This window comes from Oncorhynchus mykiss, chromosome 2 (genome assembly GCF_013265735.2).
Source record: "Oncorhynchus mykiss isolate Arlee chromosome 2, USDA_OmykA_1.1, whole genome shotgun sequence".
Classification (NCBI taxonomy): domain Eukaryota; kingdom Metazoa; phylum Chordata; class Actinopteri; order Salmoniformes; family Salmonidae; genus Oncorhynchus; species Oncorhynchus mykiss.
In genome coordinates, this window is record NC_048566.1 from 53,345,884 (window position 1) to 53,399,101 (window position 53,218).

Genomic DNA, 53,218 nt, shown 5'->3' on the forward strand with positions numbered 1-53,218 from the left:
TTTTAAAAACGTCTTTCTCAAATCAATGCAAACCCATTAACATCAGCTGCATTAAAAAATAACCTCTGACGTGAGTAATTCCCTTTTAACATGTTGCAGTTAATGCAAGACATCAACTCATTATTAACAATAATTTCCCAAGTCGACTATAATGAGTCATGTGGATGTGCCTCCCAGTGAGACAAACCGCAGCACTGAGATCAGTAATGAGGTGAAACAAGCTCTGGAAGCGAAGACCTGTGGCAGAAATGGAGAGAATGAATGCACTTCATTGCTTTTGACGAGCAAAATGTTCCCTGTATAAAAACATAAATAAGTCTGAAGTGTACTTGATTGAAAGAAACGCTGGTCTGGAAGTAAACACTTATTAGGAGCACAGAGCAACAATGACGCACTTCCTTCCATTAACAAGTGCATTCGATTCAGCTCAAGAGCCTTCTGAACATGGAGTACATTCACAAGCACACACACACACACACACACACACACACACACACACACACACACACACACACACACACACACACACACACACACACACACACACACACACACACACAAACAAATGTATTTATGAAGTAAAAGACATTGTGGAGATGGTATGATGTGCCCATGTGCACTGTTGAGAGCATGTGTTGCAGAAACAATTAACCAACCCCCCTTAACAGGGATACATAGAGACATCCATGGTTATAACCAAAGTGGCATTAAGAGGGCCAGTGTTGGACTTACCATTAGGCAGGAGAGGCAATTGTCTCAGGCCTCACATCATCATGGGGCATCATGAGCTGGGCATAATAATAAAAAATAAAAAATAGTAATCAATAAAAAAAAAAATTCCGCTTGAGGCCCCCCTATGCTCTGTCGTGCATTTCTTTAGTAAAAAGACAGGAACTGCTAATATTACTCATCGAAGTAGAGGCACAGGACATGTACACTATATATACAAAAGTATGTGGACACCCCTTCAGTTTATTGAGTACGGCTATTTCAGCCACACCCGTTGCTGACAGGTGTATAAAATCAAGCACACAGCCATGTAATCTCCATAGTCAAACATTGGTAGTACATAGACTTACTGAAGAACACAGTGACTTTCCCCATGACACTGTCATAGGATGCCACCTTTACAACAAGTCAGTTCGTCCAATGTTTGCCCCGGTCAACTGTAAGTGCTGTTATTATGAAATGGAAATGTCTTGGAGCAACAACGGCTTAGCGTCGAAGTGGTAGGCCATCCAAGCTCACAGAACTGGACCGCCGAGTGCTGAAGTGCATAAAAATCGCCTGTCTTAGGTTGCAACACTCACTACCGAGTACCAAACTGCCTCTGGAAGCAACATCAGCACAATAACTGTTTGTAGGGAGCTTCATGAAATGGTTTTTCATGACTGGGCAACTGCACACAAGCCTAAGATCACCATGCGCAATGCCAAGCATTGGCTGGAGTGGTGTAAAGCTTACCGCCATTGGACTCTGGAGCAGTGGAAACGAGTTCTCTCGAATGATGAATCAAGCTTCACCATCTGGCTGTCCTACGGACAAATCTGGGCGAATCTGAGCTAGGAAAACCTACAGATCTCGGATCTTAATATGACCCATTTTGTCGCAGGAGGAAAACAATCCTGCAGCAGGAGGAAAATAATCCTGCAGCAGGAGGATTTGAATAAATAGTTTAAACCCATAATCACCGCCAGGGGGCAGTTGGAAGCTGTTTATAGGCTATACAATGCAATATCATACCTAGGGGGCTATGGTTTGGGGAAGGCTTTGCAAACCAACCGACCTCATACTGTCAAGAATTCTCAGTTTGCACATGCATTGTGAACTGCTGTAACGCAGTGGTCTGGGCAGCACACTTTGGCTCTGGGCATCACGAGTTCCCGCAAAATGCTGGCAATTGTTTTGACACTTTGTATGAATGGAAACTAATATGTTGGTGTAGCATACTGTTATTATTTAGCCAATCCAAAGGCGGCTGCCTACCTGCCTCCAAAGGCACCTAATTGAGTAGGTAGCACTTTTCAAGTAGGTTGCTACCATTTGAGACGGTATTCGAAGGCAGCATCACGTGATAGTGCATTCACATTCTACTGAGCATGAGACGTTTGTAGCCACTGTAGTGCTAGTAATTCAGTGAACAACTATCCCAAAATGTAAATTTGTAACACGAATAACATGTAACAGAATCGATCTTTGTAACGTCACCTCTTAATAAATGAAGTTGACACAGCAGAATAATTAATCAAATCAAATCAAATCAAATTTTATTTGTCACATACACATGGTTAGCAGATGTTAGTGCGAGTGTAGCGAAATGCTTGTGCTTCTAGTTCCGACAATGCAGTAATAACAAGTAATCTAACTAACAATTCCAAAACTACTGTCTTGTACACAGTGTAAGGGGATAAAGAATATGTACATAAGGATATATGAATGAGTGATGGTACAGAGCAGCATAGGCAAGATACAGTAGATGGTATCGAGTACAGTATGTACAAATGAGATGAGTATGTAAACAAAGTGGCATAGTATAGTATAAAGTGGCTAGTGATACATGTATTACATAAGGATACCGTCGATGATATAGAGTACAGTATATACGTATGCATATGAGATGAATAATGTAGGGTAAGTAACATTTATATAAGGTAGCATTGTTTAAAGTGGCTAGTGATATATTTACGTCATTTCCCATCAATTCCCATTATTAAAGTGGCTGGAGTTGAGTCAGTGTCAGTGTTAGTGGTGGCTGTTTAACAGTCTGATGGCCTTGAGATAGAAGCTGTTTTTCAGTCTCTCGGTCCCAGCTTTGATGCACCTGTACTGACCTCGCCTTCTGGATGATAGCGGGGTGAACAGGCAGTGGCTCGGGTGGTTGATGTCCTTGATGATCTTTATGGCCTTCCTGTGACATCGGGTGGTGTAGGTGTCCTGGAGGGCAGGTAGTTTGCCCCCGGTGATGCGTTGTGCAGACCTCACTACCCTCTGGAGAGCCTTACGGTTGAGGGCGGTGCAGTTGCCATACCAGGCGGTGATACAGCCCGCCAGGATGCTCTCCTAATTATCCTACGCTATAGGGTCCTCCTCTCACATATTACTTGGTCTGCTGCTCCATCATTGTGGATAAGACAGGTAAACTTGCATACATGAGATCTTAAAGGCTACGATTTGAGATAGCTAAATAAGCTATTTTACTGACTGTTTAAGAATGATTAATAGCCAGAATAGCGGTATTTCACTGTGAAGTTAATATTGAATTAGAGCTGCTGTTTTTTTCTAATGAGTAGGCTTGCATTGTGATAAATTCACACATCTAGCACACCCGTGCATATTATTAAGTTACACCATTCAAGATAACATGGTTTTATATTCGTTGATAATTAATATTGAAAATCTAACTAGATTAGAAAGCCTAGGCTACTTCACCCTAATGTAAGATAAATACTGGCAGTCAAAAGTTTGGACACACCTACTCATTCAAGTGTTTTTCTTTATTTTTACTATTTTCTACATTGAAGAATAATAGTGAAGACATTCAAACTATGAAATAACACATGGAATCATGTAGTAACCAAAAAAAGTGTTAAACAAAGATTTTAATATTAGAGATTCTTCAAAGCAGCCACCCTTTGCCTTGATGACAGCTTTGCACACTCTTGGCATTCTCTCAACTAGCTTCATGAGGTCGTCACCTAGAGGTCGTCACCTGGAATGCCTTGTTCAAAGTTAAATAGTCTAATTTATTTCCTTCTTAATGCAACCCAATTACCAGCCAAAGAAATTGCAGCCCAAATAAATGCTTCACAGAGTTCAAATAACAGACACATCTCAACATCAACTGTTAAGAGGAGACTGAGTGAATTAGGCCTTCATGGTCGAATTGCTGCAAAGAAACCACTACTAAAGGACACCAATAAGAAGAAGACACATGCTTGGGCCAAGAAACACGAGCAAGAAAAAGCCAAATTTCTGTCCAGTGTCTGTGCTCTTTTGCCAATCTTAATATTTTATTGGCCAGTCTGATATATGTATTTTTCTTTGCAACTCTTCCTAGAAGGCCAGCATCCCGGAGTCACCTCTTCACTGTTGACGTTGAAACTCGTGTTTTGCAGGTATTATTTTATGAAGGTGCCAGTTGAGGACTTGTGAGGCGTCTGTTTCTTAAACTAGACACTAATGTACTTGTCCTCTTGCTCAGTTGTGCACCGGGGCCTCCCACCCCTCTTTTTATTCTGGTTAGAGACAGTTTGCACTGTTCTGTGAAGGGAGTAGTACACAGCGTTGCACCAGACCTTCAGTTTCTTGGCAATTTTTCCCATTGAATAGCCTTAATTTCTCAGAACAATAATAGACTGACGAGTTTCAGAAGAAAGTGATTTGTTTCTGGCCATTTTGAGCCTGTAATCAAACCCACAAATGCTGATGCTCCAGATTCTCAACTAGTCTAAAGAAGGCTTGTTTTATTGCTTCTTTAATCAGGACAACAGTTTTCAGCTGTGCTAACATAATGGCAAAAGGGCTTTCTAATGATCATTTAGCCTTTTAAAATGATAAACTTGGATTAGCTAACACAACGTGCCATTGGAACACAGGAGTGATGGTTGCTGATAATGGGCCTCTGTACACCTATGTAGATATTCCGTTTTAAAAAATCTGCCGTTCCCATCTACAATAGTCAATTAAAACATTAACAATGTCTACACTGTATTTCTGATCAATTTGATGTTATTTTAAATGGACAAAAAAATAGCTTTTCTTTCAAAAACAAGGACATTTCTAAGTGACCCCAAACTTTTGAACAGTAGTGTGTGTGTGTATATATATATATATATATATATATATATATATATATATATAACGATTTAAGATGTCTTTGGTACATAATTGGTTCAAATCATACTGTATGTGCTTCTATACTTGTCACTAATTTACCTCCAAAGATATTTCACTACCCCCTAAAGAAGGTGGCAGCAATAGACCTTAAGTGTGAGTCTGCCAATAAATGTAACCTTTATTTAACTAGGCAAGTCAGAAGAAGGAGAAGTAGTGGTAGTGGGATATCGCATTTTGCAACGTGGTTTAAAAAAAGGGGGCACAGGAAATTAGTTTAAAGAGTATATTGAGTAGAACGTCATTAGATATAGTCTCAAATATTTGTTTTGTTTTTTAAGAGCATCGGGGCTGGCAGGTAAGATTTAGTTTCTCCCTGACTCTGGCCCACACTCCAGTACAGTACGTGGCGGTAATGCACCATAACGTTGGATACCAACCGCCGATAAACCCGACCGAAGAAGAAGAACAGCGCTTCGAAGTTGGCTGCTTCGCGATTTCGACGCTTGCCTTGGTGCTCCAGTATCAAACGTAACATCACTAATTAATATGCATCTTTCAGCAATATCCAGGTGTTCTAGTTCATTATTTTTTTTCTGCATTTCTGGAGTAGCTATAACGTTAGCTAGCTTTACCAGGTAGAGAAATAGCTATTTAGCTAGCTAACTTTACTTAGCTAACGTTATGTGAATTATTTGACTTTCAGGACGTAAAACTACTTGCAAGATTTAACGAACAACCATGAGCACTCAAGTAAGTGAAATAATTAGCTAACGTTAGCCAAAGCCAAGGTTAGTAGCATGCTAAGTTAGCTAACGTTACTTCCTAGGTCTGTAATGTTCTGTTGTGTTAGGTAGCTAGCTAACAGTTAGCTGATTGGCTAATCTTGCGAGTAAGAAACATACAGGCGTGCTGAAATCAACGTGTGTCTGTTTCAGACATTCAGTCAGGTTCATTCATTCTCTCAGTAAGTCTCTGTTTGGGGGTGAACCAAAATCTCGATTACAGAAGACGTTGAATATGGCGGTTCTCATTTTAAGCCATGAAGCAGCCATTCACCAGCATTTCAAGTTTAATAGTGTCAACATATGCTAGTGAGATACCCCTCCCTACCCGAGGTAGAACAAAACACATCCAGTTTTTTCACATCCCTAATGTCTCCCATTTATGAAATGGATGGTTGTGTAAAAATATTGTACTGCAAAGGTCATTGAATATTTATGAAAAAAGTAAGCTTTACTTTTTGGTAGATAATATAATAGACAACTTTCCAAGTCAAATTTGCTCTCATTCAGTGCTGTATCATCCTATCTGACAAAGATGCATACAGTTACATGTATTTATTGTTGTGGCTAGTATAATCTAGCCACAGTGGGCTCTGACATCAGAATTTGTGTCCAAGGTAACTTGCCATAGATTCTCTTTAGGACCATCATTGATTTAGCCTTAAATCCAATATGGCTGCCATAATACCATTTAATGGAAGTTAGCTGTCCAGGTAGCTGCACAATTTTGGGATAGACTCACAATTCTAGGATAGATGCAGCGACAAGGCCAGTATCCTTCCTGTATGACTGTCGGGGTATTGGGGCTGTGTGGTGATAAGTTTCAAATTCTACATCATCGGGCACTCAGGATATGCAGCTTGCATTCCAACGATACCCATTGACTAATTGGAATGTTATCTCCGTCTGAATGATGCTGAGGTTTTGGATCCGTTCTGAAATGAACCCGGGGCATTCCCACTCGGACCTGATATGCCTAAATATTTGTTTTTAAATATAGAGACCCATTCCGAGTGGACCCGAATACAACTAGTCTCGTTACATATTGACCTGGTCAGATCTAGACTTGGTCTGATCCGATCCAAGTAAGGGAAGCTGCAGAAAAGGAAATTTAAGCTACTTTTTATTAACCAGAGCTGTTAAAGCGTGAGAGGAGGGAGAGAGGTGCAGCTCTAGCAGACGTGGATTGGCCCTACTGTGAGCGCGTGACATGGGGAGCAGGGAGGGCGAAATGGTAACCAAACAAGCCGACTTACGCTATAGTTAGACTAATAGCTGACATAGCTATGTTATTCACCATAAAATATGATTACGTAGTGCCTGTCTTGGACTGCATCAAACCGGAAGAAGCTACACTGAACAAAAATATGAACACAACATGTGAAATGTTGGTTTCATGAGCAGAAATAAAAGATCCCCGCCTCCCGGGTGGCGCAGTGGTTAAGGGCGCTGTACTGCAGCGCCCAGGCTCTGTCGTAACCGGCCGCGACCGGAAGGTCCGTGGGGCGACGCACAATTGGCCTAGCGTCGTCCGGGTTAGGGAGGGATTGGTCGGTAGGGATGTCCTTGTCTCATCGCGCACCAGCGACTCCTGTGGCGGGCCGGGCGCAGTGCGCGCTAACCAAGGTTGCCGGTTGCACGGTGTAGCCTCCGACACATTGGTGCGGCTGGCTTCCGGGTTGGATGCGCGCTGTGTTAAGAAGCAGTACGGCTGGTTGGGTTGTGTATCGGAGGACGCATGACATTCAGCCTTCGTCTCTCCCGAGTCTGTACGGGAGTTGTAGCAATGAGACAAGATAGCAGCTACTACAACAATTGGATACCATGAAATTGGGGAGAAAAAGGGGTAAAAAATTCAACAAAAATAAAAAATAAAAGATCCCAGAAATGTTGCCTACTCAAAAAGTTTTGAGGTTCTTAATTTTCCAGATTGTCTTAAAGTAGTGATGGACTGTTGTTTCTCTTTGCCTATTTGAGCTATTCTTGCCATAATATGGATTTGGTATTTTACCAAATCTTCTGTATACTACCATGTCACAACACAACTGATTGGCTCAAACGCATTAAGAAGGAAAGAAATTCCACAAAATAACTTTTAACAGGTGTCATGACACTCCTGTGAAGATCTGAAGATTCGGGTTACAGTGGTTCCGCTCTCTCCCGCATAGGGGGAGAGGGGTGAAGTTGGCCGTTTCATGACTGTTGTAAATACTGAAAACACTCTCTCCCACTCTGCAAAAAATTGAAGTAAAAAATCCCTTTGTTACAACAGAGTGAGAGTTGCAGTACGGTAACATCAAAATATATTTCTGTAATCCGAACAGTTGGAAGGGTCCGTGGGTACTTAAAGAACCCAATTGTCGGTTGTTGTTTTGGGATCTCATTAAGGACGGTATAACAACATAAATTTATATCTGAATGTGTATATTTCCCAGTTATCAGGTTTACATCCAACTGTTGTGGAACTTGTAGGATTAAACTATTTGTGAGGTGAAATGTGATCTTAGCCTTCTAAATGAGAAAATGTTTTTTCATGTAAAGTTTATCCAGTCAGTAACCACGCCCATGCGAGCACAAACATTCTGCCAAACATAATGGAACGGCCATTTCCCCCAAGTGTTTCAAAGGACCTGCTGAAGAACTCTATAGACCAGTTACGTGCAGCGCAAGCTGAATACGTTACAAACGGTTAAGAAAACGACAAGACTAGAGACCAAGCAGGCGGACGGTGTGGAACCGGACGTCATGAATGGTCAGACTTTATGAGACCAGAAAAATGTGGAGAGTGGCTGCACGTTGAAATGGTTAGAAACTCAGAAGATGAAGACTACACAGGAACATTCAGTCTGCAGCTGTTTAGTAGTCTGGTAAACTCGATCGAGAACCACGTTGAAAAATCCATTCTAACGAACACTTCCTCTGGAAGATCCATTCTCGACTTTCTGTTGAATTACTCCCCGTAGATCAGGGGTGTCAAAGTCAAATGGACGGAGGGCCAAATAAAAAAATCAGCTACAAGACGAGGGCCGGACTGTTCGAATGTTCATTGAAAAATTTTTAAATGACGCATATAGTCTAGTGAACCTAATTGAACCTACTGAAAACCTAACAAATATATTACAATATGATCAGATAAATAAAGCAATATTTTCTTATGGCTCTGTCAGTAATCTTTAATTTTCAACAGACACAAAAGACAAATTTCCTTTATATAAATATCCCCATAACATGAACATTAAATGAAAGAAACCGGTATTCAAGGCACCATCAGTAGACTATATTTTCTATTTTAGCAAAAGTGGGCTAAATTTACTTCAAAGAAAAAACAATAATAGCAATTTTCTATCATCCACTCAACTGAAATATTTTTAAAATATAATTGGATTGAAATACAAAAAAATAAAGTGCAAAAATCTATTAATCAAAAACAACACTTTGTTTAAGGAGAAGTAACATGCAGTGAAAACAAATATTAAATTTTAACTTTTAAACTTGAACTGAGTAAAAACTCTAAATATGTGATTGCACAGTAATGTTCACTTGTTTGAGGTTGAGGGTGATACTTGGTGGTGTCCCATCTTTTCCACAAGTTCATCAATGTTCGGGGTAAGGCTCTGAGCTGAAGAAATCCTCAGAATTGAGTGGAGGTGTTCAGCAGTAAGTCGACTTCTGTGTGATGTTTTGTTCAGGTTCATCAAAGAAAACAGTTGTTCACACAGGTATGTGCTGCCAAACATAGACAACGTTTGAGCAGCCTGGATGCGCAGCTGGGGCATTGTGCCGGGGAGGAAACGGGCGAACTCCGCAGCACCCACTGCCGCATATTTTGCCCTCAGTGCATCATTGCATTGGAGGTCAATCAACTCCATTTGGAGGTTTGGTGGTGAGCTTTCCACGTCAACAGCAAATGGGTTACCGAGCAGTTCCAACCTGCTTTTTTGTGCTTCAAAGTCAGCAAATCGGCGTCGAAAGTCAGCGGCAAGCATACCTATTTTATCAGCCAACTGTGTGCTCGGGAACGCACTGGTAGAGAGCTTCTCTTTCATGGTCTGGCAGCTGGGAAAGTGGCTCAAATTTTCTTTCCGCATCTGCGTCTCCCACAGAGTCAGTTTGGTTTTAAATGCCTTCACTGTACTGTACATATCAGAGATGACACGATCCCGACCCTGCAGCTGCAAGTTTATTGCATTCAGATGACTCGTAATGTCACACAGAAAAGCCATTTCACACAGAAACATTTCGTCTCGGAGTTGTGTTGTGTCTTTCCCTTTGCTGTCCAAGAACAGACAAATCTCCTCACGAAGCTCGAAACATCTTTGAAGCACCTTTCCCTGGCTTAGCCATCGCACCTCTGTGTGATAAGGCAAATCACCATGCTCCGTTTCTAACTCCGTCAGAAATGCCTTGAACTGGCGGTGATTCAAACCTTTGGCTCTGATAAAGTTAACTGTGCGCGTGATGATGCTCATTACATGCTCCATTTTCAAGGCTTTACCGCACAACGCTTCCTGGTGTATGATACAATGATAAGCTGTCAGCTCACCTGTCGCGTTTTCCTCTTGCATCTTTTCCCGTATCTTCGCCACCAGTCCGCTCCTGTGTCCACACATCGCAGGTGCTCCGTCGGTTGTCAAACCCACGAGTTTTTCCCAAGGCAGCTCCATCTCATTTACACATCTTGACACCTCTTCATACAAATCATGCCCCGTAGTTGTGCCATGCATAGGACGTAAAGCCAAAAACTCCTCTGTCACGCTTAGGTTGGAGTCCACTCCGCGGATGAAAATTGACAACTGGGCAATGTCAGAAATGTCGGTGCTCTCATCCACAGCCAAGGAATATGCAATAAAATCTTTTCCCTTTTTCACAAGCTGCTCTTTTAGATTGATGGACAACTGGTCTACTCTCTCGGCAATGGTGTTTCTGCTCAGACTCACATTTAAAAAGAGTTGCCTTTTTTCTGGGCAAACTTCGTCACAAACTTTAATCATGCAGTTTTTGATGAAATCCCCCTCCGTAAATGGGCTGATTTAGCGATCTCTTCTGCCAAAATAAAACTGGCCTTTTGTAGCCTTTGTTCCATGTCCATATTCTTGTTTTTGTCCGCGTGTTTCGTTTCATAATGTCGTCTCAGATTATACTCTTTCAGTACCGCCACACTTTCTCCACACAGAAGACACACAGGTTTTCCAGCTACCTTCGTGAACATATACTCCGACTCCCACCTTGTTTGAAACCCCCGGTTCTCAGTATCCACCTTCCGTTTTGCCATTTTTGATGGGTATCTGAAAGTTAATTTTACTGTGATGCTGACGACTGCTGTGCCAATAAATATTGAAATGAAGCAGCCTACTGCTCGGTGCGTCACCTTTGCATTGTGGGAAATGTAGTATTGGTGCGTGTAAAAGATCTGCGGGCTGCCGGCTTGCTGCGGGCCGGTTCTAATAATAAATCAAGATCATCCCAGGGGCCGTAAAAAACCTTCTTGCGGGCCGGATGTGGCCCGCGGGCCTTGACTCTGACATATGTGCCGTAGATGGATCAAGCCTTTTAAACGGAGAGACAGCAAAGACATACACCCATAAATATGTACATTGCAATAATTTCCAAAGAGCGGCCGTTCATTAGCAAAGTATTCGCATTTCCATATATGTACATTAGTGGAATTCCTGTCTCTCCCTTTCCCTCTTTTTTTGAATCCGGCATTTTGTGTAACAAGCCGTCATATCAGTGTTGTCCACTAGGGACGTTTCATTGCATTGTGGAGTAATCAATGTGCAAGCTATCCTGTTTGTTTATGTAATTGGTTAGTTAGTAAATAAATAATTAAGCCAATTAGTATATCGCAGATTCATCATTTATGCTAGGGTTCATGCAGATATCCAAGAGTTTTGCGACATTCCGAATGAGACTGAAGGTAATTAAGAATTAAATAACTGACGGACTGACTGACGTAAGAGAGAAATATCTTGTTTAGTCAGGAGATAGTAACTTGTTAAATAACTTTTCCCGTAGTGCCCCAGATTACTACTTAATTAATTGTTATATGATACATTTAATTGTGTAAATAATTGAATGTGGTATGTAATTTTTTTCTAAAATAACAGTAAAACACAGTGGTTAGAGCATTGGGCCAGTAACCGAAAGGTTGCTGGATCGAATCCCAGAGATGACAAGGTAAAAATCTGTCGTTCTGCCCCTGAACAAGGCAGTTAACCCACTGTTCCCCGGTACGCCGTCATTGTAAATAAGAATTTGTTCTTAACTGACTTGCCTAGTTAAAGGTTACATTTAAAAAAGACACGGTACAAGGCACACCTGTTAATTGAAATGCATTCCAGGGTACGACCTCATGAAGCTGGTTGAGAGAATGCCAAGAGTGTGCAAAGCTGTCAAGGGTGGCTACTTTGAAGAATCTCAAATATAAAATGTATTTTGATTCAACACTTTTTCTTGATTTACTATGTGATTCCCAATGTGTTGTTTCATAGTTTTGATGTCTTCACTATTATTTTACGATGAAGAAAATAGTAAAAATAAAGAAAAACCCTGGAATGAGTAGGTGTCTAAACTTTTGACTTGTACTGCAAATGTCTGCATGTATATATGTGTTGATGCTCATGTCTCCGCCCTAACAATGAGTTGTTGTCCCAAAAGCGTGAAGGCTATAGAAACGCATTGGGCTTATTTTGGCTTTGCCTCTTCCTCTCTGGATAAAATCAGACCTTTCCTGCTGTTGGATCAGTAATGGCAGTAATGAGTGATTTTATTGGCGGTGGATTTAGACCTTGTTTTTGAAGAACTTACCGGCAGTAAGGACAATAGTTGCTTAGCGAAACTCCATTATTTTGTAAGTACTGAGTGAATTTTTAAGCTGGTGAATGGCAGCTGCCTGGGCTTAAAATAATTGCCATATTCAATGTCTCCTGTAAACCCAGATTCTGTTTCAGGTAGGGGGAAGCCATGTAAGGTGATCACATAATGAGTTGTGAAAGCTACCTGTGCGTGATTCAATAACAATTTATTTTCTTTCCAGTACAGTATTCTGTTCAAGCAAGAACATGGTGAGTTTTGTCTGAATTCATCCTCAATATTGTTAGACTCATTACATATTGATATTCATATTTTCCTTCAAATGGAATGTCATTTGACACCTTGTAATTCCATTTTTGGTGTGTCTAATATGTGTGTTTGCCCACAGCCCACGACGATGCCATCTGGACTGCTGCGTGGGGTAGAAGTGAGCGGGATGGATTGGAGACAATAGTCACTGGCTCTCTGGACGACATGGTGAAAGTCTGGAAATGGTAATACACTGCATATTTTGAATCCAATTGAATTGAGCCAGTATGGTCGGTCTACACTAAGTTGACTGCTCTGTTCTCTTTCTTGCCACTCAGGTCAGACGAAAAGCTGGAGCTGCAGTGGACCCTGGAGGGCCACCAGCTGGGTATAGTCTCAGTGGACGTCAGTCCCAACGGAGCCATAGCAGCCTCCAGCTCGCTGGATGCCCACATACGCCTCTGGGACCTTGAGTTCGGCAAGCAGATCAAATCCATGGATGCAGGCCCAGGTAGGACATTGTCTGGTGGCTTTTCAGCCACATTATGTCCGGCGAGGGCATGTGTAGCAGCAAAGGCTGGGGACAATGCGATTTTCATGATGCGAAACTCCATGAATTGAAAAAGCCCATTCAGTTATTTTTTTCATGATTTGGGATTGACCCCAACCCTGATCTTTAACATTGAAGATGAAGTACTATGCTCAAATGTGGTTCATAGGGTCAGGTTTTGTCAAGCTGCCACCCTGTACAAGGCTCACATGGCTCAACTGAGTGACCACGACCGACAAACTTGCAGCCAAAGCTATTGACACAAGACATATTCCCCTCTGCAGTTGTATGATTTGTTTAGTTGTTGACTAATTGTAGTTCAGGCCAGAGCCATAGGAGTTATAGCTCAATAAATTGGTTATAAAGCCTGCTGAGCTGACTAACATTGTGACTGTTCACCAGTGGTGGCAGCCCTCCGCTCCTCTCTCTGATTGAGAGGTTGGGTTAAATGCGGTAGACACATTTCAGTTGAACGCATTCAGTTATACAACTGGTATCCCCTTTCCAAAACAAAACTTCTGTTTAGTGAGTCCGCCAGATCAGGCAGTCGGGATGGTCTCTTTTAAGTGCGTGAATTGGACCATGTTTCTGTCCTGCTAAGCATTTAAAATGTAACGGGTACTTTTGGGTGTCAGAGAGAATGTATGGAGTAAAAATGTTTTTTTTTTCTTTCTTTAGGAATGTAGTGAAGTAAAAGTTTTCCAAAATACCCCCAAAAACTACTTAAGTAGTAAAGTAAAAAATACTTTAAGGAAGTGCTGTTCACACTGTACAGTACCCTCAAAGGTCACCCAGGATTACACCTTTATTCTGTTTCTCTTGTCGTTCCAATAGAACAGTTTAAGGAGATACTAAGTAGCGCAGAAGTGTCCTGGCTTTTACTTCTGTGGGCTTCGATGTCACCCTTATGTTTTCTCTCTCTGGTTTTCTGTATTCAGTAATGTAATGAAGGGTATTTCGTCTAATTTCAGTTGATGCATGGACAGTAGCCTTCTCCCCAGACTCCAAATACATTGCCACAGGAAGCCATCTTGGAAAGGTCAACATCTTTGGGGTTGAAAGCGGCAAGAAGGAGTACTCTTTGGACACCAGAGGGAAATTCATTCTGAGTATAGCCTACGTAAGAAACAATCAAGATTGAATGTTTATTGTGGGACATTTTACTGATTATTACAGTGGAACAAGTGTTCACTCAAAATACATTTTATAGGTCCCCACACACATTTTTCACACTTTTACAGTGTTTGCTAGTTTCAACAACATAAAACAGGAACATCTATTTTGACAGCACTGGGCCTTTTAAAAATAATAACACCATACACACGTACAATTAGCATAAGGGCTCTCCATTTGCACTCTGGGAGAGCAATTTGTGAAAATGACTGGTCGTTATGAGTTATGTTGACTTGAGTATAGAACATCTCTGGGAATGCAGTTATATTTCTAATACTTGTTTCGGTGTGTCACTTATGGGGATACGCCTTAGGGCGGGTCACAAGCTTGAAGTATCCAATCACACAGCATCTGTTGAACAGGTAATGTGGCGAATGAGGTGGGCCCCTCTCTTACATGAAGAGAGCCACTCTCCCGCCAACTGGTCATTCTCACTACTTCTTTGAGGAAGTGACTGTGTTCACTAAAAGCTCTCCTCAGAACGACTAGATTCCTGTCTTCCTACTGAACAGTTCTCAGGCAAACCGTGAGGGTAATGCTGATGTATGTAGGACATTTGCTCCTGTTGATTGTAGTGATGCACCAATATGAAATGTTTGGCCAATACCGACATCTAATATTTTCTTGCCAAAAAAGCTAAACCAAAATATTTCAAATTTGAGCTGCCTTTTAAGCATTCTCGTACAGTTAAATAGTACACACACACACACACACACACACACACACACACACACACACACACACACACACACACACACACACACACACACACACTATACTGACCAAAAAGTTATTTTGTTGGCATTTACTTAAGTTGCCATTACCAGTAAAACATAATCAAAAGCCATTTATTTCACTTGCTGTTTTGTTGTTTATTTGTTCAGTCGTTTCGTTCTCAACCAGGATTTCATCATACATGTCAAGCAGGGAAGTTTCAGCTCTGTCTGTGGCCTCTCTTCCTCGGTGCCCACTGTCAGTGTGTCCGTTTTCCATTTTGTCCAGCTGTGTATGTAACATTTCACATAAACCCTGTTTCTTGTCTGCATCGAAGTAGCGGTCCTTTTACATAGCATCGAGCATGGTGGCGACACATTAAAGAGAGAATGTCACCGAATCGCTTGTTCACAGCCTGTATTAGCAGTTTTGTTAAGCAGGCGTTTCAATGCCATGACCGAGGGTATCACGTCTGCTGCAGGCGCAGTTGATGAGTTTATTTCTCGATTCAGTTGTTCGAATGGAGCTAGCTAGTGTGTTCATGTTTCAAACATGTTCTCAAATGCCATTGAAATGGCAGCAGCGGTATGACAACCAGCACAATCATGAGCATGCAATCCTCGACGACCCACTGTGCTGTCAAGACTCAGCATGCTCATGGGGCTGATATCGCTGGTCCAAATGTCAGCCGTGAAGCTAATAGCAGTGACGCTATTACTGTGTAACTCTGGTAGAGCAACATCTGAAAAATAGCGCACTTGGTATTGTGTACCGGTGCTCGACCAGTCGGCGAAGGCCAACATCACTCACGACAGAGAACGGTTGCTTGCCAAGGGCAATGAATCCCATTATCTTGGCGTTAATGGATTTCGCCTTTGAGTTGTCTCGCTGAAATGTTCTTACTCTTTCAAATCACTGCTGGACTTGGTTGACTGCTCAATCCACACAGCAGGTATTGTGGGTTAGGAATGCTGTGTTGCAAGTGTAGCGCAAAATTTTACGTGGTGTCATTGCGTCATGTACCTACGTTATATAGGTCAGCTTTGACATCGGTTTTCACATCGGCGTTAAACTAGACCTTGTGTTGACGTTGGCATTTTTAGCTAATATTGGCCGATTCGGATATGTTCACCGATATATCGTGCATCCCTAGTTGATAGTGTTGAGTGCTGACCAAAAGGTACATTTTGCTTCGAGTAGAATACATTTTCTACTCGTCAGTCTCCATTTAGCAAGTGCCTGTCAACGGAATTTCATAATTCCTATATGTGTTCATTAATTAAAATCACTCTGTTTCTAAGAACGCTGCCATAAAACCACGAACAACAGTTTATATACAAAATATGACGTCATTAGTTATAGAATGAATCTCCTCTCGACCAAGACAAAGCAGGTTCAAAAGTTAATTTCAACCCACTAGCGCACAATCCTCACACACACACACTATATCAAGATTAACTTCTGAAGTCTCACCATTATCCATCACTATTCAGCAGACAGTTCCAGATAACGGAAAACCTAGGGAGGCTCTCGTTGTCTTATCTAAACGCTCCAGAGTTAAAGTTGAGTCGGTTCAAACAGGTTAATGATCCTTTTTGCTTACTTAAAACCCTCAACCCATTTCTCCCCAACCTAGTTGGAATGGTGTTTATTATGTTTAATTACTCCTTGTTCATGCTACATAATCCCTTCCATATGAACTAACTTTATTAATCAGATATAATAAAACAGGGTAGAGTTGAATTAGTTATAGTTATATTTAAATGTAGATATTGTTTAGTCATTATTCATAAAATTCCTATCAGTGCCACATGGCTAGCTGTAGAGACTTTGTTAGCTCTTGCCGCAAGGCGCTAACCCGTCTAACTCACCGCAAGGCTAGCTGCACCAAACTAGCTTTTGCAATTGCTAGCTCTCCTCTGTCTACCACAACACACTCACAGGCCGTGTTGATTAAACTGGCCGCCCTAGCTTTACAGCCTGATGCTCGAGAGACACACAGTTCGTGGAGAGACAAAAAAAGCATGGACTTCCTCAAGTAAAGTGTGCCAACTAGCTAGGCTATTAGCCACAAGGCAAACACTACCTAGCACACACTTTGCTTGAGGAATGATATTCCTCGGAGCCATTGAGCCTGCTACCCTTGCACAGGGAGAACCTAGCCGGCATCCTGCCCCCCATCCAAGAACTTTCACACCCGTACCAATGTCGGGCGACAATAGCGGGCAATGATGCACACCCCTGTGTGTTGCCTGCTTTGGTTTTGAGCACGCTGCGGCATCACCCGCTAATCCCGGGTTCTACTAAAATCCACTGCTCAAGGCCCTCTTCCGACCTCGTGAACTTTGGGCTGATCGATGTCTTTAAATGGGCAGCGACCAGGTTCTGTATCGACTGGCCCGCACCCGTGGGTGGTGGCAGCGTTGAAGGAAACTCCCCTCACAAACCATCGTGGGGAAACGACTCCTCTCAGCTGTTCATGCATGTGTGGCTGAAGCCAAACATAATTTGGACAAGCCCCTCTCCAGCAATATCCAAACCAGACTCTTTGTTGCCATGGACACCCAAGGCATGGAGGAGGTGGGCCATGGCCGTCACTGGCTAGCCACCTGAACCCCAGTGCCTCGTCTATGACCGGCACTGCTCTCTCTGGGAAGACTGAGTGCTTCACCACCTTCATATTCTGAAAGGTCTATGTGGCTGCAGCACATTCAATATGGGCATTGAACACAACGTTCTTACTGCTGGCCATCTGCGGTGCTGTTGTGGACACAGGTGAAGGTCAGCAACCCAACGCTGAAAGTATTTCAGCCAAGACCAATGCGACAAGATCTGTATCGCTGTAGTTCTCAACCTCTGACCATGCAGAGGCGCAATCCAAGTCTGTGGGTGAACCTTGTGATGGTGGGAGGGGGAGCCTTGTCCAGCCTATTGGACAAGGAAAAAGCAATTTTCCTTGATGCTCCTATCGCGCCAAAGGAACTGTTTGGGCCTTCTGTCACCACCATGAAACACAAGTGCAAACTTCGTAAGAAGGAAGGTGGGTCTTGCACACCTCATTCCCCAGGGGGAGAAGTAGCGGAGTCCATCCAAAGGGGAAAGTCCCTGACTACATTTTCTTAATGGAAAACCTTCCCTAGGTATAGTGTCAACGAGGAAGGTGGTGACGACAGATGCGTCACTCACCGGGAGAGTCATGAAGGAAGAGTAATAAACGGATTGTGGTCCCACAGCTCCGCCATGCTCGTATAAATTACATCGAACTGCTGACAGTGTTTCTCGCATTGATACACTTTCTGCCTTTCCTTCAAAATTCTCACATCCTTGTCAGGGCAGACTATGACTGTGGTGGCACACAACCGTCAGGGTGGCACGCTCTCTCCGTCTACACAGACCAACTGTCAAGATTATTCTGTGGAGCAGGGTGCACCTGCTTTCACTACTCACATCCCAGGTGTATTGAATGTGGGAGCGGACTTGTTATCCAGAGGGAATCTCCTATACAGGGATTGGAGACAACTAGATCTGGGAGACACACGGTCTAGCCACTGTAGATCTCTGCATCGCACAAAGAAACGTGGCTCAGTTGGTAGAGCATGGCACTTGCAATACCAGGGTTGTGAGTTTGATTCCCACGGGGGACCAGTATGAAAAATTTAGTCGATGCAAATAGTTCATGTAGCCATTTGATTAGCTGTTCAGCAGTCTTATGGCTTGGGGTAGAAACTGTTAAGGAGCCTTTTGGACCTAGACTTGGTGCCCCGATACTGCTTGCTGTGCGGTAGCAGAGAACAGTCTGACAATTTTTAGGGCCTCTGACACTGTCTGGTATAGAAGTGCTGGATTGCAGGAAGCTTGGCCCCAGTGATGTGCTGGGCCGTACTAACATCTGTAGCACCTTGCGGTCGGATGCCGAGGAGTTGCCATACCAGGCCATGTTTTTTGATCCATGTTTTTGGATCATGATAGTTTTTTGGTCATGTGGACATCAAGGAACTTGACACTCTCTACCTGCTGTACTACAGCCCCGTCGATGAGAATACACCAGTAGGCTAGCTACAGTTTAACACCATATGCTCTGAATTTCGCTCACTTTACATCATTCAACTACTTAGAAACGATACTATAACTCAATCTAAATCCATATTCCAATGAGACTGAGATCAAATGGTTGGTATAGAGATCCTTCGTAGTTATTTCAAACTATCTGTCACAATTGACAGTGCGAAATGTGAAGGGAAGGACACAACAAATGTGTGTAAAGTAGAGGTAAAGAAACATGCGTAGAACATCTTACGCACATGCGCAGAAGCTTCGGAACCTTTAGTGCTCGGGAAGAAAGGTTGAGAAAAGTCGGGAGCCACAGCCTTTAAAGAATTGTCAGTGCTGCAACTATCAAATGTTCCTGATAATGAATCAGTTCTTCAGCTGGCAGTGGTTCATAGTTTTTATCCCACATTTTCCACATGATTACATCAATAACATCTAGTTAAACGTTCAAATACAACTGCTCAAAACAAACTTTATAACTATCAGAAATACTTGAATTTGAATTTAATTTTTTCCCTATCTTTTTTTCCAGAGTCCAGATGGAAAGTACTTGGCCAGTGGAGCTATAGATGGAATCATTAACATCTTTGACATTGCCACTGGGAAACTACTCCATACGCTGGAAGGTACATTCTCTGGCCTCTGTCCCTCAACCACTTTCTCCCACAGCCAAGCACCAATCGTCATGTCACCAGAATAAGACCCTTGTGCTTGATGCTGCCTTCCAATAAATAACATCACTGTGCACTTTCAACACCCAGTGAAGTTCATTATAACTTATTTAATCTGTAGCCTATTAAACTTCATGCTTTCCTGGGTTGTAGTGGGATACTATACCATTGCGTGATTACAAGTTTACGCCTATGGTTATTATATCAATATTTGCACATAAAGGTGTTTTTGTCATTTCTCGCATACATTTATTTTACCGGCACAAAACGATCCCACCTTTGCATATTTTGTTTTGTCAACATTTGTTAAGTACTTTACTCTCATAAAAAGGTTGGATGGAAACCTGGTTTGTAAAACATTTCACTGGCTGCTATGTGACTCAATCTACAATGGACAATGTCAAGCGTCTTCATATTGAAGGTGTATAGCTCTCACGAATTGTCAGCACTGAAGACAAGCTGTGTTTGTTTTAATCAAGCATGCTGTCTCCCCCTCTCTCCACTCCCTCTCTGTAGGTCACGCCATGCCTATCAGATCGCTGACGTTCTCTCCAGACTCACAGCTCTTAGTCACAGCCTCAGATGATGGCTACATCAAGATTTATGACGTGTAAGTTCGCTGGGGAGTTAAAGGCCATCTGTCTCGCCTGCTTTCATTTTAGGGTATTGGGGTGTAGAATAAGAATCCTACAGACTGTTCCAAACAAATAAAAAATGCATGGCTGTATTGCTTTGTGTTCAAGGCAATGTATCCATGAATTGAGTATTGGGGATATATTTGAAACAACTTAAGAATTTTGGTGGTTCTCTTTGAGATCCAAATGAAATGTCAAATTACATTATGTCACACAGGTCCACGCTGACTTCCAGTGATGGCTCACCCTAAAATCACCCCAAAGTCTGTCAGATCTTTTCAGACATCAACAGTGGTCTGATGCCAAGCAGTCCCTATTCTCATATTTTGGGTGTTGCTGTTGCTATCATGCTCCTTTTTTGGAAAACATTTAAGTATTTGAAAAAAAGTATTAACTGACACATATGGTTGCAAAGCTACCGGTAATATGGCAATCTTTGGTAACCTTTTTGTTAATTTATACTTTATATATTTTTTATATTGTCCATAAGTTTCTAGTGGCTAGACCATATGGTTCAAGATAAAATAGCCTAATGAATGAAAAAAGCATCTAATCAACAATAGCATTATTTTCAATTAACTTTTCCACAACTGCCACCAGTTTGTAGCAAAAACACGGACAACAAAAACATAGTAAAATAAATGTGTAAATATGCGGACACCCTCATTAAACACCAATGGTATACGCTAAGTTGATGATAATTTATAACTTTGTTATTTTATTAAAAAATATTTTATTATTTTACATGTGATAAGGCCACACAGAGGGCCATAGATAATGAGACACCTGTGGAAATCTGAAGGGCCCAACAGGGCCACTAGATGTCACCTGATAAATTCCCACAGCGTTGAAAGTGACAAATTCTGGTAGTTTAATGGTAAAATTCTAAAGTTTTGTAATATACCCTCCCCTTTTAACCCTAGACCCAGATAATCACCAAAATTAATCCAAAAGCTACATGTGGTGCCAGTGTATACACTATACAGTGCATCGGGAAGTATTCAGACCCCTTCACTTTTTCCACATTTTATATTACAGCCTTATTCTAAAATAGATCAAATGCATTTTTTCCCTCATCAATCTACACAAAATACCTCATAATAAAGAAGCAAAAATTGTTTTTTATACATGTTTGCACATTTTTTTCAAATAATGAAACAACTTATTTACATAAGTATTCAGTTTCCATTGATCATCCTTGAGATGTTTCTTCAACTTGATTCGAGTCCACCTGTGGTAAATTCAATTGATGGAAAGGTACACACCTGTCTATATATGGTCCCACAGTTGATAGTGCATGTCAGAGCAAAAACGAGACAGGATTGTGTTGAAGCACAGGTCTGGGGAAGAGTACCAAAACATTTCTGCAGCATTGACGGTCCCCAAGAACACAGTGGTGTTCTTAAATGGAAGAAGTTTGGAACCACCAAGACACTTCCTAGAGCTGGTCCCATCATGCAATACAAAAAAAATACTTGTCTGTTCATTTCTCATGTAACTTTGTTTTCTTCTTGAATCGACCATATCCTTCTCTTAGCCACTGGCGCCACGTGAGCTAGCTGAATTTCCCCGCCGCCATCTTCCTGATTTTCTAGGTTCTCCCCGGTGGTTGTTTGTTCATAGCTGTCATGTTCTCCAGCTCTTCCCCCTAATTTTTATTGTCAATAGATTTACGTTTCTTTTTTACAATAAATCGATCCATGTCAACCAGACTGCAAAATTAACTAGTAGCAAACTAATGTGTGTCGGTTGCTGTAGTTGAGCAGTTGCGTTCTATTTCAGCCTTTCTGTTCAACAGCTGCGCTATACTGCCATCTATCTGCTGTCCAATGAATACCACTGATTTAGAGTAAATTCTTCCCAGAAGGGTAGATAGAGGCTGTTATAGCAGCAAAGGGTGGACCAACTCCATATTAATGCCCATGATTTGGAATGAGATGTTTGATGAGCAGGTGTCCACATACTTTTGCTCATATAGTGTATGTATTTTATTAAAACTTGGAAAATGTTGTTTTACAGGCAGCATGCCAAGTTGGCAGGCACTCTGAGTGGCCACGCGTCCTGGGTCCTCAACGTAGCTTTCTCCCCTGACGACACGCATTTTGTATCCAGGTAAAGTGTGTGTGCTTGTCTTAAGTCAGTAACTGTTTTGGCTTTAAATAGTAAGTTCCCAGATCATATTTGATGTGATTTAATAATGGCAGGTGCCAAAGTCTAATTCAAAAACAATAAAACGATTGTCACTTGCATATCTTTCACCAATCCAGTTATGTAAAATCAGTTATAACGTCAATGATGGGAGAAGGAAGAGGTCCTATATCCAAAATGTTCCAACAAGTTTTTTTTTTTTGTTTCACATACATTCAGATTTTGAGGACTAGAGTCTACAGACTACAAATGACAGGTGTGATGCCAAGAAGTGTTGTGAATTTTTGGGATGACAAAATTACTTTTTTGTCTTTGCTCCTCTCAGTTCCTCAGACAAGAGTGTGAAGGTTTGGGACGCCAGCTCTAGGGCATGTGTCAACACATTTTTCGACCATCAGGACCAGGTGAGAACATTCAGTCAACTCCCAACGGCTAATGGAACATTTTATTGGTTCTGAGGACCGTACATTTTTATTTAGAAAGCACTTCTCCTTTTACAATCCATAAAGTGCATGCTCGATAGTATATTCTGGATTGGGTGAACAGGATTTATATCCTTAATCCGCCATATTATTTTCACCTACAGTCTGATCACAAAAGAAAGAAAATGAGGGAAGGGATTAAAAATGTTATTGGGTCTAACAGCCATATACAATACAGTACACTCATCTCTTGCCGACTTCGGTGTTATAGTGGCTGGCCACTCAAAAGAATATGGGAATTGAAGTGGCTGTTGTCCTACTATGCTCCCTCCTGTGTTTCTGTTATGTCTCAGCGTTGGCAGACTGAATAATCCGAGCTGTCATTAGATCTCCACTGCAGACGCCTGTAGGGAGGCTTAATCTTCTCTGGAAGAAATCTCCAAATTTACAGACTTTGCTCTGAGGAGAGATCAGAGGCAGTTGAGTGTCTGGTCTGCTTTCCATTTATAGCCTCTTGTCTGAATGAAAGCTGCTAGGAAGTCAAGAGAATAATATGGACAAATGCAGCTGATTTTTAAAATCATCTCTCTTTTGTAGCAGTATCTCTCGTCCGACTGGTCACAATAGACAGAGGAGCTCTTCTTGCTTTTCAGAGGTCGAATGGATTATTGATGAAAGAACATCACATGGTTGTCCCACCATCATTTAATCATTTCAAAGGGTGCATTCTTTTTTTTTTTTTTTTTTTTACAGAATAGTAATATTTGAAATCTTTTCTGACTACATTTGATGGTACAGTCGTACACCTGCATTCTGAATTGGTTTCGAAATGCCTACAGAGTATTTTAAGTGACATGTGTTTTTCCAACTCTGCCACTGTTTTTACACTTAACTGCTATCTTGCATGTTGTTCAAGTCTTGTCGTCTGCTTCCCCCCCCCCCCCCCAGGTGTGGAGTGTGAAATACAACGGCACAGGTTCTAAGATCGTATCTGTTGGAGATGACAGGGCCATCCATATCTATGATTGTCCCATGTGATGCACCAGCTCTTATTCCTACCACCTCTCCCAGCTGCAGACCAGGCAGCCTAAATACTGGCGCTCTAGTAAGAGTACCACAGCTTATCTTGCCTGGCTCATCCTACTTATGGTGCAGCTCAATATTCTGACTTGCCCTCCTTCCTCTCAGCTGCACTGATTTGAAAATTCACATTCACAAGCCCTGCTTCTTCTCATTGAGATGGAAGGTGAGGAGAGGAAGTCCATTTAGACTGTTGAGATGCACCTATGGCCTAGCTCAGTCAGAACAGCCCATGGTTGCCCCACTGAGCCAGAGCTAAACTGCAATCAAACAATGATTGTGGGGGTTCAATGTCATTGATTATTTTGCACTTCACTGTACCTTACCCTCCCTCAAAATAAATGATTTTTTTGTAATTTCATTTCCCCAACTAATTTGAGTTAATGTTCCTTCCTACCCGTGCCTGATTTATTCAAATAACTTTTCAACATTTTCAGAATGGTAACCTAGTCATTTGTGGATTTAAGTGAATGTCCCCGCAAATTAAAATACAGCAGATGTTTCGCAGGCAGTTATGTTTAGAAAAACAATTACTGTACACAGGATTTCTGTGAAAAGTGAGGAAGCACACATTTCAATCAGCATGAAATGAACTTCCATCTCAGGCTGGCACCAAGGCTACAGTTAGTTATCCTATTACATTACACACCATGCTCAAGAAGGTCTTGCAAACCAGTGCTCCATCCTGTGACCAAAAATCAGTACTGCATATAGAATTAATTCCTATTCCAAAGTGTTTTAAGAAAACTGCAACGTAATGGACACATTTGCACTTTGCCATGCCTGTCGTAGAGAAGGAAAATGGGTTCACATTAAGGGGACTTTTGCCCAACTGCCCATGTCAAGGTGGCACAGAAGTTTCCCCTAGGATTTTTTTTCCTTTACCTGGGGGCATGCAGCCCCATGAGATTATATTTTTGTAGAATTAATTTAAAAAAAAGATGATTAAATGTATCCCCAACTGATGCTGAAGCATGGGGTTTCCCATCCGCATTTACCTCATTGAAAACCCCCAAAGTATGAAATGCTAATATACGTTGGCACTACAAGGTTTTTACTAGAAGAAGAAAATTGGTATTAGATGGCAATTTGGCAGGCTGAAAGTTTAGGGTGCAGACAAAACGTAAGTTAATTTCCTGCAATTCTACATATTGTCATCACTTATGCAGTGTTATGTTTCTTGATTGATTTTGTTATGTTTGAGTCAATGGGGGCTCCATACCATGACATTTGTACTTTTATTCTCCCTTACACCTCTTTATTTTGGTGATTAGTTCTCAAAGATCTTATTTTAAAATATGTCCATTATCTTTTGTACATACTGATTTTAGTCAATTTTACACAAACGTTACCATCCCAAATGTTTCTTTTAAGGAGTGGCGGCGACGATAAATCTAGGGGATAACGGCAATTGGTGTAACATTGAGGATCAAATCAGCTTCAGGCACACTAGGGTTGTTACATAAGTAGGCCTGTTCCTGAAAGTGTGAAGTCCAATTTATTGTACAAACTGTCAATGACCTTGCAATTCAAATTCATGAGTTATGATTTTTTGCTAAGCATTAGGAGAAACTTAGATTTGTATTTGACATTTTCCATCAAGTTAAAATAACTTGTGCAAATCTATTTACTTTATTTATCCAAAACACAGTTGTGATCTGAAATTGTTGCTAATTGAAACTCATTGAAGAAATCAGAACACCCTATCCAGTTAACATGGGTATACTTCACAACTGAGCATAGTGCCAAATATCACCACTCATATGTGGAAGGTATGAGCAGATGGGCAAATTCATAATGCGTGAATGCTTACAAACAAGGTTAATTTCATGAACTAAAATCAATGAAGTGCAACAGTTCAGTCTACAACTTACAGAAAAAGGAAATATTCAAAACACAACCTCCATGAAATGTATGTAGTACATTTAGAAACCATTAATCAAATTGCTAAATTTAATTTTGGCCAAGAAACACTTCATATAGCATTTTATTGTGGCATGTTTCAGGACAATGGACTCCTAAAATGGCTGCCTCGCCATGATCAAAAGTATGTGGACACCTGCTTGTTGAACATCTCATTTCAAAATCATGGACATTCATATGGAGTTTGTACCCCCCTTTCCGGCTGTAACGGCCTCCACTCTGGGAAGACTTTGCACTAGATGTTGGAACATTTCTGTGGGGATTCCACCAAACTTTACAGTTGCCACTATGCATTCGGGCAAGTAGCGTTTTCCTGGCATCCTCCAAACCCAGACTCATCCATCGGACTGCCAGATGGTGAAGCATTTCCACTGCTCCAGAGTCCAATGGCGGCAAGCTTTACATCGCTCCTGCTTGGCATTGCGCATGGTGATCTTAGTCTGGAGCTTCATGAAATGTTCTGTTCCTAGGCCGTCATTGAAAATAAGAATCTTAACTGACTTGCCTAGTTAAATAAAGGTAAAAAAAATAAAAATGGGCACCCGCACAGAAGCCTAAGTTATTTTGTTGCTTCCAGAGGCAGCATGGAACTTGATAGTGTGTTGCAGCCGAGGACAGATTATTTTTTACACGCTATGCACTTCAGCGGTCCCATTCTGTAAGCTTGTATGGCTTACCACTTTGCGGCTGAGCTGTTGTTGCTCCTAGATGTTTCCACCTCACACTCACAGCACTTACAGTTAAGCAGGGTAGACATTTAAGGGGGCATCTTATGACAGTACCACGTTGAAGGTCATTGAGCTCTTCAGGCAATTCTACTGCCAATGTTTGTCTATGGAGATTGCATGGCTGTGTGCTCAATTTGATACACCTGTCAGCAACTGGTATAGCTGAACTAGCCCAATCCACTAATTTGAAAGGGTGTCCACATACTTTTGTATATAGTGTACTATTCCCAACAGTCCACAAGCATTGAGGGCAGGAATAGGTCGTACTGTTTTTAAATTGAGATGTAAAATTACTGGTGCTTCCTCAACACCATGCCATAGTGTTTCCCAAGCCTACTTTGAATAACTTGCTTTACACAAATCATATTCAGAGAAAAAGGGTACTAGAGAGCAGTTCTGCTCTTATTCAACATAGCCCTGGTCCTTTCTCACCAAAGGAAGAGAACTTGTTTGTTGAATGTAATAACCTGCCCTGTTGACAGGCTTTCAGCAGGGTTGTCTACATTACCTTTGCCAGTGAAACGCAACCATTGGGTGAATACATGAACAATACAAAGCTGACAAACATGTACCATTTAAAGTTAACAAACACAATTTTTTAAGGGCAACAGAGGGTTTGTGAGAGTCCATTTTGAAAACCAGTTTAACCCAGTGTCAAATTTACCAAGCCTTATAATTGGTAAATTAAACGACTCTCCTTATTACACTTTAATTTGCTTACTCTGCTGCAACAACGCACACATTTTTCTCCATACCTCTAATTGACAAGTTCCAATATCTACAGTTGTATTCCCTGAAAACAAAACGGTATGAATCATAATTCCTCTGCCCAAACAGCATGATAAAATCCACCAACCTCACATTAAAACATAAAAAAGGCAACCGTTTTTTCAAAGGCAAACCGAATCGGCAATATGGGAGACCAGGTAGCCAGGTATGTTTTGTCTGTGTTTGACAGTGTCCCTGGCTACCTGGCCCAGTCTAGCCCGGGTCTGTCCCTGGTTGTCCCTCTGGTATTTACCAGTGTCTAGAGTTGACCAGCTCAGGCCGCAGGCTCAGTCTCTTGAGGGTCTCGTAGCCCACCACGATGACCACGGCCGTGGGGGTGGAGGAGATAATGCGGGCAGACAACCCTTTAGTCATCCCCCAGGGTCCTTCCTCTGCCAGCAGCTGCTTGAAGGTTGCAATGACCGATGACCTGCCCTCCACCTTAGGAGCCACAGTGAGAAAGGTTGATATCACTCAAAAAAAATACCTTTAGAGTTCATAGAGAAATAGATGGATCGAGGTAGAAAGACAAATGAGGAGTCCCTTTAGAGTCTTGACAAATGCCGACTCCGTTGTTTCTTGGTCAACATGGGAATTTTTCTGGCTATGTATTTAAGCTAGGCAAATCATTCTTATGAACGTTCAAATATCCCCTGAAAAATCCATGTGTGTAAAAGTTGGCCTGAAAACCCCTTGAACCTGCTTTGTAAAATATAGTGAATTAAACTCAAGTGCCTTGAACAGTATATACCCCTAAAATACAGTGCATTTGGAAAGTATTCACACCTCTGGACTTTTTCCACATTTTGTTACATTACAGCCTTATTGTAAAATGTATTACATTGTTTTTTTTATCAATCTACGCACAATACCCCATTATGACAAAGCAGAAACTGGCTTTCGGAAATGTTTGCAAATGTATTACAAATAAAAAACGTCACATTTACTTAAGTATTCAGACCATTTACTCAGTTGAAACACCTTTGGCAGTGATTACAGCCTCGAGTCTTCTTGGGTATGACGCTACAAGCTCGGCACATATTTTGGGAGTTTCTCCCATTCCTCTCTGCAGATCCTTTCAAGCTCTGTCAGGTTGGATGGGGAGCGTCACTGCACAGCTATTTTCAGGTCTCTCCAGAGATGTTCGATCAGGTTCAAGTCCGGGCCACTCAAGGACATACAGAGGCTTGTCCCGAAGCCACTCCTGCGTTGTCTTGGCTGTGTGCTTAGGGTCATTGTCCTGTTGGAAGGTGAACCTTCACCCCAGTCTGAGGTTCTGAGCGCTCTGGAGCAGGTTTTCATCAAGGATCTAGACAGGTGTGTGCCTTTCCAATCAATGCACCAATTTCAACTATCATAGAAAAGGGTCTGAATACTTAAGTAAATAAGGCATCTGTTTTTTATTTTTTATAAATGTGCCAAATAGTCTATAAACCTGTTTTCGCTTTGTCATTATGGGATATTGTGTAGTTTTTTATTTAATCCATTTTAGAATAAGGCTGTAAAGTGACAAAATGTGGAGAAAGGGTCTGAATACTTTCCAAATGCATTGTATATCCAAAACGAGGGTCTGGTATGGTAAACTTGAAATGGTTTGTAAACCATGTCACCAGTGATTACAAAAAGGATTAACTAAGACAATAACACTGAATATGAATGTGTCACTCTTCATTCAGTTAAACCATAACCAGGATTGTGTACAGACAAAGCAATATACTTGTGGTTTTACCTGCACTCTGGCCCGCACAACATCCATGGGATTGGTGATGGTGGAGGCTGTGGCTGCTGCCATTGGCCCAGCGATAGCCTGCAGAAGCAGGTGAGGACAATCACTGGGGGCTAGTTTGGAAAGGTTCTCTGTAAACATGAACATAGTGAAAATGTAAGGCGCAAAAACATATCAGATGCATTTCAAGCAGCTTTAGAATTGCCCATGTCATGTAGTATCATACAAAACCTAGCTAAAATCTAGTACTGCTTGCTTAGTATCTGCCTGCCGTGGCAGGTAGAGTCGCCTACCTGCATAAAAATGATAAAAAGGCCACCACACTGCGCTATTGGGGATGTAGGTGAGGAGGGATGCCACGTATCCCCGGTAAAATCCCCGGAAACCATCAGCGGCGCATATCTGCACCACAATGTCCCTGGTTTGTCCGAAAGTCACTTTGCTCTTGGATGTCGCCATCATTATTTTGGGTTTGACCTTGAAGCGGCTCAGGTGTCCCACCTGGCCTTGCATCATGAGCTGCTGAGAGACCATATCTATGGGCACAGTGATGGTCTGGGCCACCAGGGACGCCGCTCCCCCTGCCCACAGAGACTTCACTGTGTTATTGCTGGAATATTGGGACACGTACTTCCTTACCAGTTCATAGGTGGTGATGTAGGCCTGGCCTGAGATCAAGGTGAAGGTGTTAACCATAAAGCCTCGGTAGAGGCCTCGCGGGCCCTCCGCCTTCAGGATCTTGTAGAAGGCGTCAAAGGTGCCTGTGTAGAGGGACTTGCCCTTCTGCACCTGCAGCCGGGTGCGGATGAGGGTGAACGGGTAGACTGTGGCCCTGGTGGTCATGGTCATGAACACACCCAGGGAGTAGAACTTTTTCTTGTCCAGGTCCTCCCATTCAATGATCCGGATGTTGCGTTTCTTCTCCTCCATCCTGCCTGCTGGTGTCCACAGCTCCTTGTTGAATGGACCGCGCCCTCCACAACACCTGATGGACCAAGAGAAGGACATTGAGGCAGGTCTCAAAAAGCACAAAAATAAGATTTCATCACTCACCATCTCAGATTGTTTTTTTTAAACATTATTTAAAGACAATTTGAACTCTGAGAAATTAAGCTAATTGATTGCACCAAAATTGGCCATTTCAATTGATAGAATATTCAATAAATATAGTAACCAACATCTGATTTGAACCAGACCTCTTAACAGCAATTATTACGTGAGGAACCCAAATAAAGTGTCAAAAGCCAACCACTGACCCCAAACTAAACCAAGCCCACCCCAACGGCAAGTATACAGCATCAGTTCTCTGTCTGACGAGTACTATGACGCTGCGACTAGGAGTATTGTTTCTTTCTTCATACCCATGTAATGTATTCTCAGTGAACTTGGTGATGGCCATGTTCCCCCGTTCAGAGAAATGAGTCATTGAATTTTTTAAGTACCATCATACAACAGCATATTACCAGGTTCTGATCACAAGATGGTGCTAATGAATGTCCCCCACACCCTCAATGTTAATTTAAGACTGAACCTTCAAATGATGATTTAAGTTAGAACATACATCAAATAAAAAGCATATAAAACCAAAAAATTGCCTTGAGGACTACTCATTCCTCATTTCATTCTTTCTTTGCTCAGTGCATCTATTGCAGTGATGTCGCTACATCCAAATTGATATTGGCAACCAGTTGCAGTGGTTTGTTCCTTAACGGTGCAGATGTTCTGCACCAAAAACAAGCATATGTCCTCTCTGTTTGGCCAAGAAAATTGTCTCGCTGGATAACTTGGATGCATGAATTTCACATTTACGTCCATGTTTTCATCATCCACAAAATTGGCTATTCCAATTTTTATTTTTATATTTATCTGTTATTTTACCAGGTAAGTTGACTGAGAACACATTCTCATTTGCAGCAACGACCTGGGGAATAGTTACAGGGGAGAGGAGGGGGATGAATGAGCCAATTGTAAACTGGGGATTATTAGGTGACCGTGATGGTTTGAGGGCCAGATTAGGAATTTAGCCAGGACAGTGTCCCCAATTACTGCCCTGGGGCATTGGGATATTTTTTAGACCAGAGGAAAGAGTGCCTCCTACTGGCCCTCCAACACCACTTCCAGGAGCATCTGGTCTCCCATCCAAGGACTGACCAGGACCAACCCTGCTTAACTTCAGAAGCAAGCCAGCAGTGGTATGCAAGGTGGTATGCTGCTGGCAATCCAGTTATCATCATCATAGCAGCAACACTAGAATATCAGATACACGCATATTCACCCTTGTCTGCTCATCAATAGGTTTCCCATGGTCAAAGTCAAATTTCATAGCATTATCTGTGTATTTGAAAACTCTTTGTATCCACAAGGCTTTTGGAGAGTCGTACAAAGTGATGGAAGCTGTGGGTTTCTGGCAGAGTTCTTGAATTGTAGTTTGCTACTATAAGTACTGGATTGGAATTGCTGATGCTGTGGAGCAAGGTAATTTTCTTGGCCAAACAAGCACCATCTGCTCCATTAAAATGAGAATTTTACTATTCAGGACTCTAACCTGTATTTGTTCATGAAAATGGCATGTTATCCTGTTTGGGGTAGGGGGCAGCATTTTCACTTTTGGATAAATAGAGTGCCCAAACTGAACTGCCTCATACTCTGTCCCAGATCCTAATATATGCAGTATTGGATAGTATTGGATAGAAAACACTCTGAAGTTTCTAAAACTGTTTGAATCATGTCTGTGAGTATAACAGAACTTATTTGGCAGGCGAAACCCCGAGGACAAACCATTCAGATTAATTTTTTTGAAGTCACTGTCTTTTCAATATGTTTTCATGGGGAATCCAGAATTCTAATTGACTTTCCTGCAGTTCCTACCGCTTCCACTGGATGTCACCAGTTTATAGAAATTGGTTGAGGTTTTTCCTTTGAGTAATGAAGAAGTACCTTAGCTCAGAACGAACATCACTTCATGTGTACATTTTGATAGAGGTGCAATGCTACGCTCTCATTGTTAACTGTTGTGCTATCATCAGATAATAGCATCTTATGCTTTCGCCGAAAAGCCTTTTTGAAATCTGACATGTTGGCTGGATTCACAACGAGTGTAGCTTTAATTTGCTATCTTGGGAAAGTGTAATTTAATGAAAGTTAGATTTTTATAGCAATGTATTTGAATTTGGCGCTCTGCATTTTCCCTGGCTATTGGCCATGTGGGACGCAAGCGTCCCACCTACCCCAGAGAGGTTAAAGAAGGTTCCAGACAGTTGTTGTTGCAATTTCACTTGTTTTTGATAAACTTACTCAAACTTCCTGAGCCTCATTCTGGAGTTCCAGGCCATCCAAAAAACATGAACAAAGGCGCCAACACCCAAATACGTCCTTTTACAAAAGGCAAAGCTCTCAGTATCGTGAAGCAGATCTTTAGATGTTGTACACATGAAATTGTGCCATACAAAACTTTATCCGCAACATTATAATCCATTTTGTTGAACACAAGCGATACTTTCTGAGAGAGATGGTATGCTACAAAGCTAGCTAGCTAATACAGTAGCATCACTGATGAAAGGGGGAACACTGTCTGTTGTTATTTTGCTTATGTTAGCTAAAAGTTTTCTTGGTACCTAGCCAGCTTCGCACGTGTGTGTTTTGGTATAGGGTTAACAACTAGCTACTTTCAGGTTGTTTTGAGCTTCGCTATTGTTATCATTCTGCAAAACATGTCGTTTGCCAACGTAAAATGGCTTAGAGCGCATTCACATATCTGATCCTGTATCTTATGTTTGGGTACCCTGATACGGTAGGTCTAGTTAGGTCTATAAAGCATGAGTGAAACACAATATTGTACCCAAGCGAGATGCGTTGAACTTTTTGTCCATTGTAGCCTACCTAGCTGGCTCACATCATGTAGAATGTGTGGCTCGCAAATCACATCGTGAAATGGAACAACTGCAACTCCGGAGTCTGTAGATATCACAGAACTGAGAATGCTGCTATCCAGTTAACAGCAGACTGGATAGCACCCTCACCCTCCAATCCAACAAGGGCTATCCAACAGACTGGGCTATCCAACAGACTGGATAGCCCTCACCCTCCGATCCAACAAGTCCCGGACGTGCTCAATGGGATTGAGATCCTGGCTCTTTGCTGGCCATGGCAGAACACTGACATTCCGGTCTTGCAGGAATCATGCACAGAACGAGCAGCATGGCTGGTGGCATTGTCATGCTGGAGGGTCATGTCAGGATGAGCCTACAGGAAGGGTACCACATGAGGGAGGAGGATGTCAAAATTACATCACTGCTGACTGTCTTTCAATATGCCCATTTACATGAATGAACCATTCGGGACAGGCACTACAAAGTCAGCCCAATTCCCTTAGCTCGGGTCCTTATCCAGCATACCCGGAAGCTAGAGATAGAGAGGAATAGAACAAACAAACAACGCGCTCTTCCACAACATATATAAGTATAATAAATATTGCTTATATTAAATATGAACACTGACAAGTGTGAAATGTATGTACTAAGACAGAAGTTAATTTGTGTGTCGACCCACATTGTTAACTTATCTTATAACGGAGCAGGGAGTGATGAATGTGTGCGTGTGTTAAAGTACCAAATCCTGCCCGCGGCCAGTGACGTCACATAGACCTTACAGTGAAATGCTTACTTACAAGCCATTAACCAACAGTGCAGTTAAGTAAAAAAAGTATTAGGTAAACAATAGATAAGTAAAGAAATACAAATAAAATAAAAACATTTTTAAAAATGGTGGCGGGACACAATGCATAGTCCGGGTATCCATTTGATTAGCTGTTCAGAAGTCTTATGGCTTAGAGGTATGTGCTGTTGAGAAGCCTTTTGGTCCTAGACTTGGCGCTCCGGTTCCGCTTGCCGTGCTGTAGCAGAGAGAACAGTCTATGACTGGGGTGGCTGGAGTCATTTCTTTGTGCCTTCCTCTGACACCGCCTGGTATAGAGGTTCTAGATGGCAGGCAGCTTAGCCCCAGTGATGTACTGGGCCGTACGCATGACCCTCTGTAGTGCCTTGCGGTCAGAGGCTGAGCAGTTGCCGTACCAGGCAGTGATATAACCTTTTGAGGATCTGAGGACCCATGCCAAATCATTTTAGTTTCCTGAGGGGGAATGGGCTTTGTCATGCCCCCTTCACGACTTGTGTGTTTGGACCATGTTAGTTTGTTGGTGATGTGGACACCAAGGAACGTAAAGCTCTCAACCTGCTCCACTACAGCCCTGTTGATGAGAATGGGGGCGTGCTCGGTCCTTTTCCTGTAGTCCACAATCATCTCCTTTTCCTTGATTACGTTGAAGGATAGGTTGTTATTCTGGCACCACCCGGCCAGGTCTCTGACCTCCCTGTAGGCTGTCTCGTCTGTCAGGCCTACCACTGTTGTGTCGTCTGCAAATGTAATGATAGTGTTGGAGTCGCGCCTGGCCATGCAGTCGTGGGTGAACAGGGAGTACAGGAGGGGACTGAGCACACACCCGAGGGACTCGTGTTGAGGATCAGCGTGGCAGATGTGTTGTTACCAACCCTTACCACCTGTGGGCGGCCCGTCAGGTAGTCTAGGATCCAGTTGTAGAGGGAGATGTTTAGTCCCAGGATCCTCAACTTAGTGATGAGCTTTGAGGGCACTATGGCGTTGAACGCTGAGCTGTGGTCAATGAGTAGCATTCTCACGTAGGAGTTCCTTTTGTCCATGTGGGAAAGGGCAGTGTGGACTGCAATAGAGATTGCATCACCTGTGGATCTGTTTGAGCAGTATGAAAATTGGAGTAGGTTTAGGGTTTCTGGGATTATGGTGTTAATGTGAGCCATGACTAGCCTTTCAAAGCACTTCATGGCTATGGACTTGAGTGCTACGAGTCTGTAGTCATTTAGGCAGGTTACCTTTGTGTTCTTGGGTACAGGGACTATGGTGGTCCGCTTGAAACATGTTGGTATAACAAACTCAATCAGGAACAATCAGACACCTGACTGATCACACAGTCGTCCAGAACAGCTAATGCTCTCATGCATGTGTCAGTGTTACTTGCCTTGAAGCGAGCATAGAAGCGATTTAGCTCGTCTGGTAGGCTCGTGTCACTGGGCAGCTCGCGGCTGTGCTTCCCTTTGTAGTGTGTAATAGTTTGCAGGCCCTGCCACATCGGAAGAGCGTCGAAGCCGGTGTAGTACAATTCAATCTTAGTCCTGTATTGGCGCTTTGCCTGTTTGATTGTTCGTCTGAAGGTGTAGCAGGATTTCTTATAAGCGCCCAGGTTAGAGTCCCGCTCCTTGAAGGTGGCAGCTCAAGCCTTTAGCTCAGTGCGGATGTTGCCTGTAATCCATGGTTTCTTATTGATGAAGCCAGTGACTGATGTGGTGTACTCCTCAATGGTAGAGGAATTGCGGAACATATTCCAGTCTATGCTAGCAAAACAGTCCTGTAGCTTAGCATCTGCAGGATCTGACCACTTTATTGACCTGGTGCGCCCCGCTTTAGTTTTTGCTTGCAAGCAGGAGGATGGAATTATGGTCAGACTTAACAAATGGGGGGCGAGGGAGAGCTTTGTATGCGTCTCTGTGTGTGGTGTAAAAGGTGGTCTAGAGTTTTTTTTTCCTCTGGTTGCACATTTAACATGCTAATAAAAATTAAGGAAGACGGATTTAAGTTTCCCTGCATTAAAGTCCCCGGCCATTAGGAGCGCTGCGTCAGGATGAGCATTTTCCTGTTTCCTTATGGCCGTATACAGCTCATTGAATGCGGTCTTAGTGCCAGCATCCGTCTGTGGTGGTAAATAAACAGCCACAAAAAAATATAGATAAACTCTCCTGGCAAATAGTGTGGTTTACAGCTTATCATTAGATACTCTACTTCAGGTGAGCAAAATCTAGAGACTTCCTTAGATTTCGTGCACCAGCTTTTGTTTACAAATATACATAGACCAACCCGTCTTACCGGAGTGTGCTGTTCTGTCTAGCTGATGCAGCGTATATCCCGCCAGCTGAATGTTATCAATGTCGTCATTCAGCCACGATATAGTAATATTACAGTTTATGTCCCGTTGGTAGGATATTTGTGATCATACCTTGACAACTTGTCAGACATAGAGAACTGATTATGTACACTGGCCGTTGGGGTGGGCTTGGTGTGGTGTCGGGGGTCAGTGGATGGCTTTTGACCATTTATTTGGATTCCTCATGTCATTGGTAGGATGATGTTTGGTCCAAATCGGATGTTAGCTACTATATTTATGGAATATTATGTGAATCCTAATTTTTAAAAAAGGGACAACTTGGGTGCAATCAATTAGCTTCAAATCTCAAATTATATTTCAACAACAATGTTGCAGGAATGCTTCTCTCATGTTTCTAACTTCAGAAATCATTTCAGAACAATCTGAGATGATGGGTGTCATGGCTTGCTGAAATGACAAAGAATCATAGTCTGTGACAAAAATGGTCTGTTGAACCTCACATTCAATTTTAGTACTATAACACAGTTGTACTTGAGGAATACCTATGCAAATCTAGCTTATAACATACTCAGGGTTCCTACACCTAATTCAAGGACTTTCCAGTCCCAATTCCCTCAAATTCAAGGACCCAACATGGCATAGTTTGAGATGTGGATCAAGGTTAGTTACAACACTGATCATTTTTATAATGAGAACTAGCAGGCTTTATAGAAGCTCACAGACAACAATTAAAAAGAGAGGCTTGAATGTGTGAAAACTTCTCAATTGTGCTGCGTTACAGTGATGGCAGACTAAGTGGTCTCTTGCCTTCTCTAACAGCACAGCAAAACAATATATTGTGTAAGTTGAGCGATAAAGACTGACTTATTTACGAGTTGAAGAGCTAAGTAACTCCTCGTTTATTTCATTAGCACCAGCTTCACCACATAAAACATGTCGCAGAGCAAAAACAACCTTTTTTTCCATGACCATGACCAAATGAATAGATAAACAAAAACACATGACCATAAATAAAATATTTTGCAACAAAAGATTAGATATATTAATTGGATAAAAATAAATAAAACATTTGCCCAACCATTGTGTTCTGGGGTTGTTGGCCTTTTTGGTTCATTTGCTTTTTTATTTTATTTTTTAGCACTTGCTCATTGAGTATTTTCTCAAACTGTTAAACCAGTGCCCAACCCTTGCTTTTTGCTGCTATGCCCCTTCATTTGCTTTTCAGGTCATTCACTTTTTCGTTGAGTAGTGTTTCTATTTCAGCTATTTGTGCACTTATCTTTAACACCCTTTCTCAGGCTATTGGACTTGGCAATAAGAGTGAGGTTGCCTGTGCTCTCCGCTTTGAGTGCAAATTTGTCTGCTGGGGTCTTGGGAGCATTTATGCCATGTCAGTCTTCTTTTCTTCCCTTTTAAGTTCACCTATAAAGGTATTTTCTTTGTTTTTTTGCTCCTCCATTCTTCTCTGTCTCTGTTCTTCTTGATGTGTCACATACCTCTGCCTTGCAGATGCCACTGACATCTGCAGCGGTCTGTCAATGCACACATTTTTACATCGCTGTGCTACGTATGAATCTTCCTTCAAGTTCTACACTTCAATCTGCCAATTGCTGGAGAATCCACACTCTACTGAGGCTTGCCCGTGTGACAGTAAGAGGAGTTGGTGGCAAAATCTCCACAGATTTCTGAGCTCTTTGACATTACTCATGTAAAAATGTGTCCATGCTGTCTTGGACAGGATCAAAGTTTACAAACAGTGTTGGGCCTGGACAATGTCATCAATAAAACATGAGTATTGTCGAATGTCATCATCACAATCTCCTTCCTTCACCCAATGACTATTTACAAGGTAGATCAGGGCCTTCTTCAACTTTGCTGTACACAGCATTTTTCCATTTGTGCCCTGCCATTTCCCTTGGATCCAAGAAAGAAAGATGCGAGACCAGAGATCACTTCAATGGAGATTTCTCAAAGAGTTTGTTAACAGTTGTGAGCATACATTAGGGTGGCAGGGTAGCCTAGTGGTTAGAGCATTGGACTAGTAACCGAAAGGTTGCAAGTTCAAATCCCTGAGCTGACAAGGTACAAATGTCATTCTGCAGTTAACCCAGGCTGTCATTGAAAATAAGAATTTGTTCTTAACTGATTTGCCTAGTTAAATAAAGGTTAAAAAAAAAATAACTACACTTCTTGCAAGAGATTTTGAAGTCCAATATTTTCTTCCCTGCGGACAAGTCTCTCACAATTCTTCGAGTAACAAAGCCCAAGTCGACCTGTGAGGAGTCGATGTGATTGGATGACTGGGTCACCTCGACATCAAAAGGTTTTTGAGGGGTTTTCGCTTCTTTCATGAGGTCTGGCTTAATGAATCTGCTCATCAAGCTCTTAAGCAGGTTGATCAAGTCTGTAGAGAGAAATGGCACCATGGGCTTATCGGGCTGGTAGCATGTGAGGAATGGTGTCACTTCTTTGCTCACTGACAAGATGAAATTCAGTTTTGCTGTCATGAGAGGGTCCTTAAGCCTCCTCAATCACCTCAAAGGACTTTGTGCCTGGATTTGGACATCTCTTCTCTACATCCTTCACATATGTTGCCATATGGGCTAAATACTCTAAAGCGCTTTCAAGCACAGGCGCATTTTCAACCCACCGTATCATGCAAAACTTAAGTGGCATTTAGGGAACTAATGATCCAATGATGTTAAAGTAGTCCTCCCTACGGGCTGGAGTACCCTTCAAAAGGTGGTACATAGCATGCAGTACACTGTCGACTTTCCACTCCGTTTCTTCCACTCCCTTCTGAAATGCTCCATGTACAATATGGAGACCGCAACCATGTTTATAAGGTGTAGGACTATTTTATTCTCACGGGGCTTCTCAACCTTTGAGTAAAATGACCAATTTACATTTGGTTCATCCATGGAGATCTGAACCATGTTTTTCTTTGGTATATCTTCGGTGCTCTTCTCATAGACCGCTTTAAGGTCCAACGCAGTCGCATGTCCCATAAATTTAGAATCGTAAAACCTCGTCACAACTTTCCTCATCCCATAAACGGACGTGAAGGTCACACTGCTTTGACTGTTTTTTTCTGTTAAGGCTCTCATCAAAGTGAAGTACATAGTCCTCCTCCCCAGCAGACAGTTTTTTAGACAAGTGCTTGAAATGAGGAGCCAAGCCATGTGTGCACACATAGCTGGACTTTGTTGGCCCGCATGCGAAGGTCTTGGCTATTGCACAGTCTGGGAACGTCTCTGAGAACGGCACACCTAAGAGTAGAAACATAAATAAGTGTTTAAAATCAATATATTTTTTTAGCCTGTGTGTTAACGTGTGTGTGTCACAGAGAGAGAATATGAAATATGAAAACAAACATAACATTCTTAAAAATAAGTTCATGTTACAGGTGACAGTTTATACTTAGCTAACGTTTGCTTGCTAGCACTATATTGACAGGTGTGATTCTGTGAGAGAACTGACAGACATCTAGATAACGTTAGCTAACAACATAGCAAAAGTTAATTTTATCGAATAATTATGTAGCGTTAAAGTTTATATACCTAACCACAAAGAGACCGAATAATCTAGCTAACTAATTAACGTTAGTAACTAACTAAGTAAGTTGTTGTATTCCTTTCTACATGTTACCAGGGGTAGGACCTACCTGCTTTTAACTTGCAGAGTGCCGTCCTGTGTGATTCTCCAGCAGCATGGCTCATCACATCTGCGTCGCCCATGGCGTGAACTTTTATTGACTTGCTGCAGGCTCTGTATTGGGCCACATGGATGCCCCGCGGATCTTTAACAAGCCAGTCTTTGTAAATGTCTTTGGTGAGCCACGAGTCCTGGAATTTACATTTTCCAGGCATAGCTGAAGGTTCGCTTATCGTTAGCTTTCTCGCTTGCTTGCCACTGTTTAACCTGCACCATTCGACTTCAATCACTCATGCACGCACGTGACCGTCGCATTCTTGAGGCAGGTGGCGCGTGAAACAAGGATACACAGACAGCGGGAGACACACACGCAGACAGCAGAACGTAGCCTATCACTGACATAAAATGTTTAAAAATAAACTAAAAGAACTTCAATTTCTATTCTTGCACAAAATGTATAAATTCAAGCACTTTCAATGACCCATGTCTATTTTCAAAAACTTTTTCATTCACAAACTTTCAGGGACCCGTGGGAACCCTTCATACTGCATGAAGTGTGTCTAGATGAAACTTAGATTTTAGTTTAAGTTAATGTGTAGCAAACAGACTAGTGACTACTTATTAGGGCTGACCCCAATTAGTCGACTGGTAGATTGTTTGGTCGTTAGGCTGTTGGTCAACCAAGATTGTTTTAATTTGAGCAGCAACATATATATTGGCGCCCATCTCGGTGAACTAACCCATTGCGGACGCCTAGATTAAAAGGCAATTCATGCTTAATCCAAAAATGTGGTCAGAGGTTCCATATGGAGGGTGTGATGCAACTGCTAAGCCTCCAGAGGCATGCAGAGACCAAATCAAGCTCCATACCGCATCGCCTCCCAAATTTTGAAACAATGTGGAGGACTCTGTATAGCTCCGCATTGATATGATTGGTTGGCGGTAGAAAACACAAACCGACTGACTACCTTGACGACAGCTCTGTGCTGTTCCGCTAAGCGCAAGAAGCATGAAAGCCCTGACTTCTGCGGAGGTCGTATCATCGTAAATGCTGCATTGCCAATGCAGACGTCGGGTTGACCATGCGCCCAGATGAACTTCTCTCTCCAGAATGTGCTCTACCACGCCCTGTTATTTTTATCCCCGGATTCCTACCGCAAACTGAACATTTTCATCTGGATCTTCACAACTAGCTAACCGCAATCCCGGATGACTACTCCTGGCTAGCGTTTCCATCCCAGAGCAAGCACCAATTAGCTTGAAGCTAGCCCGGCCAGGGCTCCTGTGCTACCACCGAAGTATACTCCTGAGCTACAATATCCGGACCCCTTCTACAGCCGGTATGGGGCATGGAACCCCGCAGATCCCCTAAGGACTGGAATACCGACATAATCTGCCCGAGGACTCCCAACAGGCCCTTCAGGCGCGACGCCGCTGAAGGCCCATTATGCTAACCAGCTAGGCCTGCTAGCTACCTAGAGCTACTTGGAACCCTACTAATTCCACGACTGGTCTATCGACGTCACCGCACGAAGAGGCAAAAACAGACTTACCCCCATCGTGACGTCCCCCAAAGGCAAACTTTCTAGCCCCTGCTATCTGCTTGCTTGCTAACCCAGTCAGCTAACTGCTAGCTTGCCTGCCCGGTCTGCTAACTGCTAGCCCTTGCTAACTGCTTGCTTGCTAACCCGGTCTGCTAACTGCTAGCCCCTGCTAACTGCTTGCTAACCCGGTCTGCTAACTGCTAGCTTGCCCCGGTCTACTAGCGGCTAGCTTGTTTAGCCCCGGCCTACTAACTGTTAGCATCGGCCTGCTAACTGTCTGAATCGCTGTGTCCACAGCCAGCCCAACCACTCACTGGACCCATATGTTCACTTGGCTACGCATGCCTCTCTCTAATATCAATATGCCTTGTCCATTACTGTCCTGGTTAGTGATTACTGTCTTATTTCACTGTAGAGCCTCTAGCCCTGCTCAATATGCCTTAACCAACCATGTTGTTCCACCTCCTACATATGCGATGACATGACCTGGTTTAAACATCTCTAGAGACTATATCTCTCTCTCTTCATTACTCAATGCCTAGGTTTACCTCCAATGTACTCACATCCTACCTTACCTTTGTCTGTACACTATGCCTTGAATCTATGCTATCGTGCCCAGAAACCTGCTCCTTTTACTCTCTGTTCTGAACGTGCTAGACGGACAGTTTGTATAGTCTTTAGCCGTACCCATATCCTACTTCTCCTCTGTTCCTCTGGTGATGTGGAGGTTAATCCAGGTCCTGCAGTGCCTAGCACCACTCCCACCCCACAGGTGCTCTCATTTGTTGACTTCTGTAAACGTAAAAGCCTTGGTTTCATGCATGTTAACATTAGAAGCCTACTCCCTAAGTTTCTTTTACTCACTGCTTTAGCACACTCTGCCAACCCAGATGTCTTAGCCGTGTCTGAATCCTGGCTTAGGAAAACCACCAAAAACCCTGAATTATCCATTGCTAACTATAACGTTTTCTGCCAAGATAGAACTGCCAAAGGGGGCGGTGTTGCAATCTACTGCAAAGATAGATAGTAATACAGAACTCTGCAGGCTAAGTCTGTACCCAAACAATTTGAGCTTCTACTTCTAAAAATTCACCTTTCCAGAAACAAGTCTCTCACTGTTGCCGCTTGCTATAGGACCTCCCTCTGCCCCCAGCTGTGCCCTCGATACCATATGTGAATTGATTGCCCCCCCCCATCTATCTTCTGAGCTCGTGCTACTAGGTGACCTAAACTGGAACATGCTTAACACCCCGGCCACCCTACAAACTAAGCTTGATGCCCTCAATCTCACACAAATTATCAATGAACCTACCAGGTACAACCCCAAATCAGTAAACACGGGCACCCTCATAGATGTCATCCTAACTAACTCGCCCTCCAAATACACCTCTGCTGTTTTCAATCAAGATCTCAGCTATCACTGCCTCATTGCCTGCATCCGTAATGGGTCTGCGACCAAACGACCACCCCTCATCACTGTCAAACGCTCCCTGAAACATTTCTGCGAGCAGGCCTTTCTAATCGACCTGGCCAGGGTAGCCTGGAATGACATTGACCTCATCCTGTCAGTAGATGATGCTAATCTTTAAAAGTGCCTTCCTCACCATCTTAAATAAGCATGCCCCTCTCAAAAACTGTAGAACTAGGAGTAGATATAGTCCTTGGTTCCCTCCAGACCTGTCTACCATTGACCAGCACAAAAACATCCTGTAGCGTTCTGCATTAGCATCGAATAGCCCCCGTGATATGCAACTTTTCAGGGAAGTTAGGAACAAATATACACAGGCAGTTAGAAAAGCTAAGGCAAGCTTTTTCAAACAGAAATGTGCATCCTGTAGTACTAACTCAAAAAAGTTCTGGGACACTGTAAAGTCCATGGAGAACAAGAGCACCTCCTCCTAGCAGCCCACTGCTCTGAAGCGAGCTGTCACCACCGATAAATCCACTATAATTGAGAATTTCAATAAGCATTTCTCTACGGCTGGCCATGCTTTCCACTTGGCTACCCCTACCCCGGTCAACTGCCCGGCACCCTCCACAGCAACCCGCCAAAGCCCCACCATTTCTCCTTTACCCAAATCCAGATAGCTGATGTTCTGAAAGAGCTGCAAAATCTGGATCCCTACAAATCAGCCGGGCTAGACAATCTGGACCCCCTCTAAAATTATCTGCTGAAATTGTTGCAACCCCTATTACTAGCCTGTTCAACCTCTTTCGTATCGTCTGAGATTCCCAAAGATTGGAAAGCTGCCGCGGTCATCCCCCTCTTCAAAGGGGGTGACACTCTAGACCCGAACTGCTACAGACCTATATATATCCTACCCTGTCTTTCTAAGGTCTTCGAAAGTTAAACAGATTACTGACCATTTCGAAACCCACCATACCTTCTCCGCTATGCAATCTGGTTTCAGAGCTGGTCATGGGTGCACCTCAGCCATGCTCAAGGTTCTAAACGACATCATAACCGCCATCGATAAGAGACATTACTGTGCAGCCGTATTCATCGACCTGGCCAAGGCTTTCGACTCTGTCAATCACAACATTCTTATTGGCAGACTCGACACCCTTGGTTTCTCAAATGATTGCCTCGCCTGGTTTACCAACTACTTCTCTGATCGATTTGACACACTGAACTCTGGGGGACTGTTGTCCGGAACTCTGACAGTCTCTATGGGTGTGCCAAAGGGTTCAATTCTCGGGCCGACTCTCTTTTCTGTATACATCAATGTTGCTCTTGCTGCTGGTGATTCTCTGATCCACCTCTATGCAGACTACACCATTCTGTATACTTCTGGCCCCTCCTTGGACACTGTGTTAACCAACCTCCAGCTGAGCTTCAATGCCATACAACTCTCCTTCCGTGGCCTCCAACTGCTCTTAAACGTTAAGTAAAACTAAATGCATGCTATTCAATCGATCACTGCCCGCACCTGCTCGCCCGTCCAGCATCACTACTCTGGACAGCTCTGACTTAGAACACGTGGACAACTACAAATACCTGGGTGTCTGGTTAGACTGTAAACTCTCCTTCCAGACTCACATTAAATATCTCCAATCCAAAATTAAATTTAGAATCGGCTTCCTTTATCGCAACAAAGCATCCTTCACCCTTGCTGCCAAACACACCCTCGTAAAACTGACCATCCTCCCGATCCTCAACTTCGGTGATGTCATCTATAAAATAGCCTCCAACACTCTACTCAACAAACTGGATGTAGTCTATCACAGTGCCATCCGTTTTGTCACCAAAGCCCCATACACTACCCACCATTGCGACCTGTACGCTCTCGTTGGTTGGCCCTCGCTTCATACTCGTCGCCAAATCCACTGGCTACAGGTTAAGTCTCTGCTAGGTAAAGCCCCACCTTATCTCAGCTCACTGGTTACCATAAAAGCACCCTCTCGTAGCACGCGCTCTAGCAGGTATATCTCACTGGTCACCCCAAAGCCAATTCCTCCTTCGGTCATCTTTCCTTCCAGTTCTCTGCTGCCCATGACTGGAACGAATTGCAAAAATCTCTGAAGCTGGAGACTCACATCTCCCTCACTAGCTTTAAGCACCAGCTGTCAGAGCAGCTTACAGATCATTGCACCTGTACATAGCTCATCTATCTACCTACCTCATCCCCATACTGGTATTTATTTATTTATTTAGCTCCTTTGCACCCCATTATCTCTACCTGCACATTCATCTTCTGCCGATCTACCATTCCAGTGTTTAATTGCTATATTATAATTACTTCGCCACCATGGCCTATTTATTTCCTTAACTTACCTCATTTGCACTCACTGTATATAGACTTTTTGTTTTCTTTTGTTCTACTGTATTATTGACTGTGTTTGGTTTATTCCATGTGTAACTCTGTTGTTGTATGTGTCGATTTGCTACACTTTATCTTGGCCAGGTCGCAGTTGCAAATGAGAACTAGCCTACCTGGTTAAATAAAGACATTTTTTTTTATAAAACAAATTGTGCACGTTTATTGTGTCATAACTTCATTGTGTGAATGGTTTGCGATTGAATAGAACACATAAAAATAAACACAAAATGAGTAATGATAACTTGGCTATATACACGGAGTACCATAACCGAGTCGATGTAATTGAGGTAGATCTGCAGCAGCCGTGCGGTAGCATGGAGAACAGTCCGACTTGGGAGGCTAGAGGCTGACAATTTTTAGGGACTTCCTCTGACACCGGTTGGCATAGAAATCCTGGGTGATGACAGGGATCTCGGCCCTAGTGATTAGAGGTCGACCGATTAATTAGGGCCGATTTCAAGTTTTCATAACAATCGTTAATTGGTATTTTTTATATATATATTATTTTACACCTTTATTAAACTAGGCAAGTCCGTTAAGTACACATTCTTATTTTCAATGACGGCCTAGGAACGGTGTTAACTGCCTTGTTCAGGGGCAGAACGACAGATTTTTACCTTGTCAGCTCAGGCATTAGTTTTTGCAACATTCCGGTCACTAGTCCAACGCTCTAAAGACCTGCCTTACATTGCACTCCTGCGTGGCAGACTGACTACCTGTTACGCGAGGGCAGCAAGAAGCCAAGCTAAGTTGCTAGCTAACATTAAACTTATCTTAACATAATCACTAGTTAACTACACATGGTTGATGATATTACTAGTTTATCTAGCGTGTCCTGTGTTGCATATAATCGATGTGGTGCCTGTTAGTTTCTCATTGAATCACAGCCTACTTGATGATTTAACAAGCGCATATTCAAAAAAGCACTGTCGTTGCACCGATGTACCTAACCATAAACATCAATGCCTTTCTTTAAAATCAATACACAAGTATATATATTTAAACCTGCATACTTAGTTAATATTGCCTGCTAACATGAATTTCTTATAACTATGGAAATTGTGTCATTTCTCTTGCGTTCCGTGCAAGCAGTATATGCAGCAGTTTGGGCCGCATGGCTCATTGCAAACTGTGTGAAGTCCATTTATTCCTAACAAAGGCCGTAGATAATTTGCCAGAATTGTACATAATTATGACATAACATTGAAGGTTGTACAATGTAACAGCAATATTTAGACTTAGGGATGCCATCCGTTAGATAAATCATTTCACTGAAAGCATAAACGTTTTGTTTTCGAAATTAAAGTTTCCCGGATTCTACCATTTTAATGACCAAAGGCTCGTATTTCTGTGTGTTATTATGTTATAATTAAGTCTATGATTTGATAGAGCAGTCTGACTGAGCGATGGTAGACACCAGCAGGCTCATAAGCATTCATTCAAACAGCACTTTAGTGCGTTTTGCCAGCAGCTCTTCACTGTGCTTCAAGCATTGAGCTGGTTTTGACTTCAAGCTTATCAACTCCTGAGATTAGACTGGTGTAACCGATGTGAAATGGCTAGCTAGTTAGCGGGGTGCAGGCTAATAGCATTTTAAACATCACTCGCTCTGAGAATTGGAGTAGTTATTCCCCTTGCTCTGCATGGCCCTCGCTGCTTCGAGGGTGGCTGTTGTCGATGTGTTCCCGATTCGAGCCCAGGCAGGGCAAGGGACGGAAGCTATACTGTTACACTGGCAATACTAAAGTGCCTATAAGAACATCCAATAGTCAAAGGTATATGAAATACAAATCGTATAGAGAGAAATAGTCCTATAATTCCTATAATAACTACAACCTAAAATGTTTTACCTGGGAATATTGAAGACTCGTGTTAAAAGGAACCACCAGATTTCATATGTTCTCATGTTCTGAGCAGGGAACTTAAACGTTAGTGTTATATAAATATTCATACACATAGCTCATATAAACAAAGACATTCCGTCGTAAGAACACATACACCCAGCCAGAAGACTGACCCCCTCTTCCTTATATAAACACACATCTCATCTCCCTCTAACTGGCCGGTCCCAAGAGCAAAGAACTTTTGCTGTGCACCAATGGGGCCCGCTCTGGCTAGAGCAAGGCCCGCCTCCAACCCTCCGACCAGTCAAGAAGACCGAAACGACAAGACTCCACCTACTTTATTCTATGTATAAAAATGTATGTAACCATTGTATAGGCCTCTTTTTCACCTGGCTCCTTGCCGAGTTATGTGAACTAGGTCCGTGCACGTAAAACTGCGGGACAAGATATCTCTGACTCATTAAAACTGTCTTTCGTTACAACTGAAATCCACTCTGTCCAGCGTCCGTGATTTGGTCTCAACTCTCCAGTATTTGAACACTAACATTAGCTTTCTTACATGGCACATATTGCACTTTTACTTTCTTCTCCAACACTTTGTTTTTGTATTATTTAAACCAAATTGAACATGTTTCATTATTTATTTGAGGCTAAATTGATTTTATTGATGTATTATATTAAGTTAAAATAAGTGTTCATTCAGTATTGTTGTAAAAAAAAAATTGGCTGATTAATCAGTATGGGCTTTTTTTGGTCCTCCAATAATCGGTATCGGTGTTGAAAAATCATAATCAGTCGACCTCTACTAGTGATGTACTGGGCAGTACGCACTACCCTCTATAGCGCCATTGGTGGTTGATGACAAGCAGTTGCCATACCAAGTGGTTTAAGTGCAGCTTTAGAATTCTGAGGATCTGAGGGCCTATGACAAATCTTTTCAGCCTCCTTGAGGAGGAAGTGGCATTGCCGTGCACTCGTCATAACTGTGTTGGTGTGTGTGGACCATGATAGATCCTTAGGGATGTGGACACAGAGGAATTTCAAGCTCTCAACCTGCTCCACTACAGCCCTGTTGATGTGGATGGGGTGAGCTCGGCCCTCCGTTTCCTGTAGTCCACGATCAGCTCCTTGCTGATGTTGAGGGAGAGGCTGTTGTTCTGGCAACACACCACCAGGTCTCTGACCTCCTCCCTATTGGCTATCTCATCAATGTTGGTGATCATGCCTACCAGTCGTGTCGTTGGTAAACATTGTATTGGAGTTGTGCGCGGCAACACAGTCATGGGTGAAGAGGGAGTACAGGATTCGACGAAGCATGCACCCCTGTGGGGCTCCTGTGTTGAAAATCAGCTTGGCCGATGGGTTGTTGCCTACCCTCACCACCTGGGGGTGAACCGTCAGGAAGGCCAAGATGCAGAGGGAGGTGTCCGTCCCAGGGTCCTTAGCTTAGCGGGCACTATGGTGTTGAAGGCTGAGCTGTAGTCAATGAACAGCATTATCACATGGGTGTTTCTCTTGTCCAGGTGGGAAAGGGCATTGTGAAGTGCAATATAGATTGTGTTATCTGTGGATCTGTTGGGGCGGTATGTGAATTGTGGGCCCAGGGTGTCTGGGATGATGGTGTTGATGTTAGCCATGACAAGCCTTTCAAAGCATTTCATGGCTACAGATGTGAGTACCACGGTGCAATAGTCATATAGGCAGGTTACCTTGGCCTTCTTGGGCACAGGGACTATGGTGGTCTGCTTGAAACATGTAGGCATTTCAGACTGGTTCAGGGAGACGTTGAAAATGTCAGTGAAGATACTTGCTAGCTGGTCAGCGCATGCCCTGCGGCCTTGTGAATGTTAACCTGTTTAAAGGTCTTACAACGGCTACGGAGAGCATGATCAAAGTCGTCCAGAACAGCTGGTGCTCTCATGCATTGTTCAGTGTTGCTTGCCTCGAAGCACGCATTCAGAAGGCTTTTAGCTAGTCTGGTAGGCCTGCGTCAATGGGCAGCTCGCAGCTGGATTTCCCTTTGCAATCCGTGATGATACGCTTACACACACACACAGGTGTTCGGAGCACACTAGATAGCTAATTAGTACATGCGGCCACGTAGGTCTTCTGTAAACATGCAATGTTACAAGGAGATATGGCTGTGTGGGAACACTAACCCTATAAAAGGTGGTAGTAATTTAACTTTTTTTTTTACCTCCTCGCTGATATGAAAGATATGTTACTTATATTTCCAAAACCGTACCACATGCGATGCATTTTAACGTTCAGAACGAGTGTCAAAACCTTAACAAAACTCCCTCGACCATAAGATACTATCGTCAATAGGCACATAAGCAGTTAGCGTCTAGGAATGGGTTAGTTTTAGATAACAAATAATGGCTACAATAACCATGTTTCCATCCAGTTTTTAATGCGAGTAAATGTCATACCGTATTTTTTCAGTGTAATTTTATAAATGCAGACAGAATGTTAATTCGGCATTGTGGGAATTTGTCGTAAAATGCATTATTTGGTAGAGTTGAAAATGCGATGGAAACATTTTAATTTCAATTTTTTTCCGGCACATTAAAACTTGAGCGAAAAAGTAAATGTGCGCACTACGTCATCACGCACTGATATATATCTGCAACAAGTCCGTTTGGTGGAATCACCACTGGTGGGAACATTCGCATATTTTCTTTTGCGGATGTATTACTTTCGCATGAAAATCGATCCCCAATTGTATGGAAACCTAGCTATTTTCTGCAGACAGCGCACACGCAATTGAAGAATACAATTTAACATGAGCGCTCTGGTTAAACCTATCGCATGAACTGTTGATAAAAAGCGTAGCTATGTGTCATCGTAGGAATAAACATGGTGAAACGACCTTACAAAACAAGGAAACGTGACTTACCGTGTTATAGAGCCATTTTCACATAGCTCAAGACGGCATGTCTATGCTACACACGGCTAAACTGAACTATATGTATAGCGTTCTAACAGCCTTGTAAAAATAAGCATTCGTTGAAAGGATTCGGACTAGTTAGAATATGGTTTGATGTCAAATTCATGCCGTCCATTCGTAAATGTACGGTCACCGATGCTTGAGCGAGCGTCTCGTCAGCAACATTAAAAAAGTACTTCCGGGTCACGACATTTTTTTCAAAATAAAAGTCCCCTCCCCCGCTTATGAAAAAAAAGTACTGCATTACAGTGTAATTGGAGTGCAGTACAACTGCAGTATGCTGCAAATACTGCGTCCAAAATAACATTTTTACTCTAGTAATTTTGCAGTACAACTGCAGTTACAGTGCCATATAACTGCAGTTTTTCTGCAATTACTGCATCCAACATACCACAGTCGCCTGCAGTTACTGCATTTTTTCAGAACTGAAATCTTTTTTTGCAAGGGACGTAACAGTAGAAGTGTCATTAACCTGTAAAATATTAACAGTGATTCATATTTGAGTGACATTTGCATTAAATGTGAGTTTTAAAACATGTTTCAAGGTCAAATAAATGCCACAAATACAGTACACTGTATATGAAATACATATTTTTCTAGGTGCCGAAGTAAAAGTGGGGTTGGGATTATTCACTTGGGTTTTTAGAATCTAAATGTGGTGTTATTTCATGGGGGGCAGAGGTCTAAATGCCGAGCAACACTTTGTACTCCATTCACTGCACTGTAGGCCTACAGGTGATCAATTACTGAACAAGCAAAACGATTGAGAGTGTGTCCATAGAATACAAAACAGCCAATCGCCTCTTTAAGCCTCTTCCGTAAAGTAAACGGATGAGGTACAACAAGTCCAGAACAGCAAGGCTTGGTAACAGCACCTACTCTGAGGCTGTGAGATCGGTGAACTCAAGTTGAGTCTAAATCGTACCACTTAAATTTTGTACTGTCACTAACTCTCTGCTGAATGACTAATTCAGGACACTATCTAATCAATAGATACAGTTGCAGTAGGAAGTTTACATACACTTACGATGAAGTCATTAGAACTTATTTTTCAACCACTCTACAAATGTCTTGTTCATAACAAACTATAGTTTTGGCAAGTCGGTTTGGACATCTACTTTGTGCATGACAACAATTGTTTCCAGAAAGATTATTTCACTTATAATTCACTGTATCACAATTCCAATGGGTCAGAAGATTACATACACTAACTTGACTGTGCCTTTAAACAGCTTGGAAAATTCGTGAAAATTATGTAATGGTTTTAGAAGCATCTGATAGGCTAATTGACATAAATTGATTCAATTGGAGGTATACCTGTGAATGTATTTCAAGGCCAAATTCAGTGCCTCTTTGCATGATTTTCATGGGAAAATCAAAAGAAAAAAATTGTACACCTCCACAAGTCTGGTTCATCCTTGGGAGCAATTTCCAAATGCCTGAAGGTACCACGTTCATCTGTACAAACAATAGTACGCAAGTATAAACACCATGGGACCACGCAGCCGTCATACCGCTCAGGAAGGAGACGCATTCTGTCTCCTAGAGATGAACGCACTTTGGTGTGAAAAGTGCATATCAATCACAGAACAGCAAAAGCCCTTGTGAAGATGCTGGAGGAAACCGGTAGAAAAGTATCTATATCCACAGTAAAATGAGTTCTATATCGACATAACCTGAAAGGCCGCTCAACAAGAAACCACTACTCCAGAAGCACCATAAAAAGCCAGACTACGGTTTGCAACTGCACATGGGGACAAAGATCGTACTTTTTGGAGAAATGTCCTCTGGTCTGATGAAACAAAATAGAACTGTTTGGCCATAATGACCATCGGTATGTTTTGAGGAAAAAGGGGGAGGCTTGCAAGCCAAAGAACACCATCTGAACCGTGAAGCACGGGGGTGGCAGCATCATGTTGTTGGGTGCTTTGCTGCAGGAGGGACTGGTGCACTTCACAAAATAGATGGCATCATGAGGCAGGACAATTATGTGGTTATATGGAAGCAACATCTCAAACATTAGTCAGGAAGTTAAAGCTTAGTCACAAATGGGGGGTACTTGGGGTCACCCCAGGCCAAAATTCACCCAACTTATTGTGGGAAGGTGGTGGAAGGCTACCCGAAACGTTTGACCCATGTTAAACAATTTAAAGGCAATGCTACCAAATACTAATTGAGTGTATGTAAACTTCTGACCTACTGGGAATGTGATGAAAGAAATAAAAGCTGAAATAAGTCATTCTCTCTACTATTATTCTGACATTTCACATTATTAAAATAAAGTGGTGATCCTAACTGACCTAAGACAGGGAATTGTACTAGGATTCAGGAATTGTGAAAAAACTGAGTTTAAAATGTATTTAGCTAAGGTGTATGTAAACCTCTGACTTCAACTGTAAGTGATCAGTACATGGGGTGTTCAAAGATTGGGTGTTAACTGACCGGCATGCCTGTAAAATGACCTACATTAGCCTAATGATGATGAGCAGGCTGCAGACTTTACACATGTAAATCAGCCCATGGCCAGCCTGAACGTGCCAAAACATGAATCAGGTCAAGCGTTTTGGCTAGACAAATAACATTTATTGGAAGGCAGTATCCTAGTAAGATCATGCTGCTATAATATCACCCCAATTATGCCTGTAGCCTATCAACGGTTATCACATAGGTTAACAGCGCTTTTCTTCAACCCATGCTGGTCGCAATTAATCAAAAGGTTTCCATCTTGGACTGAAATTATTAGCGATGTGGGTTCAGGATTTTGTGATCGTGTGACCTATTATTGCCTCGTAAAATAGCTAGACTCTGGTGAATAGACTGGACACAATCGATCGTTTTGCCAGTGCAGTGCTATATTTGAACAGTATCGTGTCCAATAGCATGCTATGCCCAAGCTTTTAGTTAAAACGCACCGGATTGTGTGTCAAATCAATCGTTTTTCCTGTAGAGTGCAATACAACAAAAATACAGTAAGACTTTGTTAAACATTTCAACATTTCAAAATTGCATCCTTGAACAATAGCACCAGTAAATTAACAAAATGCTTTCTTTAAAAAGAGAGTAATTATATATATTTTTACCCGTAGGCTATTATTATGTTCTTTACATTTATGTATTTATGCTCCAACTATTTCTCGACGCTATCTCACCAAATCTGAAACATAAAT

General features: G+C 42.3%; 2 protein-coding genes across 3 annotated transcripts; one reads left to right on the forward strand and one right to left on the reverse strand.

Moving 5' to 3' along the window:
• Positions 1-5,216: 5,216 nt before the first annotated feature.
• Positions 5,217-24,497, forward strand: wdr61 (WD repeat domain 61). The gene is made up of 11 exons (XM_021564860.2): positions 5,217-5,364; positions 5,540-5,586; positions 12,655-12,682; positions 12,820-12,925; positions 13,019-13,191; positions 14,202-14,350; positions 19,700-19,793; positions 20,355-20,448; positions 22,493-22,585; positions 22,947-23,025; positions 23,992-24,497. Exons 2-11 carry the CDS (start codon positions 5,575-5,577, stop codon positions 24,079-24,081), a joined length of 918 nt encoding a protein of 305 aa, XP_021420535.1. The 5' UTR covers positions 5,217-5,364; positions 5,540-5,574; the 3' UTR covers positions 24,082-24,497.
• A 2,851-nt stretch (positions 24,498-27,348) lies between these two features.
• On the reverse strand, positions 27,349-50,225 carry slc25a44a (solute carrier family 25 member 44a). Of its 2 annotated transcripts, none has more exons than XM_036950373.1 (4): positions 50,001-50,225; positions 29,562-30,253; positions 29,272-29,349; positions 27,349-27,983 (listed from the first exon to the last, which is right to left on the reverse strand). In XM_036950373.1, exons 2-4 carry the CDS (start codon positions 30,196-30,198, stop codon positions 27,910-27,912), a joined length of 789 nt encoding a protein of 262 aa, XP_036806268.1. In that variant the 5' UTR covers positions 30,199-30,253; positions 50,001-50,225; the 3' UTR covers positions 27,349-27,909. The 2 variants fall into 2 exon arrangements, with proteins under 2 accessions (XP_036806268.1, XP_021420523.1); XM_021564848.2 differs by having other exon boundaries at positions 29,272-29,399; positions 50,001-50,224.
• Between the last annotated feature and the right edge of the window lie 2,993 nt (positions 50,226-53,218).

Excerpts from the sequence above, each read along its gene's own strand:
- slc25a44a (XM_021564848.2), bottom strand. The coding sequence starts at position 30,198 with ATGGAGGAGAAGAAACGCAACATCCGGATCATTGAATGGGAGGACCTG. Across the intron at positions 29,400-29,561 it reads TTTTTATCATTTTTATGCAG|AGAACCTTTCCAAACTAGCC; the intron begins GTAGGCGACTCT and ends TCATGTTTACAG. Across the intron at positions 27,984-29,271 it reads TTGTGCGGGCCAGAGTGCAG|GTGGAGGGCAGGTCATCGGT; the intron begins GTAAAACCACAA and ends GTGGCTCCTAAG.
- wdr61 (XM_021564860.2), top strand. Across the intron at positions 12,926-13,018 it reads ATGGTGAAAGTCTGGAAATG|GTCAGACGAAAAGCTGGAGC; the intron begins GTAATACACTGC and ends CTTGCCACTCAG. Across the intron at positions 23,026-23,991 it reads TTTTCGACCATCAGGACCAG|GTGTGGAGTGTGAAATACAA; the intron begins GTGAGAACATTC and ends CCCCCCCCCCAG.